Source organism: Aegilops tauschii, chromosome 7, assembly GCF_002575655.3.
Source record: "Aegilops tauschii subsp. strangulata cultivar AL8/78 chromosome 7, Aet v6.0, whole genome shotgun sequence".
NCBI lineage: Eukaryota > Viridiplantae > Streptophyta > Magnoliopsida > Poales > Poaceae > Aegilops > Aegilops tauschii.
The window spans coordinates 390,627,563-390,699,363 of record NC_053041.3 but is presented as its reverse complement, the minus strand read 5'-3'; the positions used below and the strand labels follow the sequence as shown (position 1 = coordinate 390,699,363).

The 71,801-nt window shown below is 48.3% G+C and overlaps 2 protein-coding genes across 2 annotated transcripts; one reads left to right on the top strand and one right to left on the bottom strand.

Annotated features, from left to right (window-relative positions):
• Positions 1 to 20,049: 20,049 nt before the first annotated feature.
• LOC141027196 (uncharacterized) lies at positions 20,050 to 38,433 on the bottom strand. The gene is made up of 5 exons (XM_073504176.1): positions 38,171 to 38,433; positions 36,850 to 37,282; positions 35,966 to 36,747; positions 35,533 to 35,701; positions 20,050 to 20,319 (listed from the first exon to the last, which is right to left on the bottom strand). The coding sequence occupies exons 1-5, from the start codon at positions 38,431 to 38,433 to the stop codon at positions 20,050 to 20,052; spliced, it is 1,917 nt and encodes a 638-aa protein (XP_073360277.1).
• Positions 38,434 to 46,274: 7,841 nt separating this feature from the next.
• LOC123494930 (uncharacterized) lies at positions 46,275 to 49,841 on the top strand. The gene is made up of 5 exons (XM_045231445.1): positions 46,275 to 46,523; positions 46,645 to 46,887; positions 48,603 to 49,001; positions 49,209 to 49,260; positions 49,702 to 49,841. The coding sequence occupies exons 1-5, from the start codon at positions 46,275 to 46,277 to the stop codon at positions 49,839 to 49,841; spliced, it is 1,083 nt and encodes a 360-aa protein (XP_045087380.1).
• Positions 49,842 to 71,801: the final 21,960 nt, after the last annotated feature.

Here is a 71,801-nt window from a genome sequence, read left to right as displayed (position 1 = left end):
GTGGTCGGGTGAATCAGCTGAGGGTGGCGGCGAGGAAGGCGTAACAGCCTTCCTACCTCTCCCGCTGCCATGTCCACCTCTAGCAGGCTTCTTCGTCCTCCCCGACCTCTCCCAGCCGAAGAAGAAGCGCCCACCATAGTTTTCTGCATACTGTCTAGCAGCGCTCTCCGGAGGGGCTGGGCAGGAATAATGGAACCACCCCTCCCAGTAGCGCTTGCAGGAGGATCGGGGTGCTCTGGACCCTTGCCCACCATCCTGTCAACACCTGCAGTGACAAAAAGTAAACAGAATTAGTACAACATACAAAATTTGGATACCTGACATGAACATAATAATATGTATATAATTTAAGTGTATCATAATCATGACCATAATAAAAATACACCCGATCAACACAAATATATATGGGGTCGGGGTGTGGTGTCAGGGTGTCGGGGTCGGGGTGTCGTGTCGGGGTCAGGGTGTCAGGGGTCGGGGGTCGGGGTGTGGTTCGGGGTGTGGTGTCAGGGTGTCCGGGGTCGTGGGTAAGGGTGGGTGTGGTGTCAGGGTATCGGTGGTCGGGGTATCAGGGTGTCGGTGGTCGGGGTTGGGGTGTGGTGTCAGGGGTGTCGGGGTCGGGATGTCGTGCCAGGGTGTCGTGTCGGGGTGTCAGGGTGTCGGGCTCGGGGTCGGGGTGTGGTGTCAGGGTGTCGGTTGGTCGGGGGTCGGGTGGTCGGGGTCGAGGTGTCGTGTCAGGGTGTCGGGGGTCGGTCGGGGTCGGTGTGTCGATCGGGTGTCGGGGGGTCGGGTCGGGTCTCTTTTTCCTTTTCTTCTTCTATCTTCTTCTTCTTCTTCTTCTTCTTCTTCTTCTTCTTCTTCTTCTTCTTCTTCTTCTTCTTCTTCTTCTTCTTCTTCTTCTTCTTCTTCTTCTTCTTCTCCTCCTCCTCTCCTCTTTCTTCTTCTTCTCCTCCTCCTCTCCTCTTTCTTCTTCTTCTTTCTTCTTCTTCTTCTTCTTCTTCTCCTCTCCTCTTTCTTCTTCTTCTTCTTCTTCTTCTTCTTCTTCTTCTTCTTCTTCTTCTTCTTCTTCTTCTTCTTCTTCTTCTTCTTCTTCTTCTTCTTCTTCTTCTTCTTCTTCTTCTTCTTCTCTCTCCTCCTCCTCCTCCTCCTCCTCCTCCTCCTCCTCTTCTTCTTCTTCTTCTTCTTCTTCTTCTTCTTCTTCTTCTTCTTCTTCTTCTTCTTCTTCTTCTTCTTCTTCTTCTTCTTCTTCTTAATCTTCTTCTTCTTCTTCTTCTTCTTCTTCTTAATCTTCTTCTTCTTCTTCTTCTTCTTCTTCTTCTTCTTCTTCTTCTTCTTCTTCTTCTTCTTCTTCTTCTTCTTCTTCTTCTTCTTCTTCTTCTTCTTCTTCTTCTTCTTCTTCTTCTTCTTCTTCTTCTTTCTCCTCCTCCTCCTCCTCCTCTCCTCCTCCTCCTCCTCTCTTCTTCTTCTTCTTCTTCTTCTTCTTCTTCTTCTTCTTCTTCTTCTTCTTCTTCTTCTTCTTCTTCTTCTTCTTCTTCTTCTTCTTCTTCTTCTTCTTCTTCTTCTTCTTCTTCTTCTTCTTCTTTCTTCTTATTCTTCTTCTTTTCTACTTTCTTCTTCTCCCTCCTCCTGTTCCTCCGTCCTCCTTCTACTTCTTCTTCTAAACTAAAACTAAAACTAATCTAAAATAAACTAAAACTAAAACTAATCTAAAATAAACTAAACTAAAATAAACTAAAACTAAAACTAATCTAAAATAAACTAAACTAAAATAAACTAAAACTAAAACTAATCTAAAATAAACTAAACTAAAATAAACTAAAACTAAAACTAATCTAAAATAAACTAAACTAAAACTATAACTAAAACAAAAAAAGGGGGAGGAGCTCACCTGGTGGAGGGGGAGGCAGGACGGTTGCGGCGGCCGCTGGAGGAGGCGGCGACCCGGTAGAGGGGGAGGCCGAACGGCCGCGGCGGGGACGGCCGCGGCGCGGCTGCCCGACGTGGAAGAGGCGGCGGGGGCCGCGGTGGAGGACGGGGAGGGGTGCGGGGCGGCTGGCTACGCCGGACGGGGTCGGCGGCGGCGGCGTGGGCCGGTGTGGGTGGGGGATGGCGACGGAGGGGACGGGGCGGGGCGACGTGGAAGGGGCGGCCGGGGTGCGGTGGAGGTCGGGGGGCCGCAGGGGAGGGGTGCGGGGCGGCGGGCAGCCGGCTACGGCAGACGGGGTCGGCGGCGGCGGCGCGGGTTGTGGGTGGGGAGGAATGAGAGAGTGGAGAGAAGAGACAGAGGACGGGGGCGGGACTGCCATTAACATACCGGCCTCTTTGCCGTCAGCCAACAGTCGGCAAAGATTCTTTGCTGTCCGCTTGCGGACGGCAAGGATTCTTTGACGTCCGCTTGCGGACGGCAAAGAGGTGGGGCCGGTGGGCTTGAGTTGGTTAAACAATAACTGGACCCACCCACCTCTTTGCCGTCTGCCAGCGGACGGCAAAGAACTGGCTGATGGCAAAGACCTTGTTTGCCATCAGCCACATCTTTGCCGTCCGTTTGCTTGTGGCTGACGGCTTCTTTGCCGTCAGCAAGCGGATGGCAAAGAGTGCGCAGACGGCAAATAAGCTAATTCCAGTAGTGGTGCATTCATGAGTGGGCCAGAATTAAACGCAACACCGGCCGAGCTCCTCCTGTCCGCCCTCAGTTTAAACGAGGCCAGACGCCGGCCAAGCTCCTACCGTCTGCCCTCTATTTAAACAAGGCCAGACAGGCAGCGGGCAAGAATCGCACCCCCCCCGCTGCTCCCCCATATCCTCCTTCACCATTTTCTCCACTCTTCTGATCGCTTCCGAGGAGCCGTTCTCCGGCATACTACCCAGCTGGGTGGCCTGCTAAGCCCTCCGGATACGGGCGAGGCCGCTCGGTGCTTCACGAACCTCGCTTGGCCCGACGGAGCTAGTTTCCGCCCCAAGCCGGCGCGTGGTTCAACAACTCGCTGCTCCAGTTCAGCTCGATGAGGAGTGGCAAGTTGCTCCACGCCGGCACGGCGACGAGCACACCGGTACGGGCGTCGTCGCTGTCGCGTCGTACCGCGCCACCAGTGTCTGCGGTGAACGTGCCTCCCGTGCCTGCGACAGCGCCATGCAGGCAGAGACAGAAGCCGGGTGCATGGAGAGCGACGAGTCAGTGGCCAGCTTCTCTGTGTCCGCCGCCATCATCAAGGAGAAGTAGAACACGGGAGGCCGCTGCCACTAGGGTCCCATGAAGGCCACCGTCGAGGCGATGACTGCGCATTCAGGTGGTTTCTTTGCTGCTTCGTCTCTTCCGAGGACCTTCGTCGACCCCGCAGTGTCTGCCGGACATGAGGAAGACAAAGGGATCCGCGGGCGGCCATTTAGATTAGATACTCCCTCTCCGGCTGGCGGGAATATTTGTTCTAAGAATGGATAAATTGGATTATACTTTCTAGGACAAGTATTTTCGGACTAAGGGAGTACTAATTATACCAAGAGAGCCGGATTAGCACCGCTTAGTTCATGTAAATGTAATGAAATCCATCATGTTTATATGAAGATCCAGCTTTTTTATATGAAATCCTTCATGCTTATATGAAATCGGTCCATGATTGCACGAATTTCATCTGGTTGGTTAGAGTTGTGAAAATGTATGCCGCTAGCGTTTGATGCTGTCCTCCGCGGAAGGAAGCGGGAGGAAATTTGCGGGCTGCTGATACGTCTCCAACGTATCTATAATTTTTGATTGTTCCATGCTATTATATTATCTGTTTTGGATGTTTAATGGGCTTTAATATGATCTTTTATATTATTTTTGGGACTAACCTATTAACCGAAGGTCCAGTGCGAGTTTCTGTTTTTTTGCCTATTTCAGTGTTTTGCAGAAAACGAATACCAAACGGAATCCAAACGGAATGAAACCTTCGCGATGATCTTTCTTGGAACAAACGCAATCCAGAAGACTTGGAGTTGAAGTCTGGACCTCCGCGAGGCGGCCACGAGGCAGGAGGGCGCGCCCAGGGGGTAGGCGTGCCCCCCACCTTTGTGGGCCCCACGGAGCTCCACCGACGTACTTCTTTCGCCTATATATACTCTTATACCCTAAAAACATTAGGAGGAGCCACAAAACCACTTTTCCACCACCGCAACCTTCTGTACCCGTGAGATCCCATCTTGGGGCCTTTTCCGGCGATCTGCCGGAGGGGGAATCGATCACGGAGGGCTTCTACATCAACACCATAGCCTCTCCAATGAAGCGTGAGTAGTTTACCACAGACCTTCGGGTCCACAGTTATTAGTTATATGGCTTCTTCTCTCTCTTTGGTTCTCAATACAAAGTTCTCCTCGATGTTCTTGGAGATCTATTGATGTAATACTTTTTTGTGGTGTGTTTGCCGAGATCCGATGAATTGTGGATTTATGAACTTGATTATCTATGAATATTATTTGGTTCTTCTCTGAATTCTTATATGCATGATTTGATATCTTTGCAAGTCTCTTCGAATTATCTGTTTAGTTTGGCCTACTAGATTGATCTTTCTTGCAATGGGAGAAGTGCTTAGCTTTGGGTCCAATCTTGCGGTGTCCTTTCCCAGTGACAGCAGGGGCAGCAAGGCACATATTGTATTGTTGCCATCGTGGATAAAAAGATGGGGTTTATATCATATTGCTTGAGTTTATCTCTCTACATCATGTCATCTTGCTTAATGCGTTACTCCGTTCTTATGAACTTAATACTCTAGATGCATGCTGGATAGCGGTTGATGTGTGGAGCAATAGTAGTAGATGTAGAATCGTTTCGGTCTACTTGACACGGACGTGATGCCTATATTCATGATCATTGCCTTAGATATCTTCATAACTATGCGCTTTTCTATCAATTGTTTGGCAGTAATTTGTTCACCCACCGTAATACATGCTATCTTGAGAGAAGCCACTAGTGAAACCTATGGCCCCGGGTCTCTTTCTTATTATATTGCATCTCTTTTATTTACATCGCATCTCGTTTACTATTTTGCAATCTTTACTTTCCAATCTATACAACAAAAATACCAAAAATATTTATCTTATTATATTTATCAGATCTCACTTTTGCGAGTGGCCGTGAAGGGATTGACAACCCCTTTATCGCGTTAGTTGCAAGGTTCTTGATTGTTTGTGCAGGTACTAGGTGACTTGAGCGTTGTCTCCTACTGGATTGATACCGTGGTTCTCATTACGCTACTTTGTTGCATCACCCTTTCCTTTTCAAGGGAAAACCAACGCATGTTCAAGAGGTAGCAAGAAGGATTCTAGCGCCGTTGCCGGGGAGATCAACACGAAGCCAAGACATACCAAGTACCCATCATAAACTCTTCTCCCTCGCATTACATTATTTGCCATTCACCTCTCGTTTTCCTCTCCCCCACTTCTAAAACGATTTTCGAAAACCTTTGCCTTTTCTTCGCCTCTCTTCCGTTCATCTCTTTTCGCTTGCTTCTTGTTTGCTTGTGTGTTGGATTGACTGTCTGTCACGATGGCTCAAGATAATACTAAATTGTGTGACTTTTCCAATACCAACAATAATAATTTTATTAGCACTCCGATTGCTCCTACTACCGATGCTGAATCTTGTGAAATCAATACCGCTTTGTTGAATCTTGTTATGAAAGATCAATTTTCTGGCCTTCCTAGTGAAGATGCCGCTACCCATCCAAACAACTTCGTTGATTTGTGTGATATGAAAAAGGAGAAAGATGTGGATAATGATATTGTTAAATTGAAGCTATTTCCGTTTTCGATTAGAGATCGTGCTAAAACTTGGTTCTCTTCTTTGCCTAAAAATAGTATTGATTCATGGAATAAGTGCAAAGATGTTTTTATCTCTAAGTATTTTCCTCCCGCTAAGATCATCTCTCTTAGGAACGATATTATTAATTTTAAGCAACTTGATCATGAGCATGTTGCACAAGCTTGGGAGAGAATGAAATTAATGATACGTAATTGCCCTACACATGGTTTGAATTTATGGATGATTATATAATTTTTTTATGCTGGATTGAATTTTGCTTCTAGAAATCTTTTAGATTCGGCCACGGGAGGCACTTTTATGGAAATCACTTTAGGAGAAGCTACTAAACTCCTAGATAATATTATGGTTAATAATTCTCAATGGCACACCGAAAGATCCACTAGTAAAAAAGTTCATGCGATTGAAGAGATTAATGTTTTGAGTGGAAAGATGGATGAACTTATGAAATTGTTTGCTAATAAAACTGTTTCTTCTAATCCTAATGATATGCCTTTGTCCACTTTGATTGAGAATAATAATGAATCTATGGATGTGAATTTTGTTGGTAGGAACAATTTTGGTAACAACGCGTATAGAGGAAATTTTAATTCTAGGCCGTTTCCTAGTAATTCCTCTAATAATTATGGTAATTCCTACAACAACTCTTATGGAAATTTTAATAAGATGCCCTATGATTTTGAGACTAGTGTTAAAGAATTTATGAATTCGCAAAAGAATTTCAATGCTTTGCTTGAAGGAAAATTGCTTAAGATTGATGAGTTGGCTAGGAACGTGGATAGAATTTCTCTTGATGTTGATTCTTTGAAACTTATATCTATTCCACCTAAGCATGACATCAATGAGTCTCTCAAAGCCATGAGGATTTCCATTGATGAGTGCAAAGAAAGAACCACTAGGATGCGTGCTAAAGAAGATTGCTTTGTGAAAGCATGTTCTTCTAGTTTTCATGATAATAATGATGAAGATATAAAAGTAATTGATGTGACTCCTATTAAATCTTTGTTTTCCAATATGAATCTTTATAAAGATGGTACTAGAGATGAGTCAACTTTAGTTAAAAGGCGTCCCAATGATTAGGAGTTTTTAGATCTTGATGCAAAAATTGGTAAAAGTGGGATTGAAGAGGTCAAAACTTTACATAGAAATGAACCCACTATTTTGGATTTAAAGGAATTTAATTATGATAGTTGTTCTTTGATAGATTGTATTTCCTTGTTGCAATCTGTGTTAAATTCTCCTCATGCTTATAATCAAAATAAAGCTTTTACCAAACACATCGTTGATGCTTTAATGCAATCCCACAAAGAAAAGCTTGAACTAGAAGTTTCTATCCCTAGAAAACTTTATGATTAGTGGGAACCTACTATTAAAATTAAGATTAAAGATTATGAATGCTATGCTTTATGTGATTTGGGTGCTAGTGTTTCCACGATTCCAAAAACTTTGTGTGATGTGCTAGGTTTCCGTGAATTTGATGATTGTTCTTTAAATTTGCATCGTGCGGATTCCACCATTAAGAAACCTATTGGAAGGATTAATGATGTTCTTATTATTTCAAATAGGAATTATGTGCCCGTAGATTTCATTGTTCTTGATATAGATTGCAATCCTACATGTCCTATTATTCTTGGTAGACCTTTCCTTAGAACGATTGGTGCAATTATTGATATGAAAGAAGAAAATATTAGATCCCAATTTCCATTAAGGAAAGGCATGGAACACTTTTCTAGGAATAAAATTAAATTTCCTTATGAATCTATTATGAGAGCCACTTATGGATTGCATAGCAAAGATGGCAATACCTAGATCTATTCTTGTTTTTATGCCTAGCTAGGGGCGTTAAACGATAGCACTTGTTGGGAGGCAACCCAATTTTATTTTTGTTCTTTACTTTTTGTTCCTGTTTAGTAATAAATAATTCATCTAGCCTCTGTTTAGATGTGATTTTATGTTTTAATTAGTGTTTGTGCCAAGTAGAACCTTTGGGAAGACTTGGGTGAAGTCTTTGCGATCTTGTTGTAAAAAACAGAAACTTTTGCGCTTACGAGAATAGCTACCATTTTTACTAGAGAGTGATTTTAGGTTGATTCTTTTTGCATATGATTAATAGACAAATTCCTCACGTCCACCAATTTATTTAAGAATTTTTGGAGTTACAGAAGTATTCGAACATTACAGATTGCTACACACTGTTCTGTTTTTGACAGATTCTGTTTTTCGTGTGTTGTTTGCTTATTTTGATGAATCTATGAGTAGTATCGGGGGGTATGAACCATAGAGAAGTTGGAATACAGTAGTTTTAACACCAATATAAACAAATAATGAGTTCATTACAGTACCTGAAAGTGGTGGTTTATTTTCTTATACTAACGGAGCTCATGAGATTTTCTGTTTAAGTTTTGTGTTGTGAAGTTTTCAAGTTTTTGGGTAAAGATTTGATGGATTATGGAATAAGGAGTGGCAAGAGCCTAAGATTGGGGATGACCAAGGCACTCCAAGGTAAAATTCCAGGACAACCAATAGCCTAAGCTTGGGGGTGCCCCAGAAGGCATCCCCTCTTTCGTCTTCGTCTATCGGTAACTTTACTTGAGGCTATATTTTTATTCACCACATGATATGTGTTTTGCTTGGAGATTCTTGTGTGATTTGAGTATTTGCTTTTTAGTTTATCACAATCATCCTTGCTGTACACACCTTTTTGGGAGAGACATGCATGAATCGGAATTTATTAGAATACTCTATGTGCTTCACTTATATCTTTTGAGCTAGAAAATTTTGCTCTAGTGCTTCACTTATATCTTTTTAGAGCACGGTGGTGGTTTTATTTTATAGAAATTATTAATCTCTCATGCTTCACTTATATTATTTTGAGAGTCTTTTAGAACAGCATGGTAATTTGCTTTGGCTATAAAATTAGTCCTAATATGATGGGCATCCAAGATGGGTATAATAAAAACTTTAATATAAAGTGCATTGAATACTATGAGAAGTTTGATTCTTTATGAATGTTTTGAGATATGAAGATGGTGATATTAGAGTCATGCTAGTAGAGTAGTTGTGAATTTGAGAGATACTTGTGTTAAAGTTTGTGATTCCTGTAGCATGCACGTATGGTGAACCGTTATGTGATGAAGTCGGAGCATGATTTATTTTTTGATTGTCTTCCTTATGAGTGGCGGTCGGGGACGAGCTATGGTCTTTTCCTACCAATCTATCCCTCTAGGAGCATGCGCGTAGTACTTCATTTCGATAACTAATAGATTTTTGCAATAAGTATGTGATTTCTTTATGACTAATGTTGAGTCCATGGATTATACGCACTCTCACCCTTCCACCATTGCTAGCCTCTCTAGTGCCGCGCAACTTTCGCCGGAACCATAAACCCACCATTTACCTTCCTCAAAACAGCCACCATACCTACCTATTATGGCATTTCCATAGCCATTCCGAGATATATTGCCATGCAACTTTCCACGGTTCTGTTTATTATGACACGCTCCATCATTGTCATATTGCTTTGCATGATCATGTAGTTGACATCGTATTTGTGGCAAAGCCACCATTCATAATTCTTTCATCTATGTCACTCTCACTACAAAAAATACACTTCCGTGATGATATGTGTTTGTCACAGTAGGTCGCGTTTTTTGTCATGCATGTACATCCATGACGATTTTATGACAGAATCAAGATAGTCATACCTGTGCTGTCGTAGAAGTGTTCCATGACATTACAAAATTTATCATCACAGAAGTGTCCACTTCCATGATGATAAATTGCGCGTCATAGAAGTGCTTTCGTCATGGGTGACCGACACGTGGCATCCACCATAACGGAATGCCGTTAAGCTATCGGGTCCGCTTTTGGATCCGATAACCCGTTAACAGCCCGGACCAATGGGGATTTTCCATGTGTAAAATCATCATTGGCTGGAGGAAACACGTGTCAGCTCCACGTTAGTACTGGTGTCACTCATCCAATGGGCGAGATGGGCCTATGATATGTTGACATGTGGACCGGCCCAAAAGTGGCCCATAAAGTTTAAATGGGCCGGCCCAACTAAAGGCCCGCAAGATTTTGCGGACCATAATGGGCCGGCCCAGCTAAAGGCCCATAAGATTTTGTGGACCATAATGGGCTGGCCCAGCTAAAGGCCCACAAGATTTTGCGGGCCATAATGGGCCGGCCCAGGTAAAGGCCCACAAGATTTTTGCGGGCCATAATGGGGCGGCCCAGGTGAAGGCCCACAAGATTTTTTTGGACCATAATGGGCCGGCCCAGCTAAAGGCCCACGAGATTTCGCCAACATTAATGGGCCGGCCCAGCTGTAGGGCCACAAGATTTTGAGGACCCTAGTAGGCCGGCCCATTAACTGGCTGCCATGTTTTGGGCCAAATGCCGGCCCATATTTGATCCGGTCCATTAATGGCCTGCCACGTTTCGGGCCTAACAATGGCCCATATGAGATCCGTCCCGTTAAAAGCCTACCATGTTCTGGGCCAAATTACGGCCCATATCAGCTCCGGCCCTTTAAGAGGCTTTGGGCTAAATTATGGCCCATATCAGATTCGGCCCGTCAACTGGACGCTATGCTTTTGGGCCCACTTGCTAAAGGCCCATTTAGTAATTCGACCTGATATTAGTTTCGTCCTGTTATGGGCACGTTTAACATTTCGGCCCTATATTAATTTCGGCCTCTTAAAAGCCCGTCATATAGTTGGGCCTAACTACGGCCCGGTTTGCATTCGGCCTGCTCGCAGCCGATAATCTGATTGGGCCAAACAAGGACCGAGACAATTTTGGCCTGTTTAAAGCCCGTGATTTGATTGGCACAATCATGGGCCGGGGTCCATTTCGGGTTGCTGCCGGCCCGTGAGCTGTTCGGCATGTTTCAGGCCCAACCTACTTCTCAGCCTCCTAAGCCCATTGAGTTTTCTTGCGAAAAGAGGGCCGGCGGTTTACTCGGCCTATTAAAGGCCCGAATCTAATAGTGGGCCAGTTTACATTTAGGCCTTTTAACGGACCAAGATGACGGGGCCCATGATGCGGATCATACATCGTGATTGCATGACGGCCCGATTATGTACCGTAATTTTACGGTTTGGCCGGTTTACTGCGAAGACAGGATATATACATAGTAAAATAACTGCAACATCGTGAATAAGAAAAAACCTAGACTATAAAATAAAGAAATTACGGCATATTACATCCACTGGACATCAAAGTTCGCCACTATGATAATAAAGCACAAGCAGACAGCAGATTACATACACGGGGCATCAAAGATCGCCACCAGTGCAACTAAAGATGCCGACAAAATAATATACAAAACCGACAACACTTCAATAGAATTCAAGAAAGGTTAGCCCTGCTGGGGAGCTGCAGCGCAAGCAGCTGAGCAAGCTGATGAGTCTGCGCTTGTTTAACACTTACATCCTCCTCACTCTGAAAGATAAACAAGCAGACAGATGACAGGTTTTGCACATATAAGTATCAGTGCTGACAATTCATCACATTTCTTACTGACGAATAAAGTGACACAGTTTATAATTGCATTAACACAATATGGTATTTTTCAGGTCAAGACATGGCTGGAAATGACATTGTGAAGGAGTTGGCAGCTTCACGACACCAGTCGATTACAGATCAAGAACTCATAAGTATCAATGGTTAGTGTGCTGTCAATTTATCCCATTTCAGATTGGCAAATAAAGAGACGGTTTAAATAATAGTAGAATGATATGACATTGTTCATAGTTAAGACATTGCAGAATATGACATTGTGCTGTAGTGGGTAGGTTCACCACACCACTGGATTACGGATCAAGAACAGAAGCATACATGCAGTGCAAAAGAAGATCACTTGCTCTGTATAGTTTAATTTACATGGTATGAAGAAGGAACTTGGTTGTACAACTGAAAAGTTAAATTGAGAAGGACAAACTTTTGTTTATGAACTACATAGTAAACTTTAAACATGCAATTTGATGCAAACACCAAAAATAAACAGCTGTTGCAGTCATGTTGTCGTGGTGGGCGCACGGCAGATGCCATGGGATGGCTAAAGATAGGAGGAGGCTCGAGGGCACTGGTGGGCTCCAGAGGCGAGGGTGGCATGAGCGAGCGCGGGACGCAAGACATACCCAGGTTCGGGGCTCTCCGGAGAGATAACACCCCTAGTCCTGCCGAGTGTGGTTTATACGTAACGGTACAGAGTTGCTCCTAGAGCTGTATGGAGGAAGAAGGGAGGCTGGCCAAGGCTTAGGCTGCTCCCTCTCCTTTGGTGTGTGTGTGGCTAGTCTGCTTGCTCATGTTCGGTGAATGCGTGCCCGTATGCATGAGGGCTCCTTGGGGGTTTTATAGGTCAACCCCCAGGGGTACAATGGTAATGTTACAAGGTCGTGGGGCTGAGTCGTCAGTGTCCAGGAACCCGGTGCTGGGACCCGCCGGGTGCCAGGGCTCGCCGGGCGCAGGCCCCATGCGCCTAGGGGGCACTGTGTGCTGTCTTGTCGATCGTTAGGGCAAGGCCGAGTCGAGTCAGCTACAGTGGCGTTCCGTCAGGTCGCCGCTTACTGGCGTCCTGGGTGACGTCGGGCGCACTATTGCCACACCAGCCCTGGTCAGCGGGTAGGTGGGGGGCACTGTTGCCTCGTCCGGCTGACCAAAGGCATGGGCGGGCACTGTGGTTTCGGTCATCAGTTGGTGGAGACTCGTCCCATCGTACGGCTGGGATGGGACGGCCGCTGAACCTTGGCCGGGTTTGGAGAGCACGCTAAGGGCGGCGCTGGCTTGTTGGAGAAGTCTTGAGCTGGGTTGTTGGGGCCAAGTCGAGGAGTCCGGCCGGGTTGTAGATCCTGCCGGGTCGCGGGGCCTGGCCGGGTTGAGCGACCCGGCCAAGGGCGAGCCGGGTCGAGGGGCGATGCTGGCCCCGTTGTTTTTTAAAAGGATCCGGGTTCCGTTGCCTTCCTGGGGTTCATCCCCCCGACAGTAGTCCCCGAAGCTGTGAAGATCTGCCGTCTTCAGATGGGAGGGCCTTCGCAGTTTTCCCCCCTTGCAGCGGCGGATTTGGTGACCGCCGGGTCCAGCAACACCCACTGTGTGCCGGCTTCCAGAAGCCGGATCGCGGCATCCCGCTGGTGGCGGGAAACGGACGAGTTCGACGAATCTTGGGTGACTTTTTGGGCTTCGCGCGGCCGCCACGTGGCGCCCGAGAGCCGAAGCGGCTTGACAGGCCACGCGCGCAATGGGACGGGGCGACGGCCCGGGGCCCGCCGCCGCGCACCCTCGGCCCACGTGTGTAGATTTATTGCGGCGTCCGTGGGTCGGTTGCCATTCTCGATGCAGTTATTGCGCGCGTACGTGCGCACTTATTGCGGGGAAGTGGAAAGGGCGAGCGCAAACGATCCCACTTCCCCACGTTTCAAACCGTGGCCTATAAATCGGGAGCAAAGGGGGCGGCGGAGATCATTCACGCTCGCGCTCCCCTGCCTCTTCATCCTTCCTCTGCTTCCGACGACCGCCGCCTGCTGCGACGCCCGCTGTCTTGAGCAGAGCTTTCTTGCCATCTTCTTCCTTTTTCTCCTCCTTCTTCTTCTGCGCTTGGGTCGATGGCGCTGCTGTCAGGATCGTGGATGGGTTCCACCGTCACCCCCGACGACATCGCCTACCTCCACGACACCAGGCGCCTGCCGAGGGTGGAGGAGGTCGAGGTTCGCCTCCCGCAGGGCGAGCGGGAGCCGCGGCCCGAGGGCTCGGAGCGGGTGGTCTTCCTGCCGCACTTCAAGCGCGGGTTTGGGCTTCCCGCGAGCGGCTTCTTCTGCGACTTTCTGGAGTTCTTCGGGCTCCAGCCCCACCATCTTGGCGTCGGCGCGATCGTGCAGTTGTCCTGCTTCGTCACCCTCTGCGAGGGGTACCTGGGGGTCAAACCTTCGATCGACCTCTGGGTGCGCTTCTTCTCCCTGAAGCAGCAGGGGCCGAGGGCCGGGGAGATGTATGAGTGCGGGGTGGTCGTCATCTCCAAGCGGTCGGGGGCCGACTGCCCGAAGGTGCCACTGGAGGATTCTGCCAAGAAATGGCAGAATTCTTTCTTTTACGTCCGCAACCTCGGCGAGGACTGCATCAACCTCCCGTCGTTCATCAACTCGCCGCCGTGGGGGAAGCAGAACTGGGGGTATTACCCCAAGCGCCCGTCGCAGGAGGTGCTCAACCTGTGCGAGCGGGTGTCGGTGATGAAGGAGCGGGAGAGGCTCACCGGCACCGACCTCATTGCCATCTTTATCTCCCGGTGGGTGCTGCCGCTGCAGCAACGCAGCCATCTCATTCGGTCAGATGACCGGCCTCCAAGATCCCAACCGCATGGCGAACACGCGGTTGGCGGCGGACCAAGTTGCGTGCCGGGTCAATGATATCTCCAAGGCCAACTTGGGGGTGAACTGGGAGTTCGGGAAGGCCCCGTACGGCCGTTCGGACCCGGCACCGCTGGTGAGTCCCTGGTCCCCGTACTTCGCTGCTGCTTATCTTCTCGTTCGTCCTGACACGACGCGCGAGGTGCTTCTGAACGCCATCTAGCATCCTTACGACCGGGCGCGGGCGCAGGTGGTGCGGGTTGCCTCGGAGGAGCCCGAGGCCCATGGTGGAGGGGAGGCGGCGGCTGCCGATGCGGGCGCGGGGCACTGAGCAGGTGAGTCTTGTTTGTGTTGCTTGAGTCGCCAGTTGTGGGATGGCTTTGGGGATGCTGACACGAGTCGTTGATGCAGCGGCGCCGGGTGGAGGATGCGGCGGCGTGGCTGGAGCCGGATCATCTCGGGAGGGGGGGGTGGCGACAACACGGCACCCGCACGGGAAGGACAGCGTCCCGCCGCGGGCCGCAACCGCGAAGCGCGCGGCAGACCCGGCTGGGGGTGCGAAGCCGCCCGCCAAGAAGAGGTGCGGCGCTCCACAGGAGGGGGCGGAAAGGCCCGCCGTTCCGGTGGTGCCGGGGTAAGCACCGCTCGTCCGAGCTGAATTGCTGAGCCGCACCGCTCGACTTGGCGTAATTGCTTTTTTGTCTTCGGCTTCATGTCGCCGATCTCGTTGGCGCTGGCGGCGGCGGATGCCGCGTCCGCCGGGGCACCGTGTTCCGGAGGAGCCGATCCGGCACCGTGGACCGGGGCGAGGAGGCACTGGTGGATCCGGACCTCGGTCTAGACCCGGCCGATGCCGAGGGCCTGGCCTGACGGGACCGGAACCGGGCCGAGGCAGAGCTGGAGGCGGCGTCGACCTAGGCCTAGGTCAGCACCGCGACGGCGTGGGCGCGAGCCAGCGAGGAGGCGGCGCGGCTGGAGATGCCGACGGGGACGGTGGTGGCGATGACGGTCTTCGTGCCGGCGTCGGACAGGGAGCACGGCCAAGGCGGCCGTGCAGATGTGATGGACCTTGACCAGGAGGTCATGGTCGTTGGGGACAACATCCCACCACGGACCGACGTGGTCGAGCAGGAGGGGGCCGATGGGGGCGGCGGCGACGCCGTCTCAGAAGACGTGGCGCGGGCGTCGCCGGAGGAGGCGTCCCGGGCGCCGGCGAGCAAGGCACCGTCGGTGGTGGAGCCTCAAGCCGCTCCGCCCACTGAGCCGGCGTTGGCGCCGGAGAGAGCACCGGAGAGGGCGCCGGAGAGGGCGCCAGAGAAGGCGCCGGCTTTGGGGGAGGCGGCCGGCAGAGAGCACGCCCTGGTGCTCAGGTCCGGAGGGCGCCGGGTCGGTGAGCCGCGGCCTTCGCGGAGCGGGACCAACGAGGTCTTCTTCGGTCCTCCGGCCCAAGAGGAGGCGGCGATGGCCGCCGTGACCCGCCACCTGCGGGGGCGGACGGACCGGATCCAGGCCTTTGCCCAGGCCGAGGTTGAGGCGACGCAGGAGCTGGAGCGCGTCGTCTTCGTAAGTCTTCGTTTGCGCTCTGCTTTTCTTTTCATTGCTTTTTCCATTATGGGGGCGCGCCAGCGCACCCAACGGGTGTAGCTACGCAGTTGGGTCGAATCTTATCTTGCTGTCTCGCGCTGATCATTTCCTTCTCTAGCAACTTGACTCCTACCGGGTCAACGTCTTCAACCGGCTCCTCGAGACGCATCAGCGTCTCAAGGAGAGGCTCGCCGCCAAGGAGGAGGAGCTCCGTGTTGCGGCAGGTACTTCTTCTTCATGCTCTTTTCTAGTGGGGGCGTGCTAGTGCACCCACTGGGTATAGTCCCCGAGATTTGGGCAAACTGCGTGGCAGTTGGGTCGAATCTTAAAATAGTACTTCGTTGCTGAGTTTTTCTTCTGCAGCCGAGGTGCTGTCTTGGAGGACCCGACTAATTTGGGCCGGTTTTCACTATGACCGGCTTGTCGAAGACGTCGGCCGGCTCGGGGCCGAGGTGGAGAACGAGAAGGCGGAGGCGACGGAGGCCCGGCAGGCGCTCGACGAAGCCAGCCGGCTGCAGGAGCAGCTGGCGGGCGACAAGAGCCGCCTCGAGGCCGAGGTGGAGCGCCTCAAGGCGAAGGCCGCCAAGGTCATGGAGGCGCAGCAGGCCCTTGCCGAGGCGGACCAGCAACGCGGCAAGCTGGCCGACGACAAGGGGCAGCTCAGGCCGAGGTGGAGCCCCTGAAGGCGCTGGTGGCCACAGCGGAGGAGTCCCGATAGGGGGAGACCCGGCTCTGCGAGGAGGCCGTGAAGGCGGACGAGGACAAGGACGCCGAGCTGAAGGCGGCCCTTGCCAAGGTAGCCGACCTGGAGAAGGCGTTGGAGGAGCGTGACCGCAATATTGCCCGGGAGTGGCGCGGTACGTTGCTCGAAGCGCAGCACCTGGAAGAGTCCTTCTCCAGTAAGTGCTTTCTTTTGGTGTTGTTGTTGCCGGGTTGGGACTCCGGCTCTTCTTCCTTCGTAATTTTCTTCTGACTTGCTTTTCTTCTTAGCAGGGGCCTTTCCGGAGACGTGCCAGCTAGCGGAGGAGGCGGTCCGCTTTCAGCGCGACCCGCAAGGGATCGTCGGCTCCGGGACGGACCCGCGGGTGGCTTGGACCTTCCCGGAGATCGTTGCCCCTACCGAGTGATACGTCTCCAACGTATCTATAATTTATGAAGTAGTCATGCTATTATATTATCTGTTTTGGATGTTTATGGGCTTTACTAAACACTTCTATATTATTTTTGGGACTAACCTATTACCAGAGGCCCAGCCCAAATTGCTGTTTTCTTGCCTATTTCAGTGTTTCGAAGAAAAGGAATATCAAATGGACTCCAAACGGAATTAAACCTTCGGGAGAGTTATTTTTGGAACGGAAGCAATCCAGGAGACTTGGAGGAGACGTCAGGGAAGCTTCGAGGAAGCCACGAGGCAGGGGGCGTGCCCTACCCCCTGGGCGTGCCCCCCACCCTCGTGGGCCCCTCGTGGCTCCCCTGACAGACTTCTTTCGCCTATATATGTCCATATACCCTAAAAACATCGGGGAACACAATAGATCAGGAGTTCCGCTGCTGCAAGCCTCTGTAGCCACCAAAAACCAATCGAGAGCCTGTTCCGGCACCCTGCCGGAGGGGGGATCCCTCACCGGTGGCCATCTTCATCATCCCGGCGCTCTCCATGACGAGGAGGGAGTAGTTCACCCTCAGGGCTGAGGGTATGTACCAGTAGCTATGTGTTTGATCTCTCTCTCTCGTGTTCTTGAGGTGGTACGATCTTGATGTATCGCGAGCTTTGCTATTATAGTTGTATCTTATGATGTTTCTCCCCCTCTACTCTCTTGTAATGGATTGAGTTTTCCCTTTGAAGTTATCTTATCAGATTGAGTCTTTAAGGATTTGAGAACACTTGATGTATGTCTTGCATGTGCTTATCTGTGGTGACAATGGGATATCACGTGATTCACTTGATGTATGTTTTGGTGATCAACTTGCGGGTTCCGTGACCTCGTGAACTTATGCATAGGGGTTGGCACACGTTTTCGTCTTGACTCTCCGGTAGAAACTTTGGGGCACTGTTTGAAGTACTTTGTGTTGGTTGAATAGATGAATCTGAGATTGTGTGATGCATTTCGTATAATCATACCCATGGATACTTGAGGTGACAATGGAGTATCTAGGTGACATTAGGGTTTTGGTTGATTTGTGTCTTCAGGTGTTATTTTAGTACGAACTCTATGATAGATCGAACGGAAAGAATAGCTTCGTGTTATTTTACTACGGACTCTTGAATAGATCGATCAAAAAGAATAACTTTGAGGTGGTTTCGTACCCTACAATAATATCTTCGTTTGTTCTCCGCTATTAGTGACTTTGGAATGACTCTTTGTTGCATGTTGAGGGATAGTTATATGATCCAATTATGTTATTATTGTTGAGAGAACTTGCACTAGTGAAAGTATGAACCCTAGGCCTTGTTTCAGCGCATTGCAATACCGTTTACGCTCACTTTTATCACTTGCTACCTTGCTGTTTTTACATTTTCAGATTACAAATACTCATATCTATCATCCATATTGCAGTTGTATCACCATCTCTTCGCCGAACTAGTGCACCTATACAATTTACCATTGTATTGGGTGTGTTGGGGACACAAGAGACTCTTTGTTATTTGGTTGCAGGGTTGTTTGAGAGAGACCATCTTCATCCTACGCCTCCCACGGATTGATAAACCTTAGGTCATCCACTTGAGGGAAATTTGATATTGTCCTAAAAACCTCTGCACTTGGAGGCCCAACAACATCTATAAGAAGAAGGTTGTGTAGTAGACATCACCGAGGCCCGTCTGCGGGTTCTGAGTGAGCAGATGGGGCGGCTCTCTGAGGCCGGCGTGGCGATGACGGCGGCGCTCTAGCCGGGTGCCGTCGCGCCGACCAGCTTCACGCGGCTGGCGCGGTGGTTGGAGGCGGGCCCGGACCGTCTTCACGAGTGGCGGGTTTCCGCCACCCGTGCCGGCGCCGAGATGGCGCTCCGGTTCGCGGTGTCGTGGCATCCGGACTTGGCGCTGGACGCGTTGATGGGCCAGCGGGCTGGCTCAGAGAGCCAGCTGCAGGCGGAAGCCGGACGGATCGCCGCCCGAGCTAGCTACATCACCGGGTTCGCCTTCCATGACGAGTTCCAGCCGGAGCGGGCGGAAGATGGTGGAGTCGTGCCTGCCGACGACTACGGCCTTCTTCTGGACGACCCAGAGGGCAGCTCCGAGGAGACGGATGTCTACCGCGATGCGGACGCCGGGGAGGAGGATACCGGCACTTCTGCGGACCCGGGGGCTGCGCGCTCTGGCGGGGGCGATGCCTGATTTTTTAACTTTATGAAGAATTTCTGTTAGGTAGCAGGTCCACCCACCCACTGGGGGTTTGACTGGGTGTAATGAACTCTGGCCATGGGCCTGTTTAAATTTATGATGTATGAGTTGCGTGACTGTTTGCGCCTTTGCTTCTCATTTTTTGGAGATGTTTTCTTGCAACCTTCCCCCTTTAGGCTTCACCCCGCGAGTCTGACGGCCAAGGCTCTGGTCCATGACAAGGGGTTCGGTTTTGAGAGGGACGTGCAGTACTTGTGCTTTCAAAATGCTGAGCGCGGGCAAAACACTCACTGGGCCGGCTGGCGGCAATCCGGCGGGGCCGGGTTGATAGGCAGTCGGTCATGTGGCAACTTAAAGCGGTGAGGCCGGGTCGAGCGATCTGGTGATATGCGGAAACTTTTGTGGATGTCTGCGCTTTTGTTTCTTGTTTTTAGAGCCGTTTTCTTGTAACTCTCCCCCTTTGGGTTTCCCCCCTCGAGTCTGACGGCCAAGGCTCTGGTCCGTGACAAGGGGTTCGGCCTTTGGGAGGAGCGTTCAATACTTAGTCTTTCAAAACGTTGAGCGCGAGCGAAACACCCACTAGGCCGGCTGGCGGTGATCCGGCGGTGCCGGGTTGGCGAGCAGCCGGTTGTGCGGTAACTTAAAGTGGCGGGGCCGGGTTGGGTGACCCTGCGGTCCTTGACTTAGTGTTCGTGGCACGGTGGTGCCTTTGGACTTGTCTTCTTGCCGGCCGACAGCCGAAGCCGGATCTGTGGCTTAGGGCGAAGCAAGAGGCTTGTGGCGAACCAACGCGTTTGAGAAACGCTAAGGAAGAAACGATGGGTGGCTGGGTTGAGCGAGTCGACCCGGTGGCCGGGTTTGGCTTAAGAGTAAAGTAGTGCACAAATGTGGGAGACACAATAGCTTGGTCGCAAAAAGTTTCCGCATATCGTTCGGGGACCCCGTAGTTTCAGATGGTTACAAAAGGAGTGATACATACGTGCACTCGGCTAACTGTAAAACGGGTGGAGGAGCTCTGCATTCCATGGCCGGATTGTTTCTTCGCAGGCGGTGTCCCTGTTGCGCTTGTTTGTCTTGCGGGCATAGATGAGGTAGTACGCGTTGCGGTCGCACAAGGCCTTGCTGACGATGAAGGGTCCCTCCCACGGAGAGGACAGCTTGTGTTGGCCAGTCTGCACTTGGACAAGTCGGAGGACGAGGTCTCCCTCTCGGAAAGCGAGTGGCTTGATCTTCTTGCTGTGGTAATGCCTCAGACCTTGCTGGTAAATGGCTGAGCGACTGAGCGCTAGGAGACGTGCTTCTTCGAGTAGGTCGATGCCGTCTTCGCGAGCTTCCTTTGCTTCGGCTTCCGTGTACATCGTGACGGGTGGCGAGTCGAACTCGACGTCGGTCGGGATGACGGCTTCTGCTCCGTAGACGAGGAAGAACGGGGTGAACCCGGTCGACCTATTTGGCGTGGTGTGGAGACTCCAGAGGACGGCTGGCAACTCGTCAAGCCAACTGTCGGGTGATACTTCTCCAACGTATCTACAATTTTTGATTGCTCCATGCTATATTATATTCTGTTTTGGACGTTATTGGGCTTCATTATGCACTTTTATATTATTTTTGGGACTAACCTATTAACCGGAGGCCCAGCCTAGAATTGCTGTTTTTTGCCTATTTCAGAGTTTCGCAGAAAAATAATATCAAACGGAGTCCAAACGGAATGAAACCTTTGGGACCATGATTTTCGGAACGAACGTGATCCAGAGGACTTGGACCCTACGTCAAGAGATTAACCAGGAGGGCACGAGGTAGGGGGGCGCGCCCTCCACCCTCGTGGGCCCCATGTTGCTCCACCGACGTACTTCTTCCTCCTATATATACCTATGTACCCCCAAACTACCAGATACGGAGCCAAAAACCTAATTCCACCGCCGCAACCTTCTGTACCTGTGAGATCCCATCTTGGGGCCTTTTCCGGAGCTCCGCCGGAGGGGGCATCAATCACGGAGGGCTTCTACATCAACACCATAGCCTCTCCGATGATGTGTGAGTAGTTTACCTCAGACCTTCGGGTCCATAATTATTAGCTAGATGGCTTCTTCTCTTTTTGGATCTCAATACAATGTTCTCCCCCTCTCTTGTGGAGATCTATTCGATGTAATCTTCTTTTGCGGTGTGTTTGTTGAGACCGATGAATTGTGGGTTTATGATCAATTTTATCTATGAACAATATTTGAATCTTCTCTGAATTCTTTTATGTATGATTGGTTATCTTTGCAAGTCTCTTCGAATTATTAGTTTGGTTTGGCCTACTAGATTGATCTTTCTTGCAATGGGAGAAGTGCTTAGCTTTGGGTTCAATCTTGCGGTGTCCTTTCCCAGTGACAGTAGGGGCAGCAAGGCACGTATTGTATTGTTGCCATCGAGGATAACAAGATGGGGTTTATATCATATTGCATGAGTTTATCCCTCTACATCATGTCATCTTACTTAAAGCGTTACTCTGTTCTTATGAACTTAAACTCTAGATGCATGCTGGATAGCGGTTGATGTGTGGAGTAATAGTAGTAGATGCGGGCAGGAGTCGGTCTACTTGGCTCGGACGTGATGCCTATATACATGATCATACCTAGATATTCTCATAATTATGCTCAATTCTGTCAATTGCTCAAGAGTAATTTGTTCACCCACCGTAATACTTATGCTCTTGAGAGAAGCCACTAGTGAAACCTATGGCCCCCGGGTCTATTTTCCATCATATTAATCTTCCAACACTTAGCTACTTTCATTGCCTTTTATTTTACTTTGCATCTTTATCATAAAAATACCAAAAATCTTATCTTATCTTATCTATCAGATCTCACTCTCGTAAGTGACCGTGAAGGGATTGACAACCCCTTTATTTGCGTTGGTTGCGAGGATTTATTTGTTTGTGTAGGTGCGAGGGACTCGTGCGTGGCCTCCTACTAGATTGATACCTTGGTTCTCAAAAACTGAGGGAAATACTTACGCTACTTTGCTGCATCACCCTTTCCTCTTCAAGTGAAAACCAACGCAGTGCTCAAGAGGTAGCAAGAAGGATTTCAGGCGCCGTTGCCGGGGAGTCTACGCAAAAGTCAACATACCAAGTACCCATCACAAACCCTTATCTCCCGCATTACATTATTTGCCATTTTCCTCTTGTTTTCCTCTCCCCCACTTCACCCTTGCCGTTTTATTCGCCCTCTCTTTTCCGTTCGCCTCTTTTTCGCTTGCTTTTTGTTTGCTCGTTTGTTGGATTGCTTGCGTGTCACGATGGCTCAAGATAATACTAAATTGTGTGACTTTACCAATACCAACAACAATGATTTCCTTAGCACTCCGATTGCTCCTCTTACCGATACTGAATCTTGTGAAATCAATGCTGCTTTGTTGAACCTTGTTATGAAAGATCAATTCGCCGGCCTTCCTAGTGAAGATGCCGCTACCCATCTAAATGGCTTCGTTGATTTGTGTGATATGCAAAAGAAGAAAGATGTGGATAATGATATTGTTAAATTGAAGCTATTTCCTTTTTCGCTTAGAGATCATGCTAAAGCTTGGTTTTCATCTTTGCCTAAAAATAGTATTGATTCTTGGAATAAGTGCAAAGATGCTTTTATCTCTAAGTATTTTCCTCCCGCTAAGATCATCTCTCTTAGAAACGATATTATGAATTTTAAGCAACTTGATCATGAACATGTTGCACAAGCTTGGGAGAGGATGAAATTAATGATACGTAATTGCCCTACACATGGTTTGAATTTATGGATGATTATACAAAACTTTCATGCCGGATTGAATTTTGCTTTTACAAATCTTTTAGATTCGGCTGCGGGAGGCAATTTTATGGAAATCACTTTAGGAGAAGCTACTAAACTCCTAGATAATATTATGGTTAATTATTCTCAATGGCACACCGAAAGGTCTACTAGTAAAAAGGTGCATGCGATAGAAGAAATCAATGTTTTGAGTGGAAAGATAGATGAACTTATGAAATTATTTGCTACTAAGAGTGTTTCTTCTGATCCTAATGACATGCCTTTGTCTACTTTGATTGAGAATAATAATGAATCTATGGATGTGAATTTTGTTGGTAGGAATAATTTTGGTAACAACGCGTATAGAGGAAACTTTAATCCTAGGCCGTATCCTAGTAATTCCTCTAATAATTATTGTAATGCCTACAACAATTCTTATGGAAATTTTAATAAGATGCCTTCTGGATTTGAGACTAGTGTTAAAGAATTTATGATTTCACAAAAGAATTTCAATGCTTTGCTTGAAGAAAAATTGCTTAAAGTTGATGAATTGGGTAGGAACGTCAATAGAATTTCTCTTGATGTTGATTCTTTGAAACTTAGATCTATTCCACCTAAGCATGGTATCAATGAGTCTCTCAAAGCCATGAGAATTTCCATTGATGAGTGCAAAGGAAGAACCGCTAGGATGCGTGCTAAGAAAGACTGCTTTGTGAAAGCGTGTTCTTCTAATTTCTATGAAAATAAAGATGAAGATTTATGATCATTATCATTTGCTTCCTCTCTATTTGGTGTAGGCATCATGGGAACGGTTTTCTGTGATGTGCTACTTTCCAATTCGAGAGAAGGTACAATTACCTCATCAAGTTCTACTTTCCTCCCACTCACTTCTTTCGAGAGAAACTTCTTCTCTAGAAAGGTTCCATTCTTGGCAACAAAAATCTTGCCTTCGGATCTGTGGTAGAAGGTGTACCCAATTGTTTCCTTAGGGTATCCTATGAAGACACACTTCTCCGATTTGGGTTCGAGCTTATCAGGCTGAAGCCTTTTGACATAAGTGTCGCATCCCCAAAGTTTAAGAAACGACAGCTTAGGTTTCTTGCCAAACCACAGTTCATAGGATGTCGTCTCAACGGATTTAGACGGTGCCCTATTTAACGTGAATGTGGTTGTCTCTAATGCATAACCCCAAAATGATAGTGGTAAATCGGTAAGAGATATCATAGATCACACCATATCTAATAAAGTACGGTTACGACGTTCGGACACACCATTACGTTGTGGTGTTTCAGGTGGCATGAGTTGTGAAAAGATTCCACATTGTTTTAAATAAAGGCCAAACTCATAACTCAAATATTCACCTCCACGATCAGATCGTAGAAACTTTATTTTCTTATTACGATGATTCTCCAATTCACTCTGAAATTCTTTGAACTTTTCAAATGTTTCAGACTTCTGTTTCAGTAAGTAGATATACCCATATCTACTCAAATCATCTGTGAAGGTCAGAAAATAAAGATACCCGCCACATTAAACAAGATCCAGATATAATGTTCATGCTCAACGCTGGCACCAAATAACAATTATTCAGGTCTAAAACTAACCCCGAAGGTAGATGTAGAGGTAGCGTGCCGACGGCGATCACATTGACCTTGGAACCATTCCCGACGTGCATCATCACCTCGTCCTTAGCCAATCTTCATTTATTCCGCAGCTCCTGTTTTGAGTTACAAATATGAGCAACCAAACCAGTATCAAATTCATAGGCGCTGCTACGAGCATTAGTAAGGTACACATCAATAACATGTATATCAAATATACCTTTGTTCACTTTGCCATCCTTCTTATCCACCAAGTATTTGGGGCAGTTCTGCTTCCACTGACCAGTCCCTTTGCAGTAGAAGCACTCAGTTTCAGGCTTGGGTCCAGCCTTGGGCTTCTTCCCGGGAGTGGCAACTGGCTTGCCATTCTTCTTGAAGTTCCCTTTCTTTCCCTTGCCCTTTTTCTTGAAACTAGTGGTCTTTTTAACCATCAACACTTGATGCTCCTTCTTGACTTCTACCTCCACAGCCTTAAGCATTGCGAAGAGCTCAGGAATTGTTTTATTCATCCCTTGCATATTATAGTTCATCACGAAGCCTTTGTAGCTTGGTGGCAGTGACTGAAGAACTCTGTCAATAACACTATCAACTGGAAGTTCAACTCCCAGCTGAGTCAAATGGTTATGATACCCAGACATTTTGAGTATGTGTTCACTGACAGAACTGTTCTCCTCCATCTTGCAGCTATAGAACTTGTTGGAGACTTCATATCTCTCAACCCGGGCATTTGCTTGAAATATTAAATTCAACTTTTGGAACATCTCATATGCTCCATGACGTTCAAAGCGTCTTTGAAGTCCCGATTCTAAGACGTAAGGCATGGCACACTGAACTATTGAGTAGTCATCAGATCGAGCTTGCCAGACATTCATAACACCAGCTTCAGCTCCTGCAGCAGGCCCTTCACCTAGCGGTGCATCAAGGACATAATTCTTCTGTGTAGCAATGAGGATAATCCTCAAGTTACGGACTCAGTCCGTGTAGTTGCTACCATCATCTTTCAACTTAGCTTTCTCTAGGAACGCATTAAAATTCAGGGGAACGGTAGCTCGGGCCATTGATCTACAACATAGTATGCAAAACTATAAGACTAAGTTCATGATAAATTAAGTTCAATTAATCAAATTACTAATGAACTCCCACTTAAATAAACATCCCACAAGTTATCTAAGTGACACGCGATCCAAATCAACTAACCCATGTCCGATCATCACGTGAGATGGGGTAGTCATGAATGGTGAACATCTCTATGTTGATCATATTTACTATATGACTCACGTTCGACCTTTCAGTATCTAGTGTTCCGAGACCATGTCTGTACATGCTAGGCTCATCAAGTTTAACCCAAGTATTCTGCATGTGCAAAACTGTCTTACACCCGTTGTATGTAAACATAGAGTCTATCACACCCGATCATCACGTGGTGCTTTGAAACGATGAACTTTGGCAATGATGCATACTCGGGGAGAGCACTTTTATCTTCAAATTTAGTGAAGGGATCATCTTATAATGCTACCGTCGTTCTAAGCAAAATAAGATGCATAAAAGATAGACAACACATGCAATCAAAATATGTGACATGATATGGCATCATCATCGTGTGCTTTTGATCTTCATCTCCAAAGCATCGTCATGATCTCCATCGTCACTGGCTCGATACCTTGATCTCCATTGTTGCGTCGGGGTCGTCTCGCCAACTATTGCTTCTACAACTATTGCTAACGCATAGCGATAAAGTAAAGTAATTACATGGCGCTTGCACTTCATACAATAAAGAGACAACCCTAAGGCTCCTGCCGGTTGTCGATATTAAAAAACATGATCATATCATACATCAACATATATCACATCATATCTTGACCATATCACATCACAACATACCCTGCAAAAACAAGTTAGACGTCCTGTACTTTGTTGTTGCAAGTTTTGCATGGCTGCTACGGGCTTCTAGCAAGAACAATTCTTAACTACGCAAAAACCACAATGGTGATTCATCAAGTTTGCTGTTTTAACCTTCTTCAAGGACCGGCCGTAGTCAAAATCGATTCATTAAAGTAGGAGAAACAGACACCCCCAACCACCTTTATGCAAATCTAGTTGCATATCTATCGGTGGAACCGGTCTCATGTGCGTGGACATGTAAGGTTGGTCCGGACCGCTTCATCGCACAATATCGCCGAATCAATATAAGACGTTGGTGGTAAGCAGTATGACTATCACCGCCCACAACTCTTTGTGTCCTACTCGTGCATATCATCTACGCATAGACCTGGCTCGAATGCCACTGTTGGGAAACATTGCATGGAAAACAAAAAAGATTCTACGCACATGCAAGATCTATCAAGGAGATGCATAGCAACGAGAGGGGAGAGTGTGTCTACGTACCCTCGTAGACCATAAGCGGAAGCGTTTGACAACGCGGTTGATGTAGTCGAACTTCTTCGCATTCCAACCGATGGAGCACCAAACATACGGCACCTCCGCGTTCAGCACACGTTCAGCTCGATGACGTCATCCGCCTTCTTGATCCAGCAAGACGGCGAGGTAGTAGATGAGTTCCGGCAGTACGACAGCGTGGTGATGGTGATGATGAAACTATCTCCGTAGGGCTTCGCCTAAGCACTACGAAAATATGTCCGGGGTGTAAACGGTGGAGGGGGCGCCGCACATGGCTAATTAAGATAATGTTCTGGTGTGCTAGGAGCCCCCTCCCACATATATGTAGGTGGGGGGGAGGGAGCAGCCAGGAGGGCGCCCCAGGCACTACTAGGGAAATGCCTATACACAGGAGCTTAGTAGTAGCGCTTTTTAGAAGGCACCGTTGCTACTATTTATCAGTAGCGCTTGGCCTCAGAAAGCGCTCCTACTATTCACTTACCAGTAGCGATGTGTTCATAAAACATGCTACTACTACAATTGCCAGACCGTTGCCAGCAGGCCAGGCATACTAGTAGCGCTTGTATGTATAAAGCGCTACTGCTATTGTACGTAGCAGTAGCGCTTTCTACATACAAGCGCTACTACTACAGCCACCTTATGCACGCTCCGACCCGCGCTTGATACGTATCCAACGTATCTATAATTTTTAGTGCTCCATGCTATATTATATTCTGTTTTGGACATTATTGGGCTTTATTATACACTTTTATATTATTATTGGGACTAACCTATTAACCGGAGCCCTAGCCCAGAATTGCTGTTTTTTTGCCTATTTCAGAGTTTCGCAGAAAAAGAATATCAAACGAAGCCAAAAACCTAACTCCACCGACGTACTCCTTCCTCCTATATATACCTACGTACCCCCAAACTACCAGATACGGAGCCAAAAACCTAATTCCACCGCCGCAACCTTCTGTACCCGTGAGATCCCATCCTGGGGCCTGTTCCGGAGCTCCACCAGAGGGGGAATCGATCACGGAGGGCTTCTACATCAACACCATAGCCTCTCCGATGATGTGTGAGTAGTTTACCTCAGACCTTCGGGTCCATAGTTATTAGCTAGATGGCTTCCTCTCTCTTTTTGGATCTCAATACAATGTTCTCCTCCTCTCTTGTGGAGATCTATTCGATGTAATCTTCTTTTGCGGTGTGTTTGTTGATACCGATGAATTGTGGGTTTATGATCAAGTTTATCTATGAACAATATTTGAATCTTCTGAATTATTTTATGTATGATTGGTTATCTTTGCAAGTCTCTTCGAATTATCAGTTTGGTTTGGCCTACTAGATTGATCTTTCTTGCAATGGGAGAAGTGCTTAGCTTTGGGTTCAATCTTGCGGTGTCCTTTCCCAGTGACAATAGGGGTAGCAAGGCACGTATTGTATTGTTGCCATCGAGGATAAAAAGATGGGGGTTATATCATATTGCATGAGTTTATCCCTCTACATCATGTCATCTTACTTAAAGCGTTACTCTATTCTTATGAACTTAATACTCTAGATGCATGCTGGATAGCGGTCGATGTGTGGAGTAATAGTAGTAGATGCAGGCAGGAGTCGGTCTACTTGTCTTGGACGTGATGCCTATATACATGATCATACCTAGATATTCTCATAACTATGCTCAATTCTATCAATTGCTCAACAGTAATTTGTTCACCCACCGTAAATACTTGTGCTCTTGAGAGAAGCCACTAGTGAAACCTATGGCCCCCGGGTCTATTTTCCATCATATTAATATTCCAACACTTAGTTATTCTTATTGCCTTTTATTTAATTTTGCATCTTTATCACAAAAATACCAAAAATATTATCTTATCATATCTATCAGATCTCACTCTTGTAAGTGACCGTGTAGGGATTGACAACCCCTTATCGCGTTGGTTGCGATGATTTATTTGTTTGTGTAGGTGCGAGGGACTCGTGCGTGGCCCCCTACTGGATTGATACCTTGGTTCTCAAAAACTGAGGGAAATACTTACGCTACTTTGCTGCATCACCCTTTCCTCTTCAAGGGAAAACAAACACAGTGCTCAAGAGGTAGCAAGAAGGATTTCTGGCGCCGTTGCCGGGGAGGTCTACGCAAAAGTCAACATACCAAGTACCCATCACAAACCCTTATCTCCCGCATTACATTATTTTCCATTTGCCTCTCGTTTTCCTTTCCCCCACTTCACCCTTGCTGTTTTATTCGCCCTCTCTTTTCTGTTTGCCTTTTTTTCGCTTGCTTCTTGTTTGCTCGTGTGTTGGATTGCTTGCTTGTCACGATGGCTCAAGATAATACCAAATTATGTGACTTTACCAATACCAACAACAATGATTTCCTTAGCACTCCGATTGCTCCTCTTACCGATACTGAATCTTGTGAAATCAATGCTGCTTTGTTGAATCTTGTCATGAAAGATCAATTCGCCGGCCTTCCTAGTGAAGATGCCGCTACTCATCTAAATAGCTTCGTTGATTTGTGTGATATGCAAAAGAAGAAAGATGTTGACAATGATATTGTTAAATTGAAGCTATTTCCTTTTACGCTTAGAGATCGTGCTAAAGCTTGGTTTTCGTCTTTGCCTAAAAATAGTATTGATTCTTGGAATAAGTGCAAAGATGCTTTTATCTCTAAGTATTTTCCTCCCTCTATGATCATCTCTCTTAGAAACGATATTACGAATTTTAAGCAACTTGATCATGAACATGTTGCACAAGCTTGGGAGAGGATGAAATTAATGATACGTAATTGCCCTACGCATGGTTTGAATTTGTGGATGATTATACAAAAATTTTATGCCGGATTGAATTTTGCTTCTAGAAATCTTTTAGATTCGGCCGCGGGAGGCACTTTTATGGAAATCACTTTAGGAGAAGCTACTAAACTCCAAGATAATATTATGGTTAATTATTCTCAATGGCAGACTGAAAGATCTACTAGTAAAAAAGTGCATGCGATAGAAGAAATTAATGTTTTGAGTGGAAAGACGGATGAACTTATGAAATTATTTGCTACTAATATTGTTTCTTCTTATCCTAATGATATGCCTTTGTCTACTTTGATTGATAATAATAATGAACCCATAGATGTGAATTTTGTTGGTAGGAATAATTTTGGTAACAATGCGTATAGAGGAAAGTTTAATCCTAGGCCCTATCCTAGTAATTCCTATAATAATTATGGTAATTCCTACAACAATTCTTATGGAAATTTTAATAAGATGCCCTCTGAATTTGAAACTAGTGTTAAGGAGTTTATGAATTCGCAAAAGAATTTCAATGCTTTGCTTGAAGAAAAATTGCTTAAAGTTGATGAATTGGCTAGGAACGTTGATAGAATATCTCTTGATGTTGATTCTTTAATACTTAGATCTATTCCTCCTAAGCATGATATCAATGAGTCTCTCAAGGCCATGAGAATTTCCATTGATGAGTGCAAAGAAAGAACCGCTAGGATGCGTGCTAAGAAAGATTGCTTTATAAGAGCGTGTTCTTCTAGTTCCTATGAAAATAAAGATGAAGATATAAAAGTTATTGATGTGTCCCCTATTAAATCTTTGTTTTGCAATATGAATCTTGATAATGATGGGACTGAATATGATCCACCTTTACCTAGAAGGCGTTCCAAAAATTCAGAGTTTTTAGATCTTGATGCTAAAATTGATAAAAGTGGGATTGAAGTGATCAAAACATTAGATATTAATGAACCCACTATTTTGGATTTCAAGGAATTTAATTATGATTAATTTCTCTTTGATAGATTGTATTTCCTTGTTGCAATCTGCGCTAAATTCTCCTCATGCTTATAGTCAAAATAAAGCCTTTACCAAACATATCGTTGATGCTTTGATGCAATCTTATGAAGAAAAACTTGAGTTGGAAGTTTCTATCCCTAGAAAACTTTATGATGAGTGGGAACCTACTATTAAAATTAAGATTAAAGATCATGAATGCTATGCTTTGTGATTTGGGTGCTAGTGTTTCCACGATTCCAAAAACTTTGTGTGATTTGCTAGGTTTCCGTGATTTTGATGATTGCTCTTTAAACTTGCACCTTGCGGATTTCACTATTAAGAAACCTATGGGAAGAATTAATGATGTTCTTATTGTTGCAAATAGGAACTATGTGCCCATAGATTTTATCGTTCTTGACATAGATTGCAATCCTTCATGTCCTATTATTCTTGGTAGACCTTTCCTTAGAACGATTGGTGCAATTATTGATATGAAGGAAGGGAATATTAGATTCCAATTTCCATTAAGGAAAGGCATGTAACACTTCCCTAGGAAGAAAATAAAATTACCATATGAATCTATCATGAGAGCCACTTATGGATTGCCTACCAAAGATGGCAATACCTAGATCTATCCTTGCTATTATGCCTAGCTAGGGGCGTTAAACGATAGCGCTTGTTGGGAGGCAACCCAATTTTTTTAGTTTTTTGCTTCTGTTTAGAAATAAATATTTGATCTAGCCTCTGGTTAGATTTGTTTTTATGTTTTAGTTAGTGTTTGTGCCAAGTTTAACCTATAGGATCTTCTTGGATGATAGTTATTTGATCTTGCTGAAAATTACAGAAACTTTCTGTTCACTAAAACAATTGTTAAAAATCACCAGAACGTGATAAAATATTGATTCCAATTTCTGATGATCAATAAAAAAATTGGCTAGGTCGTCCTATTTTGGCTGAATTTTTGGAGTTCCAGAATTTTGCGTTAGTTACAGATTACTACAGACTGTTCTGTTTTTGACAGATTCTATTTTTCGTGTGTTGTTTGCTTATTTTGATGAATCTATGGCTAGTAAAACAGTTTATAAACCATAGAGAAGTTGGAATACAGTAGGTTTAACACCAATATAAATAAATAATGAGTTCATTACAGTACCTTGAAGTGGTGTTTTGTTTTCTTTCGCTAACGGAGCTCACGAGATTTTCTGCTGAGTTTTGTGTTGTGAAGTTTTCAAGTTTTGGGTAAAAGATTTGATGGATTATGGAACAAGGAATGGCAAGAGCGTAAGCTTGGGGATGCCCATGGCACCCCAAGATAATCTAAGGACACCAAAAATCCAAAGCTTGGGGATGCCCCGAAAGGCATCCCCTCTTTCGTCTACTTCCATCGGTAACTTTACTTGGAGCTATATTTTTATTCACCACATGATATGTGTTTTGCTTGGAGCGTCTTGTATTATTTGAGTCTTTGTTTGTTAGTTTGCCACAATCATCCTTGCTGTACACACCTTTTGAGAGAGATACACATGATTTGGAAATTGTTAGAATACTCTATGTGCTTCACTTATATCTTTTGAGTTATATAGTTTTTGCTCTAGTGCTTCACTTATATCTTTTAGAGCATGGTGGTGGATTTGTTTTATAGAAACTATTGTTCTTTCATGCTTCACTTAGATTATTTTGAGAGTCCTACAAAACAGCATGGTAGTTTGCTTTAACTATGATAGGCATTCAAGATTAGTAAGAAAAAAAATCTTATGAGTGCGTTGAATATTATGAGAACTTTGATGCTTGATAATTGTTTTGAGATATGAAGATGGTGATATTAGAGTCATTCTAGTTGAGTAGTTTTGAGAAATACTTGTGTTAAAGTTTGTGATTCCCGTAGCATGCACGTATGGTGAACCGTTATGTGATGAAGTCAGAGCATGATTTATTTATTGATTGTCTTCCTTATGAGTGGCGGTCGGGGACGAGCGATGGTCTTTTCCTCCCCTAGGAGCATGCGCGTAATACTTTGCTTTGATAACTTGTAGATTCTTGCAATAAGTATATGAGTTCTTTATGACTAATGTTGAGTCCATGGATTATACGCACTCTCTTCCTTCCACCATTGCTAGCCTCTCTAATACCGCGCACCTTTCGCCGGTATCATACACCCACCATATATACCTTCCTCAAAAAAGCCACCATACCTACCTATCATGGCATTTCCATAGCCATTCCGAGATATATTGCCATGCAACTTACCACCGTTCCGTTTACTATGACACGCTCCATCATTGTCATATTGCTTTGCATGATCATGTAGTTGACATTGTATTTGTGGCAAAGCCACCGTTCATAATTCTTTCATACATGTCACTCTTGATTCATTGCATATCCCGGTACACCGCCGGAGGCATTCACATAGAGTCATATTTTGTTCTAAGTATTGAGTTGTAATTGTTGAGTTGTAAGTAAATAAAAGTGTGATGATCATCATTATTAGAGCATTGTCCCAAGTGAGGAAAGGATGATGGAGACTATGATTCCCCCACAAGTCGGGATGAGACTCCGGACTAAAAAAAGAGGCCATAAAAAATGAATGAATGAGAAAAGGCCCAAATAAAAAAATGAGAGAAAAAGAGAGAAGGGACAATGTTATTATCCTTTTACCACACTTGTGCTTCAAAGTAGCACCATGATCTTCATGATAGAGAGTGTCCTATGATATCACTTTCATATACTAGTGGGAAATTTTTCATTATAGAAATTGGCTTGTATATTCCAATGATGGGCTTCCTCAAAATGCCCTAGGTCTTCGTGAGCAAGCGAGTTGGATGCACACCCACTTAGTTTCTTTTGTTGAGCTTTCATATACTTATAGCTCTAAGTGCATCCGTTGCATGGCAATCCCTACTCATTCACATTGATATCTATTAATGGGCATCGCCATAGCCCGTTGATACGCCTAGTTGATGTGAGACTATCTTCCCCTTTTTTGTCTTCTCCACAACCACCATTCTATTACACATATAGTGCTATGTCCATGGCTCACGCTCATGTATTGCGTGAAGATTGAAAAAGTTTGAGAACATTAAAAGTATGAAACAATTGCTTGGCTTGTCATCGGGGTTGTGCATGATTTAAATACTTTGTGTGGTGAAGATAGAGCATAGCCAGACTATATAATTTTGTAGGGATAACTTTCTTTGGCCATGTTATTTTGAGAAGACATAATTGCTTAGTTAGTATGCTTGAAGTATTATTATTTTTATGTCAATATTAAACTTTTGTCTTGAATCTTTTGGATCTAAATATTCATACCACAATTAAGAGAATTACATTGAACTTATGTCAAGTAGCATTCCACATCAAAAATTCTGTTTTTATCATTTACCTACTCGAGGACGAGCAGGAATTAAGCTTGTGGATGCTTGATACGTGTCCAACATATCTATAATTTTTGATTGCTCCATGCTATATTATATTCTGTTTTGGACGTTATTGGGCTTTATTATGCACTTTTATATTATTTTTGGGACTAACCTATTAACCGGAGGCCCAGCCCAGAATTGCTGTTTTTTTGCCTATTTCAGAGTTTCGCAGAAAAAGAATATCAAACGGAGTCCAAACGGAATGAAACCTTCGGGAACATGATTTTCGGAACGAACGTGATCCAGAGGACTTGGACCCTACGTGAACACATCAACCAGGAGGGCACAAGGTAGGGGGCGCGCCCTCCACCCTCGTGGGCCCCATGTTGCTCCACCGAAGTACTTCTTCCTCCTATATATACCTACGTACCCCCAAACTACCAAATACGGAGCCAAAAACCTAATTCCACCGCCGCAACCTTCTGTACCCTTGAGATCCCATCTTGGGGCCTTTTCCGGAGCTCCGCCGGAGGGGGCATCGATCACGGAGGGCTTCTACATCAACACCATAGCCTCTCCGATGATGTGTGAGTAGTTTACCTCAGACCTTCGGGTCCATAGTTATTAGCTAGATGGCTTCTTCTCTCTTTTTGGATCTCAATACAATATTCTCCCCCTCTCTTGTGGAGATCTATTTGATGTAATATTCTTTTGTGGTGCGTTTGTTGAGACCGATGAATTGTGGGTTTAGTATCAAGTTTATCTATGAACAATATTTGAATCTTCTCTGAATTCTTTTATGTATGATTGGTTATCTTTGCAAGTCTGTTCGAATTATCAGTTTGGTTTGGCCTACTAGATTGATCTTTCTTGCAATGGGAGAAGTGCTTAGCTTTGGGTTCAATCTTGCGGTGTCCTTTCCCAGTGACACTATGGGCAGCAAGGCACGTATTGTATTGTTGCCATCGAGGATAAGATGGGGTTTATATCATATTGCATGAGTTTATCCCTCTACATCATGTCATCTTACTTAAAGCGTTACTCTGTTCTTATGAACTTAATACTCTAGATGCATGCTGGATAGCGGTCGATGTGTGGAGTAATAGTAGTAGATGCAGGCAGGAGTCGGTCTACTTGTCTCGGACGTGATGCCTATATACATGATCATACCTAGATATTCTCATAATTATGCTCAATTCTGTCAATTGCTCAACAGTAATTTGTTCACCCACCGTAATACTTATGCTCTTGAGAGAAGCCACTAGTGAAACCTATGGCCCCTGGGTCTATTTTCCATCATATTAATCTTCCAACACTTAGCTATTTTCATTGCCTTTTATTTTACTTTGCATCTTTATCATAAAAATACCAAAAATATTATCTTATCATATCTATCAGATCTCACTCTCGTAAGTGACCGTGAAGGGATTGACAACCCCTTCATTGCGTTGGTTGCGAGGATTTATTTGTTTGTGTAGGTGCGAGGGACTCGTGTGTGGCCTCCTACTGGATTGATACCTTGGTTCTGAAAAACTGAGGGAAATACTTACGCTACTTTGCTGCATCACCCTTTCCTCTTCAAGGGAAAACCAACGCAGTGCTCAAGAGGATGCCGGATAGGATGAGGCCATTGGCCCGCTTGACCTGGCCGTTGGACTGTGGATGTGCAACGGAAGCCAGGTCGAGGTGGATGCCAGAAACGGAGTAGTACTGCGCGAGTGTGCCCTTGGCGAAGTTGGTGCCGTTGTCCGTGATGATGCTGTTCGGCATGCCATAGCGCACCGCGATGTTCTTGATAAATCAGACGGCCGTTGGACCGTCCAGCTTCTTGATCGGCCTTGCCTCGATCCACTTGGTGAACTTGTCCACCGCCACCAGCAGATGCGTCATGCCGCCTCGAGCGGTCTTGAAGGGTCCCACCATGTCAAGTCCCCAGACCGCGAAGGGCCAGGCGATCGGGATGGTCTGGAGTGCTGACGCCGGTTGGTGGCTGTGCTTGCTGAAGCGTTGGCATCCTTCACACCTGAGGACGAGTGATTCTGCGTCTTCGAGGGTCGTGGGCCAGTAGAAACCATGGCGGAAAGCCTTGGCCACCAAGGATCGCGAGGCGGCGTGGTGCCCGCACTCACCCTGGTGTATGTCGAGGAGGATCTCAATGCCCTTACCCTGCTTGACGCAACGTTGGAACACGTCGGTGGAGCTGCGCTTAACGAGCTCGTTGTTGATGATGCTGTAGCCGGACGCTCGTCGCTGCACTTGCCGGGCTTCGGTCTCGTCCACGGGAAGGACCCCGTTTTCCAGGAACTCCGAGATGGGTAGGGCCCAGGATGGTGCCGTGACCCTAGCGAGGACGACCATCACGACGGGTTCCGGGGAGATAGCCCCCGAGCCGGGTTCAGTGGCCCTAGGGCTGGGTTTGGGTGTGGTCGGGCTGGCTAGAGCAGTCACCGGGCCGAGTTGAGGCGCAGCCGGGTTGGTCGGAGCAGTCCCCGGTCCGGGTTGAGGCGCGGCCGGGTCGGTCGGAGCAGTCGCCGGGCCGGGTTGAGGCGCGGCCGGGTCATCCGGGACGTGGATGGACTCGGAGTCCGGAGATGGCTTGATGGACGGTTTGTGCAGATGCTCGAGGGAGACGCTAGACGGAATGGACTGCCAGGACGAGGCGATCTTGGCGAGCGTGTCGGCCGCTTCGTTTTCTGCGCGCGGGACGTGGAGGAACTTGCAGCCCGCGAAGAACCCGGACAGCTTCTGGACGAGGAAGCGGTAGCTCGCCATGTTGGAGTCATGAGCGTCCCACTTGCCGGAGCTCTGCTGCACCACTAGGTCCGAGTCGCCGTAGCACAGGATGCGCCGGATGCCGAGTTCCTTGGCAAGCCGGAGGCCGTGCACAAGGGCTTCATATTCGGCGACGTTGTTGGAGGCGGCGAAGTGGTTCTGCAGCACGTATCTGAGCCGGTCGCCCTTGGGGGAGGACAGCACGATGCCGGCCCCTAGGCCGAGTCGCATCTTCGAGCCGTCGAAGTGCATGCGCCAGTGCGTCGAGTCCGGCGGTGGCGGCAGGAACTGGGTCTCGGTCCAATCGACGAGGAAGTCGGACAAAGCCTGGGACTTGATCGTGGTGCGGGGCTCGTAGAGGATGGTGTGGCCGGCTAGCTCGAGTGCACACTTGGCGACCCGGCCAGAGGCGTCCCGGCACCAGATGATATCGCCGAGACGGGCCGTGCTGACCACGGTGATGACATGCTCTTGGAAGTACTGCTTGAGTTTCTTGGCGGTGAAGTACATGCCGTAACACATTTTCTGGTAGTGCAGGTAGTTCTGCTTCGAAGCGGAGAGAAACCGGCTGACCGAGGCCAAGCAGCCCGTGAACTTCTGGACATCGCGCAACAGAGCCGGCTTGCGCATGCGCTCGATGACCTTGATCTTCTCCGGGTTTGCCTCAATGCCGCGCTCCGAGACGAGGAAGCCGAGTAGCTTTCCGCCCGGGACGCCGAAAACACAGTTCTCAGGGTTGAGCTTGACCTTGTACTCGCGCAGGTTGGCGAAGGTTTCCTTCAAATCATCGAGGAGCGTGAGGTGCAGCTTGGTCTTCACCACGATGTCGTCCACGTAGACGTGGATGTTGCGGTCGAGTTGCGGCAGCAAACATTTCTGTATGCAGCGCTGGAAAGTGGCGACGGCGTTCTTTAAACCGAACGACATGGTGATGTAGCAATATGCCTCGAAGGGCGTGATGAAGGACGTCTTCAGGGCGTCGGCCGGGTCCAGCTTGATTTGATGATAGCCGGAGTAAGCATCCAGAAAGGACAGGAGCACGCACCCGGCGGTGGAGTCGATGACTTGGTCGATCCGCGGGAGGGCGAACGGGTCTTTAGGGCAGGCTTTGTTCAGGCTGGTGTAGTCGATACACATGCGCCAGGTCTTGTTCTTTTTCAGGACGAGGACTGGGTTGGCCAGCCACTCGGGGTGAAACACTTCCATGATGAAGCCGGCCGCCAAGAGCTTGGCGACCTCTTCACCAATGGTCATTCTCTTCTCCTCGGAGAAACGTCGCAGGGGTTGACGGACAGGCTTGGCGTCCTTGCGGACGTGGAGTTTGTGCTCAGAGTACTTCCTCGGGACACCCAACATGTCCTTGGGGGTCCATGCAAAGATATCCCGATTCTCACGGAGGAAGTCGACGAGCTCGCCTTCCTATTTGCTGTCGAGGCGGGTGCCTACGACAACGTACTTGCTGCAGCTGGGGTCTTTCGGGTTTAGCTTCACCTTCTTGGTCTCCTTGGAGGGCTTGAACGCTGCCTCATCGGCTGGCAGCTCGGTCGGGATCTGCGTGGCCGACGCCTCCTGGGCCAGGGCGACGATTCGGTCGAGCTGACACCGCTCCTCGGCTATGACCAGCGACTCGGCTAGCTTGGCGCCGTCTCGGGCGCAGTCCAGGGACTTGCGGTAGTCGCGGGTAACGGTGATGATGCCGTTCGGACCCGGCAGCTTCATCTTCAGGTAGGCATAGTGGGGGACCGCCATGAACTTGGCGAGCGTGGGTCGGCCCAGCAGCGCGTGGTACGCGCTGGACAGGTCCACCACCTCGAACCAGATTGGTTCGCGTCGGAAGTGGCTGCTGTCGCCGAACAAGACGTCGAGCCGGACCCAGCCAATCAAGGAGCAGGAGAGGCCGGGGACGATACCGTGGAAGATCGTCCGGGTCGGCTCCACATCCTTGGCCTCGAGGCCGAGCTTGGTCATGGTGTCGCGGTAGAGGATGTTGATGCTACTGCTGCCGTCGACGAGAACCCAGGAGAATTTGCACATGCGCTGGGGTGCGACGATGGTGGGGTCGAGGACGAGGGCGTAGCCACCCGGGTTCGGCATGACGGCCGGGTGGTCCTCCCGGGTCTAGGTGACCGGGCGCTCCGACCAATGCATGTACTCCGTTCTGGCCGGGATGATGCTGTTCACTTCCTGCCGAAGGAGGCGCTCGCTGCGCTTATCGTCGCCGAGGCTGGTGAAGAAGACGTAGGTCATGTTCCGGGCCGGTAGGGGTCGTCGCGCATCGCGCCGCCGGTGGGAGGCGGCGGTGGGGGCGGAGGCGGCTGCCCTGCTCCCAGAGCCGGAACCAAAGGCGGCGGGATGTCGTCCCTCGCGATGCGCTTGGTGATGGCGCACTGTCGAAGCGTCTGCGTGGATGGCCTCGCGCCGCTGTGGTGCTTGCAGGGAGCGTCGAGCATCTCCTCAAAACTCATGGCGGGCTGCCATGTCGTTTTGCCGGTGTTCCGGTGCTTGACGGCCGGGTCGGTCGCGGGCGCCTACTCGGCGGCCGCAACGAGCCGGTTGTCATAGCGCTGAGCCGGTTGATCGGCCTTGCACTTGTTGTTCTGCTGGTTGTGCTGCTGCCGGCTTCCCTCGCCGGCCAGCTTCGAAGGCGGCACCGGCTTGGCCTTGCCAGCTTCATCCAGTGCCACCTGGATCTTCATGGCGGAGTCGGCGTTGGCGTACTTGTCCGCCGTCACCATGAGCGCGGCCATGGTGGCCGGCTCGGAGCGCAAGAGCTTGTGCTTGAGAAGGGTGCCGTCTCGGCACCCATTGACGAAGTACTGGATTGCTTGGACTTCGTGGACGCCCTCACAGCTGTTCCGGAGCTCGGTCCAGCGTGTGAGGTACTCGCAGCCGGTTTCGGCCGGCCCCTGCACGCACATGGCAAGCTGACTAGGGCGGCAGGGTCGCTTGTAGGTGCCGGTGAAGTTGCGCACAAAGGCCTGCTCGAAGTCGACCCACGCATTGATGCTGCCGGCCGGCAGGCTGTTCAACCAGGTGCGGGCCGACCCCAGGAGCATGAGAGGCGTGTAACGTACGGCGAGGCGGTGGTTACCGCTGGCGATGCCGATGGCGGTGGTGTAGTCGGTGAGCCAGTCCTCTGGCTTCACGGTAACGTTGTACTTGGGGGTGTCGCGGGGAGCGTAAACCCTTTGGTGAAGGGCTCGCCCCGGATGCGCGGCCCGAAGCACGTCGGTCCGACGGGGCCGGTCTCCTCCAGCTCCTGGGAGAGAGCGAGTCGGTCGAGGCGGTGGCGAGCGTAGGTGTCGTCGATGGCGCACGGGCCCAGCCGGTCGGTAACCGTGCCGCGGGGGGGGGGGGGGGGGTCGCCTGCAGCCGTACGTCGGCCGGGTTGAAGCAGGGGTCGAGGTGGCGCCGGGCCTCCGAGGCCGGCTCGTCCGCCAATCCGCCAGCAGTTGTTGGGGCAAGGTTGCGCCGGGTCCGGGTGCGGCCGGAGTGCGCCTCGCTGGGTGGAGAAACGCCATATGCTGGTTGTCGCCGGGTCCGGCAACCCGGACGGAGCCGGATCCAGCCGGCCTGGCAAGCTGGTTGAGGTGGTCCTGCTGTGCGTTGGCCGCGATGAGGAGGTCGTTCACCCTCTTGAGGCGATCCTGCAGCTCCTCACCCGCGAGATGATCCAGGCCGACCGCGGCCGCTTGGGCAGCACGCATGTTTTTCACGGGAGTCTCGTAGATGGGAGGGAGGACGCCGAAAGCGCGCCCGATCGCGCCGCCCCGGGCTCGCACGTCGGCGACCCGGCTGGGCTCGGGGGCGGCATGCGTGAAGCCGTAGGCGGCGTCGCGCTCCAGCTGGGCGGAGTCAAGGCGACGCTGCGTGGCGGCGAGCGTCTCGGTGAGGTCCAGCAGGCGCTGGCGATCCTCGTTGAGGCGAGTCCGGGCCTCGGCGATGTTGGAGGCGTCGACGTCGGTGCCGATGGGAACACCGAGGCTCTGCATCGTGGCGCGCAATGGGTTGGGCGAGTCGGCCCTAACCGCCGCGGCTTGGGCTTCGGCGGCCTTCCTTGCCGCCCTCGACGAAGAGGAGGCATCGATGTCGGTGACGAAGACCCCCACGCAGAGGTCCATCGCTCCGGCGGGAGCGCCGTCGTTGATGGAGAGCGGGGAGTCAGAAAAGCTAAGTACCTCACGGGGGTACTCGTCGTCCGCAGGCGTGTTGGAGATGCGCAGCGTGGCGAAGGAGGCGGCGAGCGCGTCGATGACGTCGTCCGCCAGCGTGACGGGCTCGTCGGAGTCGGAGAAGATCCCTGTCTAAAGCATGCTCCCGGCCAGGACCTCGAGCTGCCCCACAGTGGGCGCCAACTGTCGTGGTCGGCGCACGGCAGATGCCATGGGATGGCTAAAGATAGGAGGAGGCTCGAGGGCACTAGTGGGCTCCGGTGGCGAGGTCGGCATGAGCGAGCGCGGGATGCAAGACATACCCAGGTTCGGGGCTCTCCGGAGATAACATCCCTAGTCTTGCCGAGTGTGGTTTATATGTAACGGTACAGAGTTACTCCTAGAGCTGTATGGAGGAAGAAGGGAGGCTGGCCAAGGCTTAGGCTGCTCCCTCTCCTTTGGTGTGTGTGGCTAGTCTGCTTGCTCGTGTTCGGTGAATGCGTGCCCGTATGCATGAGGGCTCCTGGGGGTTTTATAGGTCAACCCCCCAGGGGTACAATGGTAATGTTACATGGTCGTGGGGCCGAGTCGTCAGTGTCCAGGAACCCGGTGCTGGGACCCGCTGGGTGCCAGCGCTCGCCGGGTTCGCCGGGTGCGGTCCCCATGCGCCTAGGGGGCACTGTGTGCCGTCTTGTCGATCGTCAGGGCGAGGCCGAGTCAAGTCGGCTACAGTGGCATTCCGTCAGGTCGCCGCTTACTGGCGTCATGGGTGACGCCGGGCGCACTGTTGCCACGCCAGCCCTGGTCAGCGGGTAGGTGGGGGGCACTATTGCCTCGTCCGGCTAACCAAAGGCATGCTTCGGTCATCAGTTGGTGGAGACTCGTCCCATCGTACAGCTGGGATGGGACGGCCACTGACCCTTGGCCGGGTTTGGAGAGCACGCTAAGGGCGGCGCTAGCTTGTTGGAGAAGTCTTGAGCTGGGTTGTTGGGGCCGAGTCGAGGAGTCCGGCCGGGTGGTAGATCCTGCCGGGTCGCGGGGCCTGGCCGGGTCGAGCGACCCGGCCAAGGGCGAGACGGATCGAGGGGCGATGCTGGCCCCGTTGTTTTTGAAAAGGATCCGGGTTCCATTGCCTGCCTGGGGTTCACCCCCCGACACATGCCTAACCAAATATACACAACAAAGTTTGAAGGCTTGAGAAGGACAAACTTACATTATTGTTGAAAACAAGCTCTATAAAGCCCTTGTCCATGCTGACGGCGGGGGGGGGGGGGATTCAAGAAGTTTACCACATAATCTTCTTCATAAGCATTGCCTTTATTCTACATTTTGTAAAGAGTAATTATAGATGTGATAATATAAAAAAATGGAGAATATTTAAGATAAGATGAAGAGTGATGCTACATAACCAAGTAGCTATAAATGTAAGTACAGCGATACAGGCAAAAGGTACATCCAAGACCAATGCATAGCTAAACTTTTCAGTACCATCGGTGTTATCCAACCTTATGGTAAGAGTAAATATATATCTGATGTGTAGAAAATGGAGGGTAAAGGAAAATAAGCTGCAAAGTGATGGTACATGAACAACTACCTGTCAATATGTAACACCCCGGTGTAATGATGCTATAGTAATTGCTGAGATCAAGCTAATCATTTTGCTATAATAGTGCTTGGTCACTTTGATCAATATTCCATTTCAAATTCCAGTTGAATTCAATTTGAATTTATGTGTGAAATTCAAAAATGCTCAGACATGAAAACTAAAATGTTCATCATGTGGAACATATTCTTCTGGTACTATTGGTGGTGAACCAACATTTTTGCAAAATGCCTAAATAGCCTAAAATAGCTCAAACAGAAAGTTTTAAAAAAAAGAAAAACTAAAAGAAAAAGAGGAGGTGGGAGACAGAGAGAGCCCCCCCTTTTCCCACAGGGCTGACTGGCCAAGCTGGCCACCGCACCCCACAGGGAGGCCGGCCCAACCGAACCGGCCCAGCCACCCCCACTACACCTACCCCCACTTCCCAGGAACCCTAGCGACCGACCCCCCCCCCCACGTGTCCCTCGCTCCTCCCCCTCTCCCCCGATCGGATCTGGATCGGGGCGGTTGCCCCGGCCCCGTCGAACGCCGCTCGCCGCCCAAAGAACGCCCCCTCGCCAGACGCCTCACCTTCCTCCACTCCTCCCCCTCTCTCTGCTGGATCCGGGCGATTCACATCGCCCCTGACCGCGCCTCCCCGACGCCGCGACACCGCCCCGTCGTCCTCGTCTCCTCCTCGCCGCCGCTCCCCATCCCCGTCGCTCGTCCCCGTCCTCCTCCTCAGCGGACTCCGTCGAGCCACGCCGCCCCCGTTCATCTACAAACGGGGTGAGCCTCGTCCGCCCCTCTCTCTCCCATCAACGGATCCGGCCGCGCCTCCGCGTGAACGCCCGCGCCCCCGGCCACGTCGCCGCGCCGTTCCGTCGCCCGCACGCTGCTCCGCTCACGCCCGAGGCTCCATAGCCGCACCCCCCTGGCCATCGGCCCCGCGCGTCCCCACCACTGCAACTTGCTGCTCCGCCCCTGGTCGCCGGAGCCCTGGCCGCTGCTCCGGCCGGCTTCGTCGTGCCCTGGCTTCGCCCAGTGGCCGCGTGTGCACGGCAGAGCCGTGGCTGGCCGGCCACAGCCGCCGCCCCACCCTGGGTCACTGACCACAGGGGCCCCCGCCCTGGCCAGATAGGCCTATGACAGTGGGGCCCGCCCCCAAACGTTTAAAAAGAAAATGTATTTTAAAATTAAAAAAACAAGTAATTAGTTAATTAATTAAGTAATTAATTAATTAAATAGGTAATTAATTAACTTAATTAACTCTGTTTAGTACCTAATTAACTTGATTAGTTAATTAAAACGGTTAATTAGTTGTTAGACTATGATAGAACGGACCCACACGTTAGGGTTGACTTTGGCCAACTCTGTTGACTGCTGACGTCATGATGACATCATGCTGATGCAATAACCCCCATTTTAGTTTTAATAATAATTTAAGAATATTGTTTAAACTTTGAAAATTCATATAAAATAATCCGTAACTCAGATGAAAATGTTTTCTACATGAAAGTTGCTCAGAACGACGAGACGAATTCGAATACACGATCCGTTTACCTGTCAGATGCCTCTAACTATCTGAACATGGAACATTTCCCCTCCTGTCATCTGTCTGACACAGGTCCGGAACCGGGAATACATTCCCGGTTGAATTTCCCCTTGACCTATATCATGTAGCCATACGTTAGGTCACCCCCGGCACAGCATATTGCCACGTTATGCTTTGTGATGATATGTTTGCTTTATATTTACTGTTTCTTCCCCCTCTTCTCTCCGGTAGACCCCGAGACCGATGTCGCCCCTGTGATCGACTACGTCGACGACGACCCCTCCTTGCCAGAGCAACCAGGCAAGCCCTAACCATCACGTGGGCATTGTATGGGCGTTCTGCGTCGTATACATCAGCCAAAGCTTAATAGACGTCAGCGACTGAGCGGCACGGACCAGGTTGGACTGGTAAGATCATGCCATTTTAGGGAGGTAGCTAGGTCTGCTCACCGGCCGCGTACGCAACGTGCAGGAGTTCCTGGGGCGATGGCCCATGACCCCTGGGGGCATAGGTTTAGTCCGGCATGCTGACCTCTCTATTAAGCCTAGGTCGGGTTACGGCGTATTGTTTGGCCGAGGCCGGGCATGACCCAGGAAAGTGTGTCCGGCCGGAGTTAATTGAGCGTGGTGGGTAAGTTGGTGCACCCCTGCAGGGAAGAAAACATCTATCGATAGCCTGTCCTACGGTAACGGACACTTGGAGTTGTATCCCGATCGATACAACTAGAACTGGATACTTGAGATGAGACATGGATATGAGAAATGGATAGTATGGCTCTGGGATTGCTTTCTCGCAGGGAGTCGAGAAAGGATCTCTGGCCGAGGTTGATAACACCACCACTACTTTACTTTATGCTACTCTTATCTCTTCTGATGTTGCAAGATGCTTGGAGCTGCTTGAAGATGCTAGTCTTTGATAGGCTAGGCTTTCCCCTTCTCTTCTGGCATTCTGCAGTCCAGTCCACAGATACAGCCCATTTCATTGATGCCGATGCATATGTAGTGTAGATCCTTGCTTGCGAGTACTTTGGATGAGTACTCACGATTGCTTTGCTCCCCCTTTTCCCCCTTTCTTCTTCTTTCCGGTTGATGCAACCAGATGTCGGAGCCCAGGAGCTAGATGCCACCGTCGATGCCTACTACTACGTGGAGACCGCCGATGACCAGGAGTAGTTAGGAGGCTCCCAGGCAGGAGGTCTTGCCTTTTCGATCGTAGATGCTTTTGTGCTAGCCTTCTTAAGGCAAACTTGTCTAACTTATGTCTGTACTCGGATATTGTTGGTTCCGCTGACTTTTGTGTATTCGAGCCCTTGAGGCCCCTGGCTTGTAATATAAAGCTTGTATTATTTTAATTTGTGTCTAGAGTTGTGTTGTGATATCTTCCCGTGAGTCCTTGATCTTGATCGTACGCATTTGTGTGTATGATTAGTGTACGATTGAATCGAGGGCATCACAAGTTGGTATCAGAGCCGACTGCCTGTAGGTAGCCCCCTTTCCAACTCCTTGGCCGAAGTTGAGTCTAGTCACTAAAAAAGTTTTACTAACATTGGCTGTGTGGCTTACGGGCCCACGTCGTCATTGGGTGGTATTAGGATCTTTTACTCCTTGTCTATACTCTAGGGCTCTAATCTCTCTTCCCTTCGGGTTAAACGAATTTACTAACTCTAACATTAGGATCCCGTGACCACATTCACCCCAAAGTTGGATAAGCCATAGTTCTTAGAATAGTATTCTGAATAGTACACACACTGTCGTGTTGACTACGAAGTGGTATCCATCGTACCTCTTTCATTATGCATGTTTCATCATGAATGATCCTTGTCTTTGCAAATGCTCAATGCTGAACTACACCCTATTACATGTTAGCAGGATGGTTAGACCCGCTGGTCGTGGCCGTGGTGCCAACGATCCACCACCGCCCGAATTCTTTGCTGGAATGATGCAACAATTTGAGCTGAACCGCCAGTTCATGGAAGGAATGATGGATCAGTTTCCTCGTCCGAACATGAATTAGCAGCCAACCCCAGTAACTCTGCAGGACTTCATGCCCCTCAACCCAACTATTTACCACAGCTCAACTCAGCCCCTTGATGCTGATGACTGGCTCCGCGACATCACGTATGAAATGGAGTCTGCTAGTGTGGCCCCTGCTAGCTATGTCACCTTTGCATCATTCTTTCTGAAGGGTCCCGCTGCTCAATGGTGGCACAGCCACAGGCGTACCCTACCTGCTGGAACGGTCATCACTTGGCCGGATTTCCAAGCTGCCTTCCATGCCCGCTTCATTCCTCAGGGAATCATGGACAGGAAGAAGCGAGATTTCCGCAACCTCACTCGGCAACAAGTCTGTAGATGCTTATCAGCGGGAATTTCTTGACTTGTCACGTTATGCTGAAGAAGACATTGCAACTGATGCTCGTAAGCAAGAGAAGTTTTGTGATGGACTTCACCCTGATATCAAGCTAGCACTACTCGTTCATGACCTTGCTGACTTCGCCACCTTAGTGAACAAGGCTATTCAGGTTGAGACTGGTCTTCAGGAACACCAGGGATCCCTCAGGCGCAGCCGTGACGCTAGCTCATCTTCGGGCCCGTCAGCGCAGAAGCGTCGGATATGGATTCCCCACAGCATGTATCGTCCAGCTGCACCTGCACCAAGACAGTCCTATGCTGCACCTCGTCTGCCTCCTCCACCGCAGAGGCAGCCTCTTCGAGATGTACCATCCCAAGCTCCCGCTCCCGATCCCAATGATGGTCTGTGCTTCAGATGTGGCCGCCCAGGTCACCTTGCCAAAGAGTGCAATCAGAAAAAGAGTCAGCTGGCTCTGCCTTCAACTGGCCATAACAATCAGCCCCATAACAACAATGCGAGACCTTATGGTTGTGGTCAGGCTAATCATGTTGATCTGAATGAAGCTCAAGACCAGCCTACCACTATGATGGGTACTCTCCTTGTTAATTTAGTACCAGCTTATGTTTTATTCGATTCAGGAGCATCGCATTCATTCATGTCAGAAAATTTTGCATACGCACACGACATTCGATGCGAGCCCATGAACACTCCAATAGTGGTACGCACCCCTGCGGGCCGATGTCAAACTACAATGATTGGTCGTGATGTTCCCGTTGAGATTGAAGGGTTGGAATTCCTTGTTTCTCCCATTATTCTGGAGTCTTCCAATATTGACCTCATTCTGGGAATGGAATGGTTGAAAGCACATACTGCCTCTATCGTTTGCGCCACCAAAGTCGTTCATCTCCTACATCTTTCCGATGAGATAGTAAGCTACCATGCTCAGATTGTTCAAAACGCTGAAGCACGACTTTATGCTTTGAATGTGTTGAACGCAAAACCTCTTGAGGGAATTGAAAAGATTCCAGTTGTTCGCGACTTCCGAGACGTATTTCTAGAAGAACTTCCAGGAATACCCCCTGCCCGGGCTGTCGAGTTCGTCATCGACTTGAAACTAGGCACCGTTCCTATCGCCAAACGCCCCTACAAGATGCCGCCTCATGAGCTCCTTGAACTTAAGGAGGAAATCGACAATTCTCTTCACAAGGGTTTCATTCGTCCAAGTTCCTCTGCTTGGGGAGCACCTTCTCTCTTCGTCAAGAAGAAGGACGGAACGAACCGTTTGGTCCAAGACTACCGTCCTATCAACCAAGCTACAATTCAGAACAAATATCCCCTTCCTCGGATCAATGATCTGTATGATCAACTGGCTGGTTCATCGATATTCTCTAAACTCGACTTGAGGTTGGGTTACCACCAGATCCGTGTTCGTGAAGAGGATATTCCCAAGACCGCATTCTTCACTCGTTATGGTTCTTACGAGTACACTGTCATGTCTTTTGGCCTGACCAATGCTCCAGCTACTTTCTCTCGTCTGATGAACTACATATTCATGGATTACCTCGACAAGTTCGTCGTAGTCTATCTGGATGATATTCTGGTATATTCGAAGAATAAAGAAGAACATGCTGAACATCTTTGACTTGTTCTAGAGAATCTTCGAGAACATCAACTTTATGCCAAGTATTCCAAGTGCGAATTCTGGCTTCCTGAAGTAACCTACCTTGGGCATGTCATCTCCAAGGATGGTATTGCCGTCAACCCAGAGCAAGTTCAGGCTATTCTTGACTGGACCCCTCTGAAGACTGTCAAGCAAGTCAGAAGCTTTCTCGGACTAGCCAGCTATTGTCGCCGCTTTGTCGTGAACTTCTCCAAGATTGCCAAGCCACTGACCAATCTGTTACACAAAGGCGTTAAGTTTGATTGGACTGAAAAGTGTCAGGAAAGTTTCCAGGCACTCAAGGACAAGCTGACATCTGCCCCAGTGCTTGCTCCCCCTTATTCTCGCAAGGACTTTGTCATCTATTGCGACGCTTCACGTCAAGGATTAGGATGTGTCCTAATGCAAGAGCGCAGGGTGATTGCTTATGCCTCCCGTCAAGTACGTCCTCACAAAGAGAACTACCCAGTTCATGACCTCGAGCTTGCTGCGGTTATCTTTGCACTGAAGCTATGGCGACAATACCTTCTCGGTAATCATTGCGAGATCTTCACCGATCATCAGAGTCTGAAGTACCTGTTTACTCAGCCAGATTTGAACCTCCGTCAGAAGCGATGGATGGAAGCTATTGCTGACTACAACTGCGGTATATCCTATACCCCTGGCAAGGCTAATGTAATGGCTGATGCCCTGAGCCGCAAGCCTTATTGCAACAATCACATGGTTTTCAAAGCTCAACCCCGCCTTTATGAAGAGCTGTGCAAGCTGAACCTCCAACTAGTTCCACAGGGTTCTCTAAATAACCTTGTCCTGGAACCAACTCTGCTGAAAGCAATTAAGTCTGCTCAAGCCAAAGATGCTCACATGGATTTGATGAAAAAGGATCTTGCCTTAGAGAAATCCAGAGATTTCTCACTTGGTGAAGATGGAACCTTGTACTTCAGAGATCGCATTGTAGTACCCCGGTTCGAGCTTATGACAGAGAAGGTGATGAAAGAAGCGCATGACACCCCTCTCTCTATTCATCCGGGAAGTACCAAGATGTATCTAGACATCCGTCAGAAGTACTGGTGGTCTAAAATGAAGCAAGACATTGCTCGATATATCGAAGAATGTGACATTTGTCATTGCGTCAAAGCAGAACATCAGAAACCGGTTGGACTTCTACAACCGCTTCCGATTCCTCAATGGAAGTGGGATAAGATTCAGATGGACTTCGTCACTGGCCTTCCCAAGTCTCAGAAAGGTAACGATGCTATCTTTGTCGTCATCGACCAATTCTCGAAGGTTGCTCACTTTCTGCCAGTCAAGGAGACTATCACTGCTAGTCAATTAGCAAACTTGTATATCTCCAGAATTGTCTCACTCCACGGCATTCCGAAGGAGATAAGGTCAGACCGTGGCAGTATTTTCACTTCAAAGTTCTGGGGTAGTTTCCAAGAGGCAATGGGAACTCATATTACCTGGAGCACTTCTTATCATCCCCAATCCCAAGGCCAAGTCGAGCGAGTCAATCAAATTCTTGAAGACATGCTTCGGGCTTGTGTTATTTCTTTCGGCAAGAAGTGGGAAGAATCTCTTCCTTATGCGGAGTTCTCTTATAACAACAGCTATCAAGCCAGCTTGAAAATGGCACCCTTCGAAGCGCTTTATGGACGTAAGTGTCGAACCCCTCTAAATTGGTCAGAAACTGGGGAACGGACGCTCATTGGTCCAGACATTATTCAACAAGCTGAAGAGCAGGTCCGCATTGTCCGGGATAATCTCAAGGCGGCGCAGTCCCGCCAGAAGAGCAATTATGATCATAAACATTGGGGTTCAACTTAACAACCTGGTGAACAAGCTTATCTGTGTGTCACTCCTTTGAGAGGCACTCATCGGTTCGGAGTCAAGGGCAAGCTAGCTCCGCGCTACATTGGCCCTTTCCGCATTCTGGCCCGTCGTGGGCTGGTGGCTTATCAACTTGAGTTGCCACCTCAGTTCTCTCACGTCCATGACGTCTTCCATGTGTCACAACTTCGTCGTTGCTTCAAGGATCCGGAACGTGAAGTGGATCTGGAATTGATTGAAGTTCAAGATGATCTCACATACAAAGAGCATCCTATCCGCATTCTTGAAGAAGCTGAACGTCGAACACGCCAGAAGGTTACCAAGTTCCTCAAGGTGCAATGGTCGAATCATACTAAAGAGGAAGCCACTTGGGAGCGCGAAGATAACCTCCGGGCTGAATACCCCGACCTGTTCCCTTCTACCTCTTAATTCTCGGGACGAGAATTTCTTTTAGACGAGGAGAGTTGTAACACCCCGGTGTAATGATGCTACAGTAATCCCTGAGATCAAGCTAATCATTTTGCTATAACAGTGCTTGGTCACTTTGATCAATATTCCATTTCAAATTCCAGTTGACTTCAATTTGAATTTATGTGTGAAATTCAAAAATGCTCAGACATGAAAACTAAAATGTTCATCATGTGGAACATATTCTTCTGGTAATATTGGTGGTGAACCAACATTTTTGCAAAATGCCTAAATAGCCTAAAATAGCTCAAACAGAATGTTTTTTAAAGAAAAACTAAAAGAAAAAGAGGAGGTGTGATAGAGAGACAGAGCCCCCCTTTTTCCCACCGGGCTGACTGGCCAAGCTGGCCACCGCACCCCACAGGGAGGCCGGCCCAACTGAACCGGCCCAGCCACCCCCACTACACCAACCCCCACTTCCCAGGAACCCTAGTGACCGACCCCATCCCCCCCCACGTTTCCCTCGCTCCTCCCCCTCTCCCCCGATCGGATCTGGATCGGGGCAGTTGCCCCGGCCCCGTCGAATGCCGCCCGCCGCCCAAAGAACGCCCCCTCGCCGGACACCTCACCTTCCTCCACTCCTCCCCCTCTCTCTACTGGACCCGGGCGATTCACATCGCCCCTGAACGCGCCTCCCCGACGCCGCGACACCGCCCCGTCGTCCTCGTCTCCTCCTCGCTGGCGCTCCTCGTCCCCGTCGCTCGTCCCCATCCTCCTCCTCACCGGACTCCGTCGAGCCACGCCGCCCCCGTTCATCTACAAACGGGGTGAGCCTCGTCCGCTCCTCTCTCTCCCATCACCTGATCCGGCCACGCCTCCGCGCGCGCGCTCGCGCCCCCGGCCATGTCGCCGCGCCGTTCCGTCGCTCGCACGCTGCTCCGCTCGCGCCCGAGGCTCCATGGCCGCACCCCCCCGGCCATCGGCCCTGCGCGTCCCCACCACTGCAGCTTGCTGCTCCGCCCCTGGTCGCCGTAGCCCTGGCCGCTGCTCCGGCCGGCCTCGCCGTGCCCTGGCTTCGCCCAGTGGCCGCGTGCGCGTGGCACAGCCGTGGCTGGCCGGCCACAGCCGCCGCCCCACCCTGGGTCACTGACCACAGGGGCCCCCGCCCTGGCCAGTTAGGCCTATGACAGTGGGGCCCGCCCCCAAAACGTTTAAAAAGAAATGTGTTTTAAAATTAAAATAATAATTAATTAGTTAATTAATTAATTAACTTAATTAACTTTGTTTAGTACCTAATTAACTTGATTAGTTAATTAAAATGGTTAATTAGTTCTTAGACTATGACAGAACGGCCCCACACGTCAGGGTTGACTTTGGTCAACTCTGTTGACTGCTGACGTCATGCTGATGCAATAACCCCCATTTTAGTTTTAATAATAATTTCAGAATATTATTTAAACTTTGGAAATTCATATAAAATAATCCGTAACTCAGATGAAAATGTTTTCTACATGAAAGTTGCTCAGAACGACGAGACGAATCCGAATACGTGATCCGTTTACCTGTCAGATGCCTCTAACTATCTGAACATGGAACATTTCCCCTCTGGTCATCTGTCTGACACAGGTCCAGAACCGGGAATAATAGCCATATGTTAGGTCACCCCCGGCACAGCATATTGCCACGTTATGCTTTGTGATGATATGTTTGCTTTATATTTACTGTTTCTTCCCCCTCTTCTCTCCGGTAGACCCCGAGACCGATGCCGCCCCTGTGATCGACTATGTCGACGACGACCCCTCCTTGCCAGAGCAACCAGACAAGCCCCCCCTTTGATCATCCCGATATCGCCCATTCCATTCTCTCATGCTTGCATTAGATTTTGCTACTGTTATTGTTTGCTCCTATTCTGATGCATAGCCTGCATTTGTATCTGCTGTTGTACCATACCTGCTTATCCTAAACTGCTTAGTATAGGTTGTTTAGTGATCCATCAGTGAACCCCACATTGTCCTTGTTGCCCCTGCTTCATCATTGAAGACCCGATCAACGGGATCGAAGACCAGGCCCCAGCACCGCACATCACTTTGCCCTTAGTTGCTCGACACTACTGGGTTACTATCGAGTGCTGAGGGTGAGACCTCTACAACACTTCTGATGTTAACCCTGTAGTGTAGCTATTCGGTCGTGGTCATCGAGGGTGATTCCGCCTTAACCACTTCTGATACGACTCTGTCGTGCAACCCCTCAAGTGTGAACCTCGGGGGTGGTTCCTCTTACGTTCACCTTGATGATTACATCGAGTGGAATTCACCGGGGGTGATTCCTCAGGTTTTCCCCTTAATGCTTGGACACACAGTTACTATGGTTACTATGACTTTACACTGAACCATGTTACTAAAGACGGGTCGGCCCTGAGGGGTACCTGCGCGAGCTTAATTGCGAGTGATGCAGAGACGGGTTGACCTGCAGGGTGCCCGCGAGATAATTACGAGGCGTGGCCGGGCATTCCTAGCCCTTGCCGCAAGTCCTCGAGACGGGGCAACGGGGTCACATCTTTCGGGAGTCTCTGCTTGTTACCGCGTGCTCCTAATCCACTACGATTTGGATATTTGATCCGAGGGGCCTCTGGCCTGATAGCACTAACCATCAAGTGGGCATAGTATGGGCGTTTTGCGTCGTATACATCAGCCGAAGCTTAATAGACGTCAGCGACTGAGCGGCGCGCGCCGGGTTGGACTAGTAAGCTCCTGCCTTTTTAGGGAGGTAGCTAGGTCTGCTCACCGGCCGCGTACGCAACGTGCAGGAGTTCCTGGGGCGATGGCCCATGACCCCTGGGGGCATAGGTTTAGTCCGGCGTGCTGACCTCTCTATTAAGCCTAGGTTGGGTTGCGGCGTATTGTTTGGCCGAGGCCGGGCATGACCCAGGAAAGTGTGTCCGGCCGGAGTTAATCGAGCGTGGTGGGTAAGTTGGTGCACCCCTGCAGGGAAGAAAACGTCTATCGATAGCCTGTCCTACGGTAACGGACACTTGGAGTTTTATCCCGATCGATACAACTAGAACTGGATACTTGAGATGAGACATGGATATGAGAAATGGATAGTATGGCTCCGGGATTGCTTTCTCGCAGGGAGTCGAGAAAGGATCTCTGGCTGAGGTTGATAACACCACTACTACTTTACTTTATGCTACTCTTATCTCTTCTGATGCTGCAAGATGCTTGGAGCTGCTTTGAAGATGCTAGTCTTCGATAGGCTAGGCTTTCCCCTTCTCTTCTGGCATTCTGCAGTCCAGTCCACAGATACAGCCCATTTCATTGATACTGATGCATATGTAGTGTAGATCCTTGCTTGCGAGTACTTTGGATGAGTACTCACGGTTGCTTTGCTCCCCCTTTTCCCCCTTTCTTCTTCTTTCCGGTTGATGCAACCAGATGTCGGAGCCCAGGAGCTAGATGCCACCGTCGATGCCTACTACTACGTGGAGACCGCCGACGACCAGGAGTAGTGAGGAGGCTCCCAGGCAGGAGGCCTTGCCTTTTCGATCGTAGATGCTTTTGTGCTAGCCTTCTTAAGGCAAACTTGTCTAACTTATGTCTGTACTCAGATATTGTTGGTTCCGCTGACTTTTGTGTATTCGAGCTTATGTATTCGAGCCCTCGAGGCCCCTGGCTTGTAATATAAAGCTTGCATTATTTTAATTCGTGTCTAGAGTTGTGTTGTGATATCTTCCCGTGAGTCCTTGATCTTGATCGTACACATTTGCGTGTATGATTAGTGTACGATTGAATCGAGGGTGTCACACAATATAAGTACACTGATAAAGGACAGCAAGTACTTACAAGAACAATGCAGAGCTAAAAAAATTCATTGGCATTGGATATATTCTACACTAATGTAACCATTTATACAGATCAGATAATTTGGAGCGAACAATTGATAAGCAAGCTATCATGCATACTGCTGTCACATAATAAACCAGTTATGTATGCAAGTACAGTGATACAGGACAACAGGTACTAAAAAGAGCAAAGCAGCGGGCAGCATATTTGCGATATCCTGTCGTTCTTTTCAAACCAGAATTCTTCTTCGAGCAGATTTCCTGCAAAAAAGATTCGTAAGGCAAATGCGGAAAAGTAGAAGTTCAAATTGTCATGTGATTTCATAGACAGTACCTCATTCTGGGAACGAGGCCAGTGCATAACAAAGTTTTTCCATTCAATGTCTTCTAAATTTAGCACAGGAGACTTCACCGAATTCGTTTATAGACTTGCCATCAAAGTGCGATTTCCTCAGGTAACACCGATACTGCTGCAATGCTTCCTTGAAAAGCACAAGCAAGCTTTGCTCGTCATGACTATCCAGATTGACCCTCGCCCACTTACAACAATGTAATGTAAATCATTGATTTGTTCAATAAGCAAAAAACAGGAAAATAATAACCATGAATAATAGCACTTACACGTAAGTTGGACATGAAGATGTGAAAATGGTGTTTGTCTTCACTATAATCTTCCCATGATGGGAATATATGCACGTAGTCCCTAACAACATTGAAAGCATTGTCTTTTAAACTGGGAATAACTGGAATGGGGTTCCAATCTGCAGGAATTGGCCGTCTCTGCAGTTGGATAGGTCTTCGGCCGGTGGACTTGCTGTACTTTTTGCTGGAGTGGGATTTTTTTGTGGTACGGCTGGTGCTATGGCAACTGAAATTGGTATACCTTTTGCTGGAGTGCAGGTCCAGTGTGGTGGGGCTAGTGGTGTGGCCAGTGAAGTATGGGTACAGTCTGCTGGAGTCGGTCCTACGTTTTGTGTCACTGGTTGTACAACCAATATAAGTGGGGTGCTGTCTGATTTCTCCGGCACCACCACGTTTTTCAAGGACTTTGCTGGTGCTCCTTCAGGTTCGGCAATCACCCTCTTCCTTTTTGATGTCTGATGCACAAGAAAAGCATTTGAGTGAAAAAACATGGTATGATGACAGATGGAATATGTATTGATAATGGATGGGCATGGCATCTCGACATATATGATGAGTAAACTAAGCAGATGGCTGTGCAACAAAGTAGAAGAAATGCAAGACAACATATGCAAGATACGCGCAATCAATAAAACCTTGCCAAATTAGAACAAGCACCTTGATGGTTGAACAGGACAGGCCATCTGCCTTTGACTCCTCGAGGTTAGAATAGTCATTAGGATCATATTCTGAACAAGAATCAACAGGTGGGGAGCGTCTGAGTTTCATTGCATCAAGAATGGCACTCAATGCCTTGGTGCCAATTTTGTAAGTCATTGCGGTGTTTAGCTTCAAGGGTGGACTACTGCTAGTGCGACACAAAGCAGCTACACAGATCATAGTGTAGATATAACGGGAAAACCGTAAGCATCAGAGTAAAATCAGCAAAGTGGAACTTGCTGGAATATATGTGCTAGTATTGCCGGTATGGCTAGAAAGGCTTCGGATACCAGCTCTCTTTAACTGAAGGTGCGGTACTGTTAATATCAGTGTAACTCTCAAAGGCGACACAGCTCCCCGCAGTTCCTTGCTATTCTTATAGGATTCAAGTGGGCAGTCCACTACAAATCCTATTCCCATGTTTACAAAATCCTATGAATCAAAGAGGCCCGAAGAGTTCAAAGTGTCCATCACAACCGACCGTATAGACCTCTACACTGCAAATGTCCTTGCTCATCTTCACTACAAGAAACATACTGTACTACTATCATACTCCCTCCATTTCAAAATATAAGTCTTGGTAGAGATTTCTAGTATAGATCGCATACAGATGTATCCAGATACATTTTAGAGTCTAGATTCACTCATTTTGCTCCATATGTAGTCCATGGTGGAATCTATAAAAAGACTTGTATTTAGGAACGGAGAGAGTACTTATTAAAGAAGAACGGAAGAGGAACATGCTAAAGAAGAGCAAGCAGATTTTGGATAATAAAATGTTCGTTGCGCAGTGCCCACACATGATGAACCAGAGCGCATTAAGAAAGCAACTCCCTGATGTCTCTCTATATGTGGTGCACGTGCTTTTCGAAAGTAAAGTAGGAACATTAGCTGACCAATTAAATGTTATCTATTTTAGTAAAATCAGCATCATATCAGATTCGTACTTGAGAAACAAGTTTGGAATTATGTGTGGCCCGTTGTTTAGCTTGATGGATTCAGGAGCAGTGCTAAGCAGGTACGATGATGGTACTGAATATAAAGGCATGTTGCATGCAAGTCGCGTGACTTTTGTCATTTGGGTCAGTCGACCATTTCAGGCGGTTGGATGAAGACACTACGTCTCCTAACCCTTCTTCTTCCTCGTCTCTGATTCTTCCCATACAGAACACCGCACGGGCCGCCGGCTGGACCACCGGCCCCCACCGCCTGTGTTCCTCCGCCACCCCCACCCCCCACCCCCTCCCCCACCCGTGTCGAGTTTTCTTCATTCGGCGAGGCCCCCCCACCGCCCCCCCACAACCACCATCCCCACCCGAGCGCCTTCGTTCACATCAGCGAACTTCGGCGAGCTCTGAAAAATCGACTGACCCAATTTTGAAATTTAGTCTACTGTGATTTAACTAGTGTGGAATATAAAAGGGGAAAACCATAAGCATTAGGAGTATAGTGTTGAGCGTGCCATGGCGGATCTGAATGTGCAAACCGGACAAGGGCAACTTCACAACCAATGTTTGCTTTCAACTAGCAAGTAAGTGATGGACAAGAAATCAGAGTAAAGCAGTGGCGATCTATTTTCTTGCTGCGATAAATAAGTTGAGCAGATACGAAAGAGCACCGCCTCTGGTGCGGCGCCGTGTATGCATCTGCTGAGAATTTGATGGTGCTGCGGTAGCGACGGTTGTCGGCGGCGTGGAAGCCGATCTAGGAGGGTAGACGATTTCGGCGCGGCGCGATGGCGAGACGGTCGTAGGAGCGGCACCGGCAAGGTGGACAACAGCGGGGATGAAGCGAGAGGACGGGATGCAAGGATCCCGGTCCAAAGCTGTGGATGAGAGAGGTCGATATCTTGTAATGGACGGCGGCGGCGGGGTATCAGCTCCGGCATGGTGGAGGAGGACGGCGGTGGATGGCTGGCGGACGAAGGAGGCTGGGGTGGAGAGGGTGTTTTGGCGCCCACGGAGTACTAATGGGGAAATGGAGGTGGAGAGGAAGGGTGTCACATCCCTAGTTCTGGTAATGCTTAGTGCTAGCATCTCGTGTTGCATCATGTTTAAATTTCAGTTAAACATGAAATGGGGATGTTCAAACCCTAGCACCAAATGAAATGCAACTAGGATCAAATTAAAAATATTTTCAATGAACCCAAAATGCCCTTTGAAAATGTTCATGGTTTCTGATAAAGGTGAAAACCTCTGCCAAAAATGATGAACATATTTCTAGGTCATTCGTGTATTTTTGAATTAACTCTTAATGTATTTGAATTGGAGCTATTAATTCATATAAAATATTTGGTAGCTCCAAATATTCTGAAACTTGGTGTGGGCCTCTAGTTTAAATCAGATAGTTCCCATAAAAGTTTGCAGAATTTTATAAAGTGATTTGGTATTTAAACTAAGTCAAAACATACTGCAAAAAAATAGAAAACAGAAAGATTTATAAAAGAGAAAGACACATAGAGAGAGAGAGAGAGAGATAGTACATGGCCCTTACCTGGAGCCCAAGTGGCTGGCCCAGCCCACCTTCCCGACTCCCTGTCGTCTTCCTCCCCATGCCAATAGGCAGCGCGCGTGGCCGATGCACGCCGGCACGCGCCCGACCACCTCCTGCCTGCCTAGCTGCCCCCTCGTCGCCCTGGTTGCCTCCCACGACGCCACGCACCTCTCTCAACCCCCCCCCCCCCCGCACCTTTCCCCTCCTCCGCTCTCTCCCTGCGGCACCACCGAACACAACCGTCGCCGCCGTCCAAAGCCGCCGCGGCCACAGCCACCCCCTCGCCTCGCCGCTGAGTCCAGAAGCACTGCCGCGTATTCCTCGCCCTCCCCACCGAGCTACAGGACACTGGAAGGCCATGTTTCATCATCGCCGCGGTAATCTTCAACCTTCAGCCGCCGAGATCGCCGGCGCCCGTTCGTCACCTTCGACGCCTCCCCCGAGCCGTTGAGAAGCTCAACGACATCCATGTGAGCCCCGCATCGTTTCCCCCTACTCCCGTGCTCGATTTCGAGCTCTGGCCGTCGTTTTCATGGAAGCCGAGGAGCACCGCCGCCCGAGCTCAACGCCATTGATGCTCCGGTGACCTTATGGTCGGGAGCGTGTTCCTAGAGGCCTAGTGAGGTTGCGTAGACGTCGTAGACAACAAAATCCAGCTGTTTCCCTCACCCTAGCACCGATTGCTTCATGCCCGTAGCTCCGGCCGCCGCTCGGCTCATCGCCGGTGTCGATTCCGGTGACCCCGTAACCTGTTGCTGCCTCCGCTAGAAGCGCGGGAGTAAGGGCTATCGCCCGGTGCCCTGGCCACGTCCAGCCGACGCCCACAGCCCGATTCTGGCGAGCCGCCGCTGCACTGTGAGGTCGCCGGCGTCCAACTCCGGTGGCTGGTGACGTGGCACCACAATTAGTGACTAATGAGGCCACTAACTAACCCCCTGGCTCACTGACTACTAGGCTCCATGCCCTAATTAACCCTGGGATTTATTCCGTGTTTAGCTTAGTTTAAACCAGCCGGCCCCACATGTCAGTTGACCCTGCCATGTCAACGTTGACCTGGCCCCACTGGTCAGCCTTTGTTCCTGCCCTGTCACACTGACGTGCGGGCCCCACAGGTCAGGTTTGACCTGAACCACCCCTGTTGACTCGCTGATGTCACAGTGACGTAATGCTGATGCAATAAAGCATTTTCTGGATTTAGCTTATTTTAAATAACCAGGAAATTCCAGAAAATGTTATAAACTTCAGAAAATCATAGAAAATAATCTGTAGCTCAGAATGAAATAAGTTATATATAAAAATGATCAGAAAAATACAATCTATCCATCTGTACTGGTTTCATGCATGTTTAAGCAACTAATCCTTGCTTTTTAGTGCAAAACATGATAAGGCACTATTTAAATTCATAAGTTGAGTTTGGGATTGAACCTTTGGTTCAATATGACTCAAACCCAGCTGGTTGTAGTTGTATTAGCCCAGTTACTACTGCTGCGGAACACTTAGACTTGCCAGCATGTGTCCTTCTTCGATCTTGTGTCTGTCCCTTCGGGGAAATGTCACGCGGTGTCTTTCAGAGTCCTGTTAGCCTGCTACAGCCCGGATTCCCGGAGTCCTGCTAGCCCAGTTGCTATAGCCCGAATTCACTTGTTGATGACCGACACGTTCGTTGCTGGGTCATGTATGCCTGTCCCCGTAAGTTAGAGCCACTTTGGGTTCACGACTAGTCATGTCGGCCCGGGTTCTTTGTCATATGGATGCTAGCGACACTATCATATACGTGAGCCAAAAGGCGCAAACGGTCCCGGGCCAGGTAAGGTGGCACCCGTGGGAATACCGTGCGTGAGGCCGCAAAGTGATATGATGTTTTACATGCTAGATCGGTGTGACTTAGGATCGGGGTCCTGACAGCTTTGGTATCAGAGCTTGACTTCCTGTAGGATTACCAAGCCAAACTTGTCGAAGTTGAGTCTAGAAATGCTTTAGTTATATAAGAGAATTGATTGTGGAAGGGAACGTAAGGCTCTTTTTACTCCTTTACCTTATGCCCTTCTGATCCGAGTCATCCTCTTCTTTTCTACGGGGTTTAAGAACTAGGCTTCTCATCTTTCTATCAGGATCACGTGTTACTAATCCATAGACTTACATGATTGATGGATTCGAGTCTCAGTTCAGTTCATGGTACTTTCGTGTGTTAACAGTTGGTCTCGGAACCTTGATATTGCGATGCTAAGTGGTTATGCCACCATTTTGCATGATGTCTGAAATCTTTTTGAGCATTTACAGCCGTTATGCTGTCCAAGTCATCCCAGGTTTCTAAATAGTCTGATGCATTTGCAAATCCCTTCTTTTCGTTCTCGATGTTCCTTTGGGCCAGATTAACCACACTAATCGTCGAGTTGAGGTACTCCGTTGCCTCGACGTATATGTTGAAGCGATTATTATGACCCTAGGTATCCTAGAGAACTACCCACTAATCTAGCAATGCTTTGCATCCCCAGTGTGATGATTCTGGCCATTATTCTCGAAAGCATCCCGTGATGCCATTTAGTTAATAGGCATTCTATTTCTGGGTTCTTGAGCCCAAGATTCACTCTACTTACCTTGTGTTGATAGTGTTTGCTCGTTCCTTTATGATATTAGTAACCTTACGATAGTCCTCGAGGTTCGTGGTATTTCTTTCTTCCAAAAACCATGAACTACTTATGGCAGAAGTTCCTCATTGAACCGAACGATCACAACCAGAGTGCTCTTGATGAGTTCTCCATTCAAAATTGTGAATCTACCAGTCCTTCCTCTTCTGCATGGGTTATCTGGAAGAAATATGTTGAACTTGTTCGACATACTAATCTATATATCCACAACTCAGATAATCATATGTCCTTTGAGTTTTCCCTCTTTAGTTGTTTTCCTAACCCTCGTCTATCAATTGATAGTCAGGACTAGTTGTGCATTCGTGTTATCGATGCCTATTATTCTTGTGGTCTGTCAAGCCATTCTATTCTGGAATGACTAGGAGAAAACAAACTCCAGCACCTCATCCATATCTTGGATTGGGTCAAAGCAATTGTATTCGACAGATCAAAATGCCAAACCAGCTTTTGTTCTGTTCTACCCCGGAGTATTACCCCCTTTATGTCAGGATTATCATGAGAAGTGCAGAATCTCTCATGAATTCTTGATGCAGTGATACTTCTTGCCATCATTTTTCATTCCTTGGTCCCGTGTTGTCGCAACTGGAATGCCGACAAGTGAACCATGATGTGTGAAATCAATACTCCTAGCAACCTTGTTGCTTGGTAGTTAATGGACAATACTCTCACTCTTAGCGTGCTGGTTATTGAATCATCATCCTAAGATTGATCGTGCTACCTAGTCCTTATTTCTGGTGCACTCTTGGATCAATGAGTTAGGATTGTGTCAAACCCTCACTCTTTTGATCATATCGTCTTGCCCTGAAAAGCAAGATTGTTCTCAAGCTTAATAACATATCGGTGGTTCGTGATTTTCCGAATATCTTCTCGGAAGTATTACCAGGTTGTTCCCTGACCGCTATGTTAAGTTTGTGATCATGTTGGTTTTTCTCTAAAACAACCATTCTCCAAGAATCTGTGTTGGATACCCCTGAGCTAGTTGGTTAAGCTAAACAACAACTTGGAGAGTTGGAATATAAACGCTTGCCTAACTTAACTAGTTCGTTCTATGGGATATCCTTGTGTGTGTGTGTGTGTGTGTTGAAGAGGATGATATCTTCATTGGTTGTTCCTCGTGACCGATTGTTGAATCTATCGTCTTGTCCAAACCTTGATTTGAGTGTGGGCTATCGTCAAATCAAGTTTGAACCAACGATATTTGTAATGTTGTCTTACTCGTGGTTGTTCCTCGAGCATACACCATTACATCTTTTGGTCTGACCAATACTATCACAATGTTCACATAATGGTGGAATTCCAGTGATATGGAAAATTCCGACGAGTTGCTGTGGAGCCCATCAGCAGCATTTTGTCTCCTCCATGATTCATGTTGAACATCAACCTAGTGTTGGAAACTTTGTAAGCAATGCCTTCGTGTTCCGTTCATGAAGCTTATGCCTGGATGGAAGAAGTGACTTCCTTGAATTCACGCGCATTTGGTGCAAGTTGCCGCCGTGAGTTCGAGAAAGCTTGTTTTTGCTTCCTCTGGAATCATCCCAAGTCAGTTATGCATGTGCGAAGTATTCCATGGTTTGATAGGCTCGCTACCTCCACTCCATGTGTAATTCCTAACACCTCAAGCCACTGATTGATTTGTTCTAGGAGAAGAAGTTCCTTCTTAAGATCCGGACTTATGCAAGGACTTCGATATCCTTGATGATGGTTTCCAACTAGAACTCGGTAGTGTTTTGTTGTAAGACTTCTACGTGGTCATGCTTGTCTTGGACAACGTGTTCACATGTATGTAGCAGAACCAGCTCATGTTTTGGAGCTCACTACCATAGTTCATTTCCTGAGAATCTCGCAACATCATCTCGTCGATTTGTGTTGCTACCTTTCTTTTTCCAGACATGCTGTCTGAAATATCTCGTTACCAACCAGATCTGAATCTCAGGAAGATATGATGGTTGGAACATTCCCAGCATTTGCATTTTGTTTGCAGCTTGCACCCGTGTTTGTGCCATTTTACTATGGTCTGCCTTTTTGAGTAATTGTTAATCAGGATTATCCTCAAAAGTGGTCCTACCATGGGTCCCATCCATTCCTGATGATAAGCAAAATCATCCATCGCGTTGTCTTCAACAAGGTAGTCCACATCATCCATTTGAATCCGGATATGCCATTCCTTTGAACTCCGCCAAACGATCGATTGTGATTACCTTAGGCTGGTATGGAGAGTTTCAATGATCTAGATATCAAAAGTAATTCTTTTTTCCATTTAAGGGAATAACTCTATGAGTCGCCTCCTCTAAGGTGCCCTGTTATGAGATCATGGCAATTAACTCCTCGCTACCTTGACCCTGTCCACCATGTTCTTAAGCATGGTATTTTTGCCTACCCAGTCGAACCTTTGTCATATATCCCTTGCCATTGCTCTCGATGTGTGTTTTGTGTCTCAGCTCAAGAGATGTTTGATCATCTCACTCCATGAGTTGATCTTGAGTGCTCGATCTTCGAGGAGATCGATTCCGGTAGAGATTCTTTCTGTCATCGTAGTGTTGGCATAAATGTCCCGAAAGCAAGGATGTTTAGACCAAGATGATGCAATGAATCAACATCTTAGAGAAGGACAGCTGGATCGTGAAGATTGTGTTAGCTTTGTGTCCCCTCCGTCCTCTTACCTCACGTCCTGAATCTCGGGACGAGATTCTTGTTTAGTGGGGGTGAGTTGTCACATCCCTAGTTCTGGTAATGCTTAGTGCTAGCATTTGATGTTGCATCATGTTTAAATTTCAGTTAAGCTTGAAATGGGGATGTTCAAACCCTAGCACCAAATGAAATGCAACTAGGATCAAATTAAAAATATTTTCAATGAACCTAAAATGCCCTTTGAAAATATTCATGGTTTCTGATAAAGGTGAAAACCCCTGCCAAAAATGATGAACATATTTCTAGGTCATTCCTGGATTTTTGAATTAACTCTTAATGTATTTGAATTGAAGCTATTAATTCCTATAAAATATTTGGTAGCTCCAAATATTCTGAAACTTGGTGAGGGCCTCTGGTTTAAATCAGATAGTGCCCATAAAAGTTTGCATAATTTTATAAAGTGATTTGGTATTTAAACTAAATCAAAACATACTGCAAAAAAATAGAAAACAGAAAGATTTATAAAAGAGAAAGACACACAGAGAGAGAGAGATAGTACATGGCCCTTACCTGGAGCCCAAGTGGCTGGCCCAGCCCCCCTTCCCAGCTCCCTGTCGTCTTCCTCCCCGCGCCAATAGGCAGCACGCGTGGCCGACGCACGCCGGCACGCGCCCGGCCACCTCCTGCCTGCCTAGCTGCCCTCTCGTCGCCCTGGTTGCCTCCCGCGACGCCACGCACCTCTCTAAACCCCCCACCCCCCGCACATTTCCCCTCCTCTGCTCTCTCCCCGCGGCACCACCGAACACAACCGTCGCCGCCGTCCAAAGCTGCCGCGGCCACAGCCACCCCCTCGCCCCGCCGCTGAGTCCAGAAGCACTGCCGCGTATTCCTCGCCCTCCCCACCGAGCTACAGGACACTGGAAGGCCCTGTTTGATCATCGCCGTGGTCATCTTCAACCTTCAGCCGCCGAGATCGCCGGTGCCCGTTCGTCACCTTCGACGCCTCCCCCGGGCCGCTGAGAAGCTCGACGACATCCATGTGAGCCCCGCATCGTTTTCCCCCTACTCCTATGCTCGATTTCGAGCTCTGGCCGTCGTTTTCATGGAAGCCGAGGAGCACCGCCGCCCGAGCTCAACGTCGTTGATGCTCCGGTGACCTTATGGTCGGGAGCGTGTTCCTAGAGGCCTAGTGAGGTTGCGTAGACGTCATAGACAACAAAATCCAGCTGTTTCCCTCACCCTAGCACCGATTGCTTCATGCCCGTAGCTCCGGCCGCCGCTCGGCTCGTCGCCGGTGTCGATTCCGGTGACCCCGTAACCTGTTGCTGCCTCCGCTAGATGCGCGGGAGCCAGGGCTATCGCCCGGTGCCCTGGCCACGTCCAGCCGACGCCCACAGCGCGATTCCGGCGAGCCGCCGCCGCACTGTGAGGTCGCCGGCATCCAACTCCGGTGGGTGGTGACGTCGCACCATCATTAGCGACTAATGAGGCTACTAACTAACCCGCTGGCTCACTGACTACTAGGCTCCATGCCCTAATTAACCCTCGGATTTATTCCCTGTTTAGCTTAGTTTAAACCAGCCGGCCCCACATGTCAGTTGACCCTGCCACGTCAACATTGACCTGGCCCCACTGGTCAGCCTCTGTTCCTGCCCTGTCACACTGACGTGCGGGCCCCACAGGTCAGGTTTGACCTGGATCGCCCCTGTTGACTTGCTGATGTCACAGTGACGTAATGCTGATGCAATAAAGCATTTTCTGGATTTAGCTTATTTTAAATAACCAGGAAATTCCAGAAAATGTTATAAACTTCAGAAAATCATAGAAAATAATCTGTAGCTCAGAATGAAATAAGTTATATATGAAAAATGATCAGAAAAATACAATCTATCCATCTGTACTGGTTTCATGCATGTTTAAGCAACTTAACCTTGCTTTTTAGTGCAAAACATGATAAGGCACTATTTAAATTCATAAGTTGATTTTGGGATTGAACCTTTGGTTCAATATGACTCAAACTCATCTGGTTGTAGTTGTATTAGCCCAGTTACTACTGCTCCGGAACACTTAGACTGGCCGGTATGTGTGCTTCTTTGATCCTGTGTCTGTCCCTTCGGGGAAATGTCACGCGGTGTCTTTCAGAGTCCTATTAGCCTGCTACAACCCGGATTCCTGGAGTCCTGCTAGCCCAGTTGCTATAGGCCGAATTCACTCGTTGATGACCGACACGTTCGTTGCTGGGTCATGTATGCATGTCCCCGTAAGTTAGTGCCACCTTGGGTCCACGACTAGTCATGTCGGCCCGGGTTCTTTGTCATATGGATGCTAGCGACACTATCATATACGTGAGCCAAAAGGCGCAAACGGTCCCAGGCCAGGTAAGGTGGCACCCGTGGGAGTACCGTGCGTGAGGCCGCAAAGTGATATGATGTGTTACATGCTAGATCGGTGTGACTTAGGATTGGTGTCCTGACAAAGGGGGGAACCATGTCTTCAGGGCGCGCTTGTCTCAAATGCGAGGAAATTTACAAACTTAGCCCCCGTTTCAAATTTCCTACATCACAGCAATATTAGTCGGTTGGGGATAGGACTGTAATCTCGCATACACCGAATATTTGCCGATGAGAGTTTGTTTTTCGCGTCCACCGTGTATGAATTGGGGAGGGAGTCGAATTCGGCCGAGGACACACTGTGTTTTGGCGCCCACCGTGTATGAATCCGGGTGAGAGGCGGTTATGTCATGTTTGAGTGAAATTACAAACCTACCCCTATCGAAACCTATAGAAATCGAGCAGATAGGCTTTGTGTGGCAGGGATAGGCAGTAGTAATTTACATCTCGCAGATTTTGGTTTCAGGTGGTTACTGCGACTTTCCCCGCTTCGTTCAAATTTTGTAGAGTGCACGTTTACCGTGCCAACTCAATTCGAATCCCGTTTGTATTCTATTTTTTTCGGGCGGGGTCCATTTTCGATTGGAATAAAATTCTATATACATCATTTTTTTATATACTTTCAAAAGCACAACAAAGAATTCTGCTCCTTTATATGTATAATAATATGATTTACAAATACAATGATCTCAAAATCATAATGTTGAATTCGAAAAATTAAACCAAATTATGTTCTACTAAAATGTATGGATCAGTAATATCTACATATTAAATAACATAGATGTGCGTGAATTCATATGAGTATGCATGTTTGATAGATCAATTTTGGTTCGAGTATGGATTACATGTATCATCATCTCGAATTCAAATATTTGAATCCCTTTTATGTTCACTCCTTTCACGCCCATCTCTCTCGCATGCATGCTCCTTCATGTAGCTATCACTCTCTTTTCTCGAGCTCACCCGCACGCTCACTTCATGTTTCTCCTATCCTCGCAAACATGGTCTCTCAACGTCTCCCTTGAGAAGTGTCACACTCTCCCTATCATTATATATTACACGGTTTTCATTATCTCCCACGTCTCTACCGTTCTCTCGTATCACTAGGTACCTAAGCTTTCTTTTTCACCGCCACACACACAGTCTCCACTCGTCTTTCACTTTGTCTTTCTCTCTATGTAATTCTCTCACACACCCTATATGTCTCTAGATATGAATCATACCACTAAAATTACTCTCTCTCCTATAGACACAACATTTGTTGCGGTCTCCTTTTCGTCTCCATCCCAGACTGACATTATTCATTTGTTTACCGATCAGACAAACTCCCCCCTCTCTCTCTCACACACACACACACACACAACTCCTGCTTCCACTCCCCTTCCGGACTACCGTCTCTCTCTCACACACACAAAACTCTCGCTTTCGCACCCCCGACTCGTATTTCTCTCACAAACATTTATCGACTAGCCTCTAGATAGGGTTATACACCCGCACACTCGTGCTTCCACTATCGCATACATGTCTCTCTCCCGCTCCTTGTATCTATGTAGATTTTTCTTCCCTCTCGATCGTGCACATACACACTATCGCCTCATTTTAAGCTGATACCTCTCGCACACACACTCTTTGTGTCTTTGTCACACATGCACTCCGTCCTGCTCCTCTCTCCCTCTCTCTCTCACACATGGGCTTTTTGCAACAACTAGCAAGATGCCCATGCGTTGCACGGAACATCAAGATGCATTTGTATGAGTAGTTTATCTTTTGGGAGAAAAGGATGAACAAGGGAAGGCCTTATTTGCAAGTGTGGAGAGGGGTGTGGGTACGTTTTTGCAAAATTGCCATAGTTTCCTTCCTATCCGTCAGATATATATCGGACGGCCTATATTGCAAGATGGCAGGCACACGATCATCACCGACTATGCTTTTTATAAGAGTAGGGATAAAAAACAGAGTTGGTGATAACGGTGGGCCTGCCATCCTGCAATATAGGCCGTCCGATTTATATCTGACGGATAGGAAGGAAACATGGCAATTTACCCGCACTCCTCTCCACATTTGCAGATAAGGCCTTCCCTCGTTCATCCTTTTCTCCTACAAGATCCTGATGTTCCGTGCAATGCACGTGCATCTTGCTAGTAAGAGTAGAAATTAGACATATACCACTTCTCGAATCTTGAAACCAACAACATTCCTCCCTTATCTCATCAAAACCGCCAAAGGAATATATTTTGAGCGAAACGTAACATTTTTTAGTGATATACGTATTTCAAAACTAGACTTTTTTCTATCAAATCGGTGAATATGTATTAATCTACTCTGATGGTGTGGCAACACATTAGCACATTGCTAGTAGTTATTATAATTTATTGGACACCAGGCAAACGGTGGAGTACATATACGAAGAGAAGAGGCGCACGCACGCAGTTGGTCTCTCGCTCGCACACATGAGTGTTACATAAAGGCAACGTTAACAAATAAACCCTAAAACCCTAGGTGCACGATTGCGGCATTCGCGGGTACCGGGTACGTGGTGGAGCGCACCTTTGTAGGAATAGTCAGCTCGCGTGATAATTTGATCCGTAGGAGTTGATGGTCGGGACCACAGGTGAACAACTTGGAGGCGGTGGCTCGCCAGTTCCCATAGATCGAGTAGCCACGTTTAAAATATCATTTTTTAGCGGGGTTAAGAGTTCCGATTTTCAATGGCGCGTTATAAGTACTAAGTAGTTTTTAGAACGATTGGTATGGAGCGAAAATGGAATTCATAGTACTATGTACCTCCTTGGCGTATGGTTGTATGGGTTTATGTTGTGAGATGTTGAACTTGGTAGTTCTAGGGCAAATACTATGGTTGTGATTTAGATGTTGGTTTTCAGTAATGAAAATCGGAAGGGGGAAACCCTTCTTTGATTAAAAAAACTACTACCTCCGTTCTGGTTTACTAGTCCCCATCGTATTTTGGGTAAAAGTTTTTCCACGAATTTTACTTGTAAAATGTGAATGGAAAACGAGATTTTGTTATACCCAAACAAAAAAGGACTGGAGGGAGTGATTGCTCTGACACGGACGCGACCTCTCATAGCGCAGGCATTGAACCGGCGCGCCGGCCAAGAGGGCCCCACTCGCTGCAGGCCCGGCTGAACACGCCTCCTCGCCGCATGCAACCGGCTTCAGACTGCCCCGCCTGCCTTCATTGAATCCGCGCGTGTGCCGGCAACACGTCCTTCCGCGAGCCGGCCCGCATTTTAGAACACAAAAAATGACCAAAATATAATTAATTATGCATGGTCTTGACTTGTTGTGCTCGCACTGGTAGCAGGAACTAGAGGTTTTTCTTTATTCATAACTCTCCTCAATTTTTTTGGCTTTCAAGTGAATCATGGTTGTGGACATTATGTATGAATGTGCAGATATCTGTGAACATGAGTTTGATGTGGAAGTTTAACTTGGAATGTCGGGCTTGCGCGTGAACTATACCATGTCCAATGCTTCGTCTGTTATTGTTTGGAAAGTAATTGCTGTTATTACATGACCCAAAAAAAATTGTGCCACATCAGTAGATGCACGGACATCACAACAGGCATGCTGACTGGATAAACATTTGAACCTAGCTACTATGAAGGAAATTTTGTATTGACAACATTTTTAGATAGCAGGAGACGCCTAGCCTGCTCTGCCTCTGCTAGCTTATTTCTGGCTTCTTCCATCTCTTCTTTGGCATGGGTGAAGAGAGCGTCTAATTGCTCTTTTCGCTTCTTCAGGAACTCAGCTACGTTCTCAAGGGCTGCTGCACGCTTTCTTTCAGCCTTTACTAGAGCCACGAGGACACGAACAGCTGACGACTCCACATGGCTTGTGTGTAATCTAGCATCATCTGGGCATTTGCACCTTGTGTCTAATCCAGCATCATTAGGGAACTGGTACCTTGTGTGTAATCCAGCCTCATTCTGGAAACATGACCTCGAGGTTGACCATACTTCCCTCCTCGCAGGAACTGTATCCTGACATGAAGTTACTTCTTTTTTAGATCAATACTCAGAGCAACCCAGATCCATTTAGTAGAAGGCAGATAAACAGAACTGGGAGGAGTGAATTCAAAAGGAAAAATATATAAAAACAGACTACAAGGTGAGAACACCCACTTCCTACATCAAGCTAAAAACGAAAGCATTAGGACGATTAAGACTCTTCTTATTACACATCGAAGAACACGAGGCTTAAGAGAAACAGAAACTACAACATATACACATCGAAGAACAGGAGGCTAAACGGAAGTAATTGAAAGGGTGTTACTTACCAAAGCTCGTTTTACAGGTTCGGTGCAGCTCCTCTTTAACTTGCCACGCTCCTTGAAGATGTCCCCAATATCCCGTGTTTGGTCTTCATTGCTCCTCTGCATGTTCGCACTCGTGGTTTTAAAATCTCAACATGGCAAGAAAAATATACTACTAGTAATACTCGTGCATCTTGTGGGCAACATTAAAGCACTCGTCTGCCATGTTAGAGCATCTCCAACAGAATCGCAATGCGCGGCGCTTTAAAAAAGCGTTTACAGTGCTGAGATCGAGAAGTAGAGATAGAGACTAGAGACTAGAGAGTAGAGGATAGTTCTCAGCATAGATAGATAAAAAATAGATTATTCAACTACTCCTCGTCGTCCGAATCCTACTCGGTGATGTCCTCCTCCGACGTCTGACTGTAGGCGTGAAGATACCGATCGTCGTCGGATTCCCCAGGGCGACGCTGCTCCTAGCCTCATGTTGAATTGAGTGTCCGCTTTTCGCCTACGCTTATCCTCGCGATAGGCGGCTCGCTCCGCACTCCTCTTATCCCTCTCCTCCCTCCTTTGCGCGTAGAACTCGCACTCGTTGATGATGTCCCGTGGGAAGTGTTGGCGCCACAGCACCATGGCTTCCTCATCCATCTCGGCGATGCCGAGACGGTGCTCCCGCCTCTGGTTGTCGCGACGATCCTCGTCTGTGATAAGCCGCGGCAGAGGCGCGAGCTCCTGTGCCCGCTCCCGCGTCAGCACGTTGGGGAAGTTCAATGTTCTATGAGGCCACCGGAGGCGCCACGCCGTCGCGTCGTACACGCGGGCGGCCTCGTTGGCGGTGTCGAAATTGCCGAGGCTGAGGCGCATCCCACGGAATCGGATCTCGGCGGAGAAGCCGCCAGAGGGGCGCGCGCGGACGCTGCGGTATCCCCAAGTTTCCCGGCTACGCGGCAGCATGGTGCCGCGGCGGCGGCGAGGCGAGAAAGAGCGGGGAGAGAGCGGTGGCGAGGCACAGAGTGGGGAGAGAGCGGTGGCAAGGCACAGAGCGGTGGGAGGGCGTTGAATTTTATAAAGCGCGTCGGACGCCGCGCGCCAAAACTAGCGCACGTCCGGCCGCTTTTTCCCGCGCGCGCAATCCTTTCCCGACGTCTCTGCTATCTCTACTCTCTTCTCTACTGTTATATTTATTTTATATTTAATATTTATCTTTACTGCTCTACTCTCTACTTTTTTCTCTACTTTTTTTCTTATAAAAAAACAGAGTTGGTGATGATGGTGTGCCTGCCATCCTGCAATATAGGCCGTCCGATTTATATCTGACAGATAGGAAGGAAACAATGGCAATTTTACAAAAAGATACCCACACCCCTCTCCAGATCTGCAAATTAGGCCTTCCCTCGTTCGTCCTTTTCTCCCACAAGATAAACTACTCATACAAATGCATCTTGATGCGTGCAATGCATGGGCATCTTGCTAGTTCTAAAAAACTTTCCATCATTTGCCACACTACTGGTTGCAGATGAAAAACCTACCCAAGCACAGCGCGATACAGGAGCGACGCACAATTACAAGCTGATATTCTATTGGACAATGGAGGCTATAACCAATTACTTTTACGGGAACAATAGCACCCAGTAAATTTGAAGGGTAGGTATGAACAAAATTGGAACTGCACATGTACTGCTAAGTGATTCAATACACACATTACCAATCGAGGAGGAGAACGATGGTCGCGGCGGCCTCTGTGAGTCATGGTCGGCAACGGGAGTCAGTTCTTGTCCACGACGGTGGTGCTTCTGCGCTTGGTGACGGCTTCCGGGAAGCAGATCCGAGACCGTGGAAGACGGTGCCGGGGAAGAGGCTCCGTGTACGACGACGACGGTGGACCGGCTCCAGTGCGGCGTATGAGGTCGTTGATGAGGCAGATGC

Coding starts and splice junctions, on each gene's coding strand:
- LOC141027196 (XM_073504176.1), bottom strand. CDS start 38,433: ATGAAGCTGCCGGGTCCGAACGGCATCATCACCGTTACCCGCGACTAC. Junction 37,283..38,170: donor AAAGACCCCAGCTGCAGCAA/GTACGTTGTCGT, acceptor GGCCTCGGTCAG/CCGGTTTCTCTCCGCTTCGA. Junction 20,320..35,532: donor TCCTCTTGAGCACTGCGTTG/GTTTTCCCTTGA, acceptor GCCATTTACCAG/CAAGGTCTGAGGCATTACCA.
- LOC123494930 (XM_045231445.1), top strand. CDS start 46,275: ATGCCCGCTTCATTCCTCAGGGAATCATGGACAGGAAGAAGCGAGATT. Junction 49,002..49,208: donor TCGAGCTTATGACAGAGAAG/GTGATGAAAGAA, acceptor CCTCAATGGAAG/TGGGATAAGATTCAGATGGA. Junction 49,261..49,701: donor CCTTCCCAAGTCTCAGAAAG/GTAACGATGCTA, acceptor TAAATTGGTCAG/AAACTGGGGAACGGACGCTC.